Source organism: Calliphora vicina, chromosome 2 (genome assembly GCF_958450345.1).
Source record: "Calliphora vicina chromosome 2, idCalVici1.1, whole genome shotgun sequence".
NCBI classification, from domain to species: Eukaryota; Metazoa; Arthropoda; class Insecta; order Diptera; family Calliphoridae; genus Calliphora; species Calliphora vicina.
The window spans coordinates 17,114,167-17,186,255 of NC_088781.1; the positions used below are offsets into that span (position 1 = coordinate 17,114,167).

At 29.7% G+C, this 72,089-nt stretch overlaps 1 protein-coding gene across 1 annotated transcript; it reads right to left on the minus strand.

The window, feature by feature from the left end:
- Positions 1–22,762: 22,762 nt before the first annotated feature.
- GABA-B-R3 (gamma-aminobutyric acid type B receptor subunit 3) lies at positions 22,763–53,759 on the minus strand. Its single transcript, XM_065499384.1, has 11 exons — positions 52,920–53,759; positions 42,032–42,451; positions 41,705–41,965; positions 40,932–41,447; positions 37,992–38,293; positions 37,494–37,632; positions 27,959–28,234; positions 24,302–24,620; positions 23,949–24,184; positions 23,209–23,845; positions 22,763–23,154 (listed from the first exon to the last, which is right to left on the minus strand). The coding sequence occupies exons 1-11, from the start codon at positions 53,757–53,759 to the stop codon at positions 22,763–22,765; spliced, it is 4,338 nt and encodes a 1,445-aa protein (XP_065355456.1).
- Positions 53,760–72,089: the final 18,330 nt, after the last annotated feature.

Here is a 72,089-nt window from a genome sequence, read left to right on the forward strand (position 1 = left end):
ATCTGAAGTAAATTATCGAAACTTCTTACTGTTTTTTTGTTTGGTTTTTTTTTTAATCTACTGTATTGTTTCTCTGCTATAACATTTTTTTACATAGAATATTGAGGTAAAAAACTTAATTTAACCTCATGCCTCATTCAATAGATTTTGCCAGCATATGTGTGTATAAGTAACACACATGCTGGCAAAAACTCACACGCATATTTTTACATTTACATACATAGCACTATGTTTGTAAAAAATGGAGAAAAACTGTTAACGAAAATATATTTTTTTTCAAATTGTTGAAATACAGCTTGTATTGTGTCCCTACTTGTACAGTGAGTGAAGAAATTAAATTATTTATTTTTGGCGGGAGATTTTACTACGTTGTGCGTCAATTCCCTTGTTCACTACATTCATTAGGGATTTTAATTTTTTATTATAAAATTTGATATGTTACATATGGAAATTTCCCCTGTCATTAACGCGACATTCGTTAGTCTCTAAAGTGTAATAAATAATGCAATATTTGTTTGTTTCCATTTTTCAATAACATTTCAGTTGCACTGAAATAAGTGCAAATGGTAGAATTTGTTGTTTTCATGGGCCTCAATAACGCGACAAAAAATAGAAATCGTTTTTGACTGCATCTTGAAAAATTACAAATCTACGAAACATAAAATTTTTAAGCGATTTTTTTTAGAAATGAAAGTAGAATAATATTGGTAGATGTCAATTTGAAATATTTGCATTTGATTTTTATAGATTTTAGTATGATTTAGCATGACACACCTTGTATTAACTCCGAAAAGCTTGGTATTTATTCTTCAATTAATTTTAACTCTTTAACTAAGTCCAATGCATTTTGTGCATTTCTACCTTTCCTTATGTGTTCTTGCAGAGGTCTAGCTTTAATGTCTTGGACAATTTTAACCCCAGTTATAGAAACTTATAATAAAAAAATTAAATATTAGAAAATAGACTACGGAATATTTTTTAATAAATAATTTGAAAAATGTATGACCAAAAGCCAAATTTGAAGTAATTCCTCATGCTAAACCGTACATCAGTTTATATTGCATTTTTAATCTTCATTTTTCATTTATTGGAATCGAAAACAAGAAACTAAATTTTTTAAATTTAAAAAAAAAATTCATGACGATGTCAGAAAAGTGTTGAAACATTTTAAATGTTACATTTATTGCTAAATTAAATACAAAAACTAATTTTAATTTTAATTTTTTCAGTATCCGATTTTGCATTTGGTTTTTAGATGACAAGAACATTTTTAGATCTTGGGGCCATCGAAAATCCCAAAAGTAACAAATATGCATGTTCAAATAATAAAAATATTTCTTTATAAAAACCATACATTTACGGTAGTGAACGCGACACACTCACATTTTCATTACCTGCATTCATATGTGGATCTTCCTAGAAAATCTAGGCCAGTTTAACAATCGAAAAATATATTTAAGGAAAACAATATAACAAATAAACATGCTGAATTAAAATGTGAAATGGCCAAACATTTTGTTTTAATAAAAAGTTTATTAACTCAGTAAATTTTTAACGAATTTTTAAACACAAAGTTGCCTTGTACTCATGCGTTGTACTCACGTCACAAAGTGATATTTATATGGAAAGCAAAAACAAAATTTCAAAAATTTGAAAAATTTGTTTTTGTTTTATATACAGATTCTTAACAGAACAAACGCACCAAAATTCAAGCGTTGGTTTGCCTTTCATAATTTGAAAATTTTGTATATAAAACAAAAACAAATTTTTAAAATTTTGTTTTTGTTTTCCATATAAATATCACTTTGGTGACGTGATTTACAAAATTAGGGCCTAAAACTACTGAGCTAAAACATCTATAAATTTGGAAAATCGTGAAAAAATAAAAAAAATGTTTGCTGTTTATCAATTCGTTGATGTTCCTCATTTTTACTCGTAACTCAATATTTTGGTTCTTATTTCTAAACCCGTAGATATTCAACTAAGTTACTGGCATTTAAGCTACGAAAACCCGTTTTTACAAGAACGCGACATAAGAACATGAACAAACACAAATGAATAATTTACGGTAAATCGAGCCTTTTTTAATTTTTATACCCTTCACCTTCGTGAGAAGGGTATATAATTTTTGTCATTCCGTTTGTAATTTCCACAATATAATTTTCCGACCCTATAAGGTATATATATTCTGGATCCTTATAGATAGCGGAGTCGATTATGCCATGTCCGTCTGTCTGTCTGTTGAAATCAATTTTCTGAAGACCCCAGATATCATCGGTATCCAAATCTTCAATAATTCTGTCAGACATGCTTTCGAGAAGTTTGCTATTTAAAATCAGCAAAATCGGTTAACAAATGTCTGAGATATGAGGAAAAAACCAGGACAACCTCGATTTTTGACGTTCTATATCTGGATTATTAAGTCATTAATATAGACAATATGGATATCTAATGATAGATAGTTCAAAGTCCTTTGCAACGATTTATATAAGACCATAATAAGTTGGACCTACAATTGGTCAAAAACGGAAAAATATTTTTTAACACGAATTTTTTATTTTCAGAAAAAAAAATTTTAAAAAACAAAATTTTTTTTTAATATTTAAAAAAAAAAATTTTGAAATAACAATTCGAAAATTTTTTTTCCAAAAAATTAAAAAAAAACAACTTTGGAAAATAATTTTTTTGTTTTACCTAAAAATATTTAAAATTAGTATTTTGAAGTATAATTTGGAGAAGGGTACATAAGATTCGGCACAGCAGAATATAGCTCTCTTACTTGTTTTTATATTAATTTGTTGTAAACATGGAATTTTAAAGAGAAAATGTCATTAAAAGTAGCTAAGAGCAAGAAAAACTAACGTGTCTTTCATTTATTTTTGCGTTTGAAAGGCTATCGATGCCATTATGTATGCAAATGGTTGGAGAGCACCCGAAATGTCAAATTTCTCATGACTCTGGTGCAATAATCAGGCTTAATTTAACCGATGGACCAGATTATGATATCCATAAGCTGAGAGCAACATAATATCGACGCCTTAGCGCCAAATTATCGTAAGCGACAAAACACAAATTTTACAGGAGAAGGTTTTTTTTTGATTATTTTGAAATTTATACATAGTTAATTTCGTCCAAGCTATTTGTTTATTTTGCAAAAATATTTATAACTTTTGACAATTAAAAATTCATGGAATACTTTATAGAAAAATATTTTGAAATTGGTTTTCCTTTAAAATATTTTATGAAGACTAAGCTTTCAGAAAGTAGAAATTTCTTATACATCCTCTTAGAAATTTTTTGGGATAACTTAAAAAGAAAAAAAGTTTTTTTTTCCCCAAAAAATATCGAAAAATTGCTTTTTAAAATTTTTTTAAATTCGAATACATATAACTTTGGACTTAGTCATTATTTTTAAACAGTTCTTTTTCTATTTGATACATTCGTACGTTGTTAGTCCAATAAAGGAAAAATGGGGAGAATCAGGAAATATTTGGATACGCTGTTATCAAAAAACTGGAGTAGGGTGGGTAAAAATGTTGAAAATTTAATTTTCAAATGCGAATATCACCTAAGCTATAGTATATAATTGATAGCTACGACCATGAGAAGATTCTACATGTATAATGTTTTTGAAATCGGAACTCAAACCAAGAAATAATATCGTTTTAAAAATATAACATAACCGAGGTGTCCTACTTTGAGGGCCCTTGGTCGCGCTTCTGGTGGGCCCATGAGATCCACGTTCAAAACTTAAACACGACAACACTTCTTCTTTGCACACGTGAAATTTCATTCAAACCAATCTAACCATTTAGAAGTTACAGATTTATTTCCCTCTTTTTTTTCTATACCACTGTGTGTCGCTTACGATAAAATTTGTTCACTGTAAAATATAAACATTGACTTATGATAAAATCTTACCCCCTATATTTTTGATGTTATTAACAATTTTGATATTCTGAGAACTCAAAAACATCAGTCGGTCCATAAAATTTTAATTTCTGCAATAAAACAAAAATTTTAAAAATGTCGCTTACGATAATTTGGCGCTAAGGGCTCGATATGATAAGTCCTTTAACATAAAAATGTTTATCACAAACATATGTTTATTAGTTTACTGTAACCATATATGATACAATCATGTGAATAGTAAATTAACCATAGTATGGTTACCACAATCATGTAAATAGTTACTGTGACTATAATATTGTTAAAACAACTTGTAACAATATTGAAATGGTTACAGTAAAAATCCACAACTTTATTTTTTCTCTGCGTGTGATAATTTCTTGTACTTGTTGTTGAACGCTATATCCGTCCATAGTGATTTCGCAAAACTAACTGAATAAATGACAGTCAATTCGACAGATGAAGCTTCAACAATGTGGATGCTACCAATTGTCAAAGTTCAGAAGTCAGTATTGGAAGACCCTTTACATATATTTTAAGTTTTCAGGCTAATTTTCTTGTGATAAAAACTAAGATTTAAACTAAATTTAAAATTTAAATTTAATAAATTAGTTTTTTAACATTTTAATATTCGATTCCAGTGGACCTTATTGTGGAAATGCCCATATATTATATAGATATTTGTCTTTTTTCTTTAAACTTACTAATCATTCAATTTAAAAACGCCAACAACTTTTCCGGCACTGAAATGTCACTTACTGTAACTAAAAATTGACATGCATGCACGAGCATGTTTATGTGTAAGTGCAAAAAAAAGAGTAAATATTTTGCTTTTTTTAACCACGTGTGCACAACGACTATATGAGTATGTAGTTGTTACTAAAAAAGTTACTTATAACCAAAAGAAAAACTTTATTTTTTTTTTTTTTAAATTTTTTGTAATAAATTTTGTTTTTAACATTTTTTTCTGGTTCCTGTCTCTAGAAGATTTTTCTGTTATGGAAATGATGGCATAATTTGTTATTTGTTTGTTGTTGGTTTGGCTCTAGGTTGTTTATTTTCTACTGTTTTCCCTATTAAATTGTGTGTATAATGTGTAGTTTATTTGTTAGTTAAGTTTTTTTTATTTAATAGAAAAATGTCAAGACAGACGGACAGACATACCATATGTAGATGCTCTTACATAAGGAACTTTAATTGTGTAAGAGTATTATGTTCAGTTTTTTTGTGGTAGAAACAGTATACTTAATTCCTTTGCCATGAAAAGTTTTATTTTGTTGGTAAAAAGGTTTATTTACAAAATTATGGTATAATTTTTAGGTGGCAATAAAAACTTTATATAATTTTTCTATTACTTGTGTATGAGAAGATTTTGTGGAACCAATAATAACTGAATGACTTTTGTGAGATTGATAAGAATTTTCTTCGTTAGCAAAGTTACAAAAATATTTAGCAATTAGGGTTTTTAAAGTTTTATTTTATTACACCCTTCACTGCGAGTGTTAAAGGTATAAACATATACCAAGAGATTAACTTTGTATGAAACTTATTTTGTTATTTAGTTGATAAAACTATCTGATATAATGATTCGTCAGGAACATGATTGCCATAAACATATATTTATTAAGTACGATCAAATATATGATTGCGACAATCATATGAGTCTTAGGTTTACCATATTATGGTTACCACAATCATATAAATAATTACTGTGACTATAATATTGTTAAAAAAAACTTGTAAACATGTTGAAATGGTTACACTAAACATGTACAGTAATTGTTTACACAACTTGCGGGTAAAGTTTGTAAACAATGTAAAGATATGGCGTTAAAAATGCAATAACTCGGTTATTTTTCCTTTAATATTATTATTGTAAACCTTGTTGGATAGATAATTTTCCCTGGGAGATAAGACATGAGATCATACATTGTCACCGGTTTAAAAAATCGGCAGAGATGTGATATTTACAACTGTTAAATACTAACCCCCGTATTCATAAAAAAAATTTAATTTTAAACAATGTTTTAAAGCAAAATTTCCATACAACATTTTAATTTAAAACGTTGTTTAAATTTAAAATTTGTTTATGAATACGGCCTTAATGCTTTAATATTGGTTTATCAAAAACAAAATAAGTATTAAATCTAATTAGTAATATTTTCTTTTATAATTTCACTTTAACAACAAATAATTTGCTACCCCGACAAAGCAAAGAAAATAATGTTTCTAACTGTCAATTGTAAATGTGTTACAACCATAAATGGCATCAGCAAATAGAGACATACTCCTACATCAAATACCCATAAATACACATACATAAATATAAATACTAGGGTTACTACATATGTTTTGAGATGTAAAAAAACATTGTTATAAAAATGTGAAACCTGATTTGAATGTTGAGAAAATAGGCACATATAAGGCCTACTTTCGATAATTACTTTTTAAGAGAAAACAGATTCGTAATAGCAACCGAATTTGTTGCCAATCGAATGATTCGGTTGCACACATTGAATTTTTCGATTCTATTAACCGAATATCAGTTGGTTAATAAGATTTTCGGTTGAAGTTACCAAACGTTAGTTATCGCTTCTAAAACTTTGTAGCTACAACTTTGAAATTCGATTACTAAGGTAGAATCATTCGATTGGCCACAAATTCGGTTGCTATCACGAATCTGTTTTCTGTGTGTATAATTCAGAATGGGTATGTTGAGGAGACAATTTTTGTAGAATAACCCCCATATGCATAAACAATTTTTAAATTTATAAAAGGTTTATTAAACAAAATTTCCATATAAAATCTGTTTTATAAACGTTTGATAAATTTATAAACTGTTTATGCATATGGGTGTAAACTTATACTCCAGCTGGTCTGAATGTTTTTTTCACGGTTGGTTCAAAGTTTTAATTTTTTGATCGAAGGGAGCATTATACTAAATTAAAAAAAATGTGTTATTATCTGAGAGAATTCTTATTGGCAGAGTTATATTATGGAATTTTATGGGGATCATTTTTGTGGAAGATCTTAACTCTCTAGCTCCTCTCTTTAGGGGTAAATATGACCTTTTTTTAGAGAAAGTCCAAAAAGGACATTTAAGGATTAAAATATTCTACGAAAATTTTTGTCGGAAAATTTTAGTGTGGATCGCCAAATATACCAAAGTTGTAAATAAAGATTTTTACGCTTAGTTTCACATTTTTAAAAAAAATCGCCAAAAAATCCATTTATGATCCGATAGAGCTGACATTTAAAATGTAAATATTCCTTGAAAATATCTACAAAAAAACATGCATACCCTCCTAGTACTTAGTCATAGCTCCCATATAAGGACTACTTCCGAAAGTCATTCATCTTACTTGTTTTATGAATAGTGCTGATCACAAAAAGTGGCAAAGTCTGGTTCGATTATGAACTATGTGGTGGACCCAAGATTTCACAACATTAAACTAGTAATAACCGCTTTGAATACAAGATGTGGAAGTTGATAGTTTGGTGTAAATTTAACAGATTAGCTTTAACAATTGTAGGGCTTAGTGCAGTAACTCTATAAAACACAGGATTTAAAAAAAATTGAAGTATGCCTTAATTCTAATATGGTTGCGTCAGTCATGTTTAATTGATCTGAATTGAAAGTTTATTTTTGTTAAAACATAATTGTTAACCCTCGTATGCATGTATGAATGTGCATGTTTAGTCAAACAATTAATATTTTGTCATTTAACAAAACTAATTGCCAAATACACAATTTGACTACACAAACTAAGAATATTTATACTAATACGATTTGTAAACAGAGACGTGGATATTTAGTCAATGCTTAAGTTTGAGTATGTCTGCATGTGATGATTCCTTGTGTATTGACATATGTATTTGAAAGTAAACATTTATGAGAAAATGTTTTTGTGTTGACTAAGCAGAAAACCGCAAATAATGATTAATTTACCGAGAAATCAAATGTTTAATGAACCAAATTTTCTAACAACTGTAAATGTACATAAAAGTGCCAAATTTGGGGCGACTAGCAAAGAGATACCAAAAGATTCTAAATGGTAATACTAAGAGAAAATGTTTAAGTTTGTAGATTTTGAGGGTGAGTGTTAAATGACCATAAATGCGATAAACACATAATAATAAAAGATACAAATAAATAAAAGTTCCTTGCTATTTATATGTGTGATATTGTTTTTATGACTTTAGTTTTAAAAATGGGTTGCTTTAAGAATGTTTTTTTTTGTGTTAGAAAGTTTTTCAACTATTTTATAATATTTTGGAAGAAAGCGCTTAAAAGTTTTAAATTAAAAACTTAAAAAATCGTTATTAGCACTGTACAGTGGATCAGTAGTAAAATATTTTGATATGATGTGATAGATGTGCCATTTTAATTCGGTTGCTCTGATTGACATACAATTTATCATTGGCTTAGCACAAGATCATTCACTTAAGTTGAAGTTAGGATGACGGACTCTACAGCGCCACTCCTGAAGTACTCAAAATAGAGCACCTTAGACATGCAATTGTTTAAACGCTTGAGAATTTGTTGTTCGTACAAAATCAACGATTTCAATACATTCCATTGTTATTTAGCATTTATAGTTAGATGCTGACCGGTCTGGAAGCCCAGTAGGTGTCTTTACACCCGAAACAATTGAAAATATTCACGATATGGAGATTGAAATTGCGAGAATGTCTACTTCTACCAAAAGGCCTGAAAACTAAAGCCTAATTGAAGGTCGGCGTCATTAAATAACACCCAATGAAATAACGCCCAATTAGGAAATGAAATAAGTTCCAATAAAATTGGAAAAATTTAAAATTGGGCTCTATTTAATTTTTTTGGGGGGTTGATTCATTTTTAAATTGGGAATTATTTTATTATGAAATAACTCCCAAATGAATTAAATTTAAAAAGAAAAGAATTGGAGTTTATTTCATATAAAATATTTCTGGCCTTTATTTCATTTTATTTGGGCCTTATTTCATTTTCATAAAAGCAGGGACCCGAAATAACTGTTATTTTTTTTTAAATAAGCAATTGGTTATAGAAAAAATAACTGCAAACAAATAGGTCCCGTAATAACAATTATAAATAACTCAAAAAAGTTTTAGTCTATGATAACCATTATGAAAAATTTAAATTTTTTTAGGTCTTTGATAACCATTATGAAAGATTATTATTTTTTTTGGTCTTCAATAATCATAATGAAAGATTTTTATTTATTTCGGTCTCTGATAACCATTATGAAAGATTTTTATTTTTTTTGGTCTTCAATAACCATTATGAATGATTTTTATTTTTTTGGTCTTCGATAGACTACAGCCATTACAAATATTTATACCCTACACCACCATAGTGATATAGCGTATAGTGCCCCAAGGACGAAGTCTATTGAATTTGGTTAAAATCGGTCTATTATTTCTCCTAGCCCCCAAACGATTGTCCTATCTGAAAATAGATAATGCCTCATAAATATCTTAGTTATATAGATATCCAAACCAAATTCAGCACAAATAAGTTTTATATAAGCTGAACTCTCACTACTAAATTTTGTGACGATTGATCCATAATTAGTCATATCTCCCATACAAGGCCCACTTCCGAAAAGCATTTTAACGAGTATAGATTTCTTAAAAAAGTTGGTATTCAAATAAAATTTAGCACAAATAACTTTCATATATACAGAAGACATGTCACTTAATTTTATGCCGATTGGTCCATAATTAGTCATAGCTCCCACTAATTGCACATTTTAAAAGAAAACTGTTTATAATCATAAATATTCTTGATTCTTATGAAATTCTGAACCAATTTATCTTTCTCTGTCTATTTTAAAATACAAGAAAACCAGTTCCATGCGACCAAAAAACTTTGTTGGTACTCATAATGTTTACGGAAGACCAAAAAAAATAAAAATCTTTTAATATGGTTATTAAAGACCTAAAAAAATAAAAATCTATCATAATGGTTATTGAAGACCAAATAAAATAAAAATCGTTTATAATGGTTACCAAAGACCAAAATAATATTGGTTATTTTTAACTGTTATTCAGGGACCATTTTTCAAAAATTCTAGATAAACAATTATTTCAGGATTTTTTCCAATATTGGTTATAACAGTTATGTCCCTGCATAAAAGTGATTTGTTGACAAATTTTTAAGTGTTTTAAAACTTGTGTTACAACTAGAAACCGTTAGGATCGACTTAAAATATTCTTGATGCAGCTTAATAGCATTAGAATTGGACTACTAGACGATAGAGTGTTGGGCTATCAATCTGAGGGTTGCGGGTTCGATTCCCGCCAGAGACTCTGGGTGTATCTGCAGACAATTAAAACGCTTCGCAGTTTGTTTTTGTTTTTTTTTTTAAAAACCTTTGAACGCGTGACATCAAACTAATTTTTATTAATGGAATTCGAAACTATTTCTCGACTGCGGCGCTATTCTTTTTTCCATTACAAAACTTGTTTCTGTTACATTAATCAAGCTTAGGATTGGTCATTCCTCAAAACTTAATGTAAATTTGTTCTTGTATTTAAATTAGCATTTGATCCTGCAAAGGTTACAATTTCATTGCAGCCACATAAGAAACTGACTATGAGTAAGGTCTCCGTAAGGCAATAACAACCGCATATTCAAGTTTCCAGAATATTTGGATGCAGGTTCCATTACTGCCAAGCATTATGTCGACAAATAACATTGAAACACAAAAATTTAGATAAATTCATATATGAAACACTAATAAACACATTTCATTCAAATTTAAAATATTAGGGTCCTATTTAATTTTTTTGGGACTTATTTAATTTCCATACTTTTTGAAAATTATTTCATTATGAAATAAAACCCAAATATTGGGAATTACGTTGTAATTTTAATTAGGAGTTAGTTCATTGAAATTGGGTGTTTATTTATTTTTTTGGGTTTTAATTTATTGGAACTTATTTAATTTTCCTAATTGGGCATTATTTCATTGGGTGTTATTTCATGTCTTCTTGAAGGTCTGCTAGTATTCCTAATGCATTCAGCATACAACTTAAAGAATGTAATGGAAGTATAGTAAAAAACAGACTGTGTCTGTAATCAAACCTATAAACTCCTCCTTCCTGCACTAATTTTTCAATCTGACACAAGATTTGCCTGCCATTATATATTATTTGTTGCTACTTCAAAGTAAATTTATTTAAATTCATTTATATAGGTAATTGTACTCCAGGCCGCTCTAATTTCAAACCGTAATAATAACAAAATCGAATAAAAACATCTGTAAACTGTCTAGTCAAGTTTTATTATTCAATATTCGTCTAATAAAAACAATATATCATTCATTCATCCCTAGCATGCTAATCCTTTAAAGGACAATGAAATCTTTAAATCCATTACAAATTGTCTTGTATAGACAAATGTCTTGTACTTGTACAATGTCTTGTACTCTTACTTTACATTTGTACAATAATAATACAACCATAAATATTATACGATTACGAGTACCAATATGACAGAGAACAACAATTAGTTTTGCTTTACATCCCTCTTATCCCTTACTACGTCACCGGCAGCAATAACAAAAATCAACAGCAGGAGGCAATCAATAACATTTGAGAGACAGCCAGCCCAGCCTTTACTATTTCTTTTGCCATCAACGTAAGTGCCTCTTTTTTTCGTCATAGAGAACAATATTTATTCAATGCTTTGGGGATTTAAGCATAACTGTCATACAGTGGAATGGTAAATTTAAAGATCCATATTTGGAATCAAAAAGAAATTGGAAGGCTTTATTGTAAGTATGTAAATGTTTGCTATAATCATGTGAATGGTAACTAAAAGCTATTATGGTTGCCGCAATCATATAAATAATTACAGTGACCATAATGTTGTTAAAATGTTAAAATGGTTATGGTAAATCTGTGTGATCACATTTATCGCCAGTATTATGCTTTTGAAAACTATTTCTCTATAAAACTGACATTCTGTTGTTATCTCAAAGTTGCTTTTTTTAAGGTATTCCTTAAAAGTATTAAAAATATTTAAATATTTTATTTCATTTCCGTTCCACTGTACACAGTACACTTTGCATTTGTTTTGTTTGATTTTTTTCCTTGTCACTTGAGTATGTACAATGTACATACAAGTATGCAATCAATAAAATGTTATAATGTCACTAAAAACGATATATATTTGTAATGTCAGATTTCAAAGAAAGATTTTAAAACACAATAAAAATAAGGAAACATTTTAAAATGGAAATAGTCCCAATAGTGAAAAGTAATAATATTTATAATAAATAATGTAATATTAAATATCCACCACCAATAGCTACTCAGTAAAAATTTTACACATTTTAGGCATTTTTTTCGTGTACATTTGATCGTTAATTTCCTTATCCTGCTGCCACCTATTCAAGTTTTTTTTTACACATTGACCGCTGTGACATATGCTACTTACAAGCAACTTGCAAGCAATTTTGCTTTTCAAGATGCCATCATTTCGTCTATATGACGAATGATTCATATTCCACAGAACTTCATGTCTTGTGTACAGCTCATTTCTCATTTATTTCGGTAGATATGCCATTCACAACTCACTAAGCGACCAAAAAGATCTTTATTTTGAGAAAAAATAATTTTTAAAAAAATAAAAAATTTGTTGGATTTTGCAAAAAAAAAATTGCAAAAAAAAACAAGTAAGAAAGTATGGTCGGTCAAGCCCGACCATATAATAAATACCCTACACTAGGTAAAAGAGCAAAAACATTTTTGAGTAATTTTCGGAAGTGGGGTTATATGGGAGCTATGACCATTTATGGACCGATCATCATGAAATTAGGTCGTGTGATTTATGTCTATATGAAAGTTAACTATGTTGAATTTTGTGTATATACCGACGGAGATATGACTAATTATGGACCGATCGTAAAAAAATTAGGTGACATGAATTTGGACATACATATATAAATTAAACATTTATAACCGATAAAGTCCATTTTCGGAAGGACATTTGTATGTGGGCTAGGCGAAATAATGGACCGATTTCAGCCAGTTTCAATAGGCTTAGTCATTGCGCCGAAAAAATAATATGTACCAAATTTGATCGAAATATCTTCAAAATTGCGACCTGTACTCTGCGCACAAAATTAACATGGACAGCCAGTCAGACGGACGGACATCGTTTAATCGACTCAGCAAGTAATTCTAAGTCGATCGGTATACTTTAAGATGGGTGTTAATATATTTGGGCGTTACAAACATCTGCACAAACGCATTATACCCTCCCCACTATGGTGGTGTAGGGTATGAAAATCACTAAGCGACCAAAAATCTTTTAAAGAAATAGACCTAAAAATCTCTTAAAGAAATAGACCTTTCTAAAAATAAAAAAGGGTCCATTTTGAAAACAAGTTATAGTTTTTGCAAAAGAAAGTAAAAAATTTTATTTCTGAATTATGAAACATTTATTTTGATAGATGTCCCACTAGCACACCACTCAGTGACAAAAAGCTCTTAAAGGAAAACCCCTAAGCTATCTTTTTAGAAAAAAAATTAAAATAAAATAAAATTTTGAAAAAAATCAAAGTTTTTGATTTTGCAAAAAAAGTAAAAAATTGTATATCTTGACTTACAAAACACGTATTTTGATATACATACATATATCCCACTCCCACTAAGTGTCCAAAAAGCTCTTCAAGGAAAAGACCGAAAATTTCTTTTGAGAAAAAAGGGCCCATTTTGCGAAAAAAGTCAAAAAAAATTTTAATTTTGGAAAAAAATTAAAAAATTGTATTTTTCGAGATATTGAAGAAATAGCAATCTTAACTATTTGGGACACATTTTGCTTAAAACAATAGGTAATAAGTTACGTGGATAAGAAAAAATACATTTCAGAAGTAGGTTCATGAAATTGTCTTAATATAGAAAGGCCCTAACTCGTGTGTTTTTTAAGTCGAGAGTTTTTGGCTAAATTAGATATATGAGTGGACAATTTGAGGAGCCGCAGAACAAAAGGTACTTTTTCGAATTTTTAACAAATTGATTTTTTGGTATTTTTATAGTATTTTCTTCTAGAAAATATCAATTTCCCAAAATCTTTAAATTTTCTCAAAAAGTAATTTTTATTCTGCGGCTCCACTTTCACTTTTTCATTTGGAATTGGAATTTTTTGTTTTATTTTTTATAGAAGCTAAATAAGTTTTAGTTTTCACTTTATTACCAATTTGATGTCTGTGACACCCAATAGAAATAAATTAATCCCTTATAATTTATTCATATAGCTTAAATAAATTTTAAATTATAAATTTTCCTGCTATTTTATTAATTTTTCAAAATAATTGCGTTTTAATTTGTCGTTGTAATTTTCAATCTACAAATTTAATTATACCCATACACCACCATAGTGAGGAGGGTATAATGCGTTTGTGCAGATGTTTGTAACGCCCAAAAATATTAGTCTATCACCAACCTTAAAGTATACCGATCGACTTAGAATCACTTTCTGAGTCGATTAGGCGATGTCCGTCCGTCTGGTTGGCTGGCTGGCTGTCCATGTAAACCTTGTGCGCAGAGTACAGGTCGCAATTTTGAAGATATTTCGATAAAATTTGGTACATATTATTTTTTCGGCCCAGGGACGAAGCCTATTGAAACTGGCTGAAATCGGTCCACTATTTCACCTAGCCCCCATACGAATGTCCTCCCGAAATTGGACTTTATCGGTCATAAATGTTTAATTTATATATGTATCTCCACAAATTCCGCTCCAAATAAGTTTTATATACACAAAATTCATGTCACCAAATTTTGTTACGATCGGTCCATAATTAGTCATAGCTCCCATATAGACCCGCTTCCGAAAATCACTTTAACGTGCATAAATCGCTTAAAAATGTTGGTAAACACACAAAATTCAACATAGTTAACTTTAATATAGACGTAAATCACATGACCTAATTTCATGGTGATCGGTCCATAATTGGTCATAGCCCCCATATAACCCCACTTCCGAAAATCACTCAAAAATATAAATTATTGAAATTTTAAAAGAAAAATTTTTTTGCTCTTTTACTTAGTGTAGGGTATTATATGGTCGGGCTTGACCGACCATACTTTTTTACTTGTTTTTTGATGAATTTTAGTAAAAAAAAAAAATTTTCTTCAGAAATTCAGCTCAAAATCATAAATTAGAAAAAAGCTGAAAATATTTTTACAAGTTTGGCCTCCTAATTCGCATAATTTGAAGTCAATTTAAAAATAATTGCAATTAAAACAAGTAAGAAAGTATGGTCGGTCAAGCCCGACCATATAATACCCTACACCAAGTAAATGAGTAAAAATATTTTTCTTTTAAAATATCAATAATTTATATTTTTGAGTGATTTTTCGAAGGGGCCTTATATGGGAGCTATGATCAATTATGGACCGATCACTATAAAATTAGGTCGTGTGATTTATGTCTATATGAAAGTTATTTATGTTGAATTTTGTGTGTATACCAACATTTTTAAGTGATTTATGCACGTTAAAGTGATTTTCGGAAGCGGGTCTATATGGGAGCTATGACTAATTATGGACCGATCGTAACAAAATTTGGTGACATGAATTTTGTATATATAAAACTTATTTGGAGCGAAATTTGTGTAGATACATAGATAAATTAAACACTTATGACCGATAAAGTCCAATTTCGAGGGGACATTTGTATGGGGGCTAGGTGAAATAATGGACCGATTTCAGCCAGTTTCAATAGGCTTGGTCCTTGGGCCGAAAAAGTAATATATACCGAATTTGATCGAAATATCTTCAAAATTGCGACCTGTACTCTGCGCACAAGGTTTACATGGACAGCCAGCCAGCCAGCCAGCCAACCAGACGGACGGACGGACGGACGGACGGACGGACATCGTTTAATCGACTCAGAAAGTGATTCTAAGTCGATCGGTATACTTTAAGGTGGGTGTTAGACCAATATTTTTGGGCGTTACAAACATCTGCACAAACGCATAATACCCTCCCCACTATGGTGGTGTAGGGTATAATAATTGTTCAATTTTTATTCTCAGCATTAACGAATGGCAGCGTATGAGTAATATTTAGCAATAATAAGTATACTTAGGAATAATATGGATTCATTTTTAATCTTGTTTAAATTTGTGTATTTTCTTTCTTAACACATCAATATTGTTTTTGTATGAACGAAAATAAATAGCTCAGTGTGTAAAGTTTGGCGATAAACATATGTAAAAAAGGCGACCCCTACGCCTTTTTACATTTTTCGTTATATCTTTGCCATTTACAGTCAGATCTTAAAGTATGATATATCAAAGTTTTTGTCTCAGGAAGACTATAAAAATACTTATACATCCGACGGTAAATGCAGACTGTTTAGTGCAGGTATTATCGAATTACTACATTAACAAAAGTTTAATGATTTCTTGCGATCTTTAATTTTCTGACATTATGGTGGTAAGTACTAGGGTTCTATAAGTCGATTGTTCGATTGTTTTAACAATCGACTTTTTCCTGAAAAAAGTCGAAATCGACTTTTTGGTCGGAAAAAAGTCGAAAATAGTCGAAAAAAGTAGAAAAAAGTCGATTAACTAAAAAGTCGAAAGTTAGAAAAATCGACTTTTCATAAATTACCAAAAATCGAAAAAAGTCGAACGGTCGAAAAGTCGACTTTTTGTTTCAGCTGTAGAACCCTAGTAGATACATAGATCTGATGGATAAATACTAAAACGGTATACTTGGCGGGATACAATGTCCCTTAGAGGAAAACCATGACCATAGTATTTTTCGAAAAGCCTTTAAATGCTATTACCAACCAATTCACGTTGAATCAGTTTAAAAACTAACTTTCCTATAATTTGTTAAAATCATTAAGGCCCTAATTTTGTAAATCACTTCACAAAGTGATATTTTTATGGAAAGCAAAAACAAAATTTCAAAAATTTTAAAAATTTGTTTTTGTTTTATATACAAATTCTTAACAGAACAAACGCACCAAAATTCAAACGTTGATTTGCCTTTCATAATTTGAAAAATTTTTTTATATAAAACAAAAACAAATTTTTAAAATTTTTGAAATTTTGTTTTTGCATTCCATATAAATATCACTTTGGGGACGTGATTTACAAAATTAGAGCCTAAAAAAACTTGATTTAGAATTTTGTGTTTGAAATTTACTGTGTGTTTGCCAGTGCACTCATATTAACTTAAAGCTCATATACAAGCTCACTTAAAAAGTCTATTTGAATTTTTTTGTATTATGCTATGACATAAATGACGAACAAATGTCAACCATGTGACAGAAATGTCATAATCGGTAAAAAAAGCTTTAAATTTCTAAAATTCAAAAGTCAAGAAAAAAAAATCTTTGACAGATAAATGACATTTGTTGACATGGAAACAAAACTAATAAAAAATCAATCTGATATCTGATGACAATTATTATTGAATATAAAGACAGTAGCAAAGGATTAAAAAAAATAATATTAATAATATTACTAAGGTAAAAAATAAGATAACAAAATTTATATTTAAAGATTTTTCAAATTAACAAATTAAATCGTTTTTAAATATAAAAATTAATAACAAAAATAATACAGTGTAAAATATTAGAAATAAACTTGATAGGATTTACATATTTACTGTAATATTATAGTCACAGTATTAATTTATATAATTGTGGTAACCATAATATGGTAAAGTCAAGATTCTTATGACTGTCACAGTCATATATATGATTGTATTAATTAAAAATATCTTTATGGCAATCATGTTCATGATGAATCATAATATGTTGTTCTTAGACCGGAACAACATAATATGGTAAAACCTTCATCATAAAAATGGTTGTCACAAACATATACTTATTTACTGCAATCATATATATGATTGATACAAACATGCTCAACTTAACATTACCATATTATGGTTACCGCAAGCATATATATATTTACAGTGACCATAGTATTGTTCAAAAACTTGTAAAAATGTTGAAGTGGTTTGTTCTCTGTTAACTGAAAAGAAACTTAAACTATGTATATTAATTTATTTTTCATACTTACAAATTTGTTGAAAATTGTTTCCACATTTACTTACTTTATATCACAATAAATCAATACATTTTCAAAATCTTTTATTTTAAATTTTTCTTTATTTTTTCATATTTTTTTAGTTGGTTTTTTTTTGTTCATTTCATAGTTACTAACACATCTTAAAGGTTAACTTTAGTTTTATAAGATATTTTGTTTTGTTTTATTTTCTTTTTCAATTATTTTTAATTTTTTAATTGTCATTTTAGCAATTTTACTAAAAACACTTAAAGAAATTATCTATAGAAAAAAAACCGGAAAGAAAAAATAAAATTGATTTCCTCTTTTTTTTTGTTTTGATTTCTTAATATTTAGTATAAAGTATCTAAAAATATTGCTTAGTTAAAACTGTTTTGTTAGTTTATCTTACTCATTTTATTTTGTTTTGCTAATTTTATTTTCATTACAATTTCAAGAGTTTTTTGTTTTCAGTTTGTATAGGGTGGGTTTTTTTTTTATATTATATTTTATTTTGCTTTAGCTTGACACTAAAAAGTTAAAGTTTTACAGAGTGTGATAAAATTTTGAAAATAAAGTTTTGCAATTGTGTTGTGTTTTTATGGGAAAACTCGTAGACCACAATCAATAAACAATTATGTGTGTGTGTGTGTCTGAGTTGGAAAAGTGCAATGAAATTTTTAGTAGTTTAGTTTAGATTTCTGTCTAGTTGAGTTCAAAGTAATAAAGTGTAATTAAATTGGTAATAATCTTACAGAGGATGTGTAATAAGTGAGAAACTTAGGGGGTAATGAAAAAGATATGGTGAAAATTGTAAAATAAAAGATGGAGTTATATGTAGATATTAAAGAAGTGCGGTTCGGAAAAATTTCTTATTTGAAAAGAGATACGCCACAAAATTATACTTTAAATCGGATAACTGTAAACAGAAAGTGTTAAAAATTACAACCGACAAAAGTGGATGAACAAAAATAATCAATTCGAGAGACAACAGCAGCAACTCCAGCCTCAGCTTTGCTGGCAGTAATGAACAACTTTTTGCTAATACGGCACTCATCTACGAGCAGGGCAGCCATTTAAATTCAATTATCTTCAAGACTGATTAAGTATCTTTAATACAATTCAATGGGCTTTAAAATGAAAAAAGATTGAATAAATTCCATGCATTACAATAAAAGTTATTTTAAAAATAAACTGTGTATGACTTAAAAATGTGTATCTTTAGAATGCGGATTTTTTTACAAACTGTAAAAAAATTATATTGGTTGCTCTTTAATAAAATAATTTAAAAAATTAATCCTAATGAAGTAATCAAATGAAAATAAAATAAGAAAACAAAATGGGAGAAATTCATGACACCCAAAAGAATTTTTTAGTTATTAAATCGACAAATTCCCGCGGAACTAAATGGTTGAATTGATACCCATAAAATTACACTTATATTCTTTATATCTTTTTTTTATATATTAATATTGACATTCATTCATTCTTTAAAAATTTTGTTTGTTATACAGCTTTTATTTTTTTTTTGTTAAAGAAAATTCTTTAGATTTCACAATTACATATATTTTTTTTATATTAAACACTTGATTAGTTTCATTTGTTGATTCCTTTTTAAATTCTTTTTCCATTTTTTTTTGTAACAAATTATTGCTTATTTTTCATATATTTTGTTTATGTATGTTGCCTTTCAAATAATTGCTTGTGGTTGTTTGGTTTTAGGTTTAAATTTTGTATTAATTTTTCAAAGAGTTTCACTACTTTAATGATTGACTTAAATCGCTTTCTTAGAATTTGTATGATTTTTTTTTATTTCTTTATTTTTGGTTACAATTTGTCATGATGTTTTTTATTTTATTTTTTTGTCTACTTACAACTAAATAAAATGTTTCTACTTATATTTAATGAAATGTTTAATGTTTTGTGTTTTGTTTTATTTATTACAGCTTAAATTTATTTAAAAAATAATTTTTGCTTAGAGCTGAATTATTTTTGTTTTGTTCCAGTTTTATTACTAGATTGGTCAATTGTTATGAGTTTTATCTATTTCCTTTTTAATGATTTCCTAAGAATTTTATGTAAAATTCTTGTAGTGTACAATAATTCTAAATCTATATTAAGGAAGTATTTTTAATTTGGCACAGAGTTTTTTTTAAACAAATTCTTTTTTGGAAGGTTAAAAAATATAAATACACAGAAATACATGGATACTTAAATATGGTATGACAGTTTAGTCACGCTTTTCAGTATTTAAGGTCATTTGGTTTCACAACGCAGAAGAAAAAGGAAAGTGTTAAAACATATTTACAACTATTGGAATGGTTTATTTGATTTAAATTAAAGTTGTTTAAATAAAACCAATACCATATATTATAATTAGATTAAACCTGGGACCGAAACGGTTATAAGTTATATCAAACAGTGATTTTGTGACTTTAAAGTTATTTTTCAACGTAAAAATAATAGTTTTTATGAAACTCTTAAAAATAGAGTTTTATTTTCCCGCCATAAAATAAAGTTATTTTGAGGAGCTTTATTTTTCCCCCCAGAAAATTAAACTCATTCGAGTAGTTATATTTTTCCCTTCACCTTGCATTGCAATTGAATAAATGTCATAAAAATAAAAACAAGTGTGATTTGAATTTGTTATTGTTTGATTCCTATTATTAAATTGTTGTGGTTTTTTTTTAAAACAAATAAATTACTCCACACATTATATCAGATAGACTCAATAAAATAAGGTACTGAAAAAAAGAAGATAATAAACGAAAAGAGTTTTTCTTTTCTGACGGGAAATATAAAACTCTTCAAATGAGTTTTATTTTATGACGGGAACAATAAAACTCCTTAAATGAGTTTTAAGTTGTGACGGCTAATTAAAATTCTATTGGTATATGACAGTATAGGTCTTCGTTGATTCTAACATGGAGAGTTTTTGAGTTTAAATTTTCTGGATAACTGTTATTTATGGTCCCTGGATTAAACAGACATTGGATATTGTCTCCGACTTGATTTTCATTCGAACAAATATTGTCAACACAACGACATCAACATCAAATAGAAGTGTTTTTATCCAGGTTACAACTTTCGACTACAACAGAAGATCGAGAAGTAAAACAACACAATATCAAATTGATAGTGAATATAAGTTGTCCTATTCCGAAAGAAATAACTCCAAAATATGTTTTTGAAACCCTAATTAGATTTTGTTCATATGCACAGTGGGGCAGAATTAAAATAGAACCTACAAATGATCCAGGGGCGGCGCTAAGGAGACTCAAAGTAGGTTTTTGTTTCCCATCCGATTTTAAAGATTTTTATGTTTTTGGAAAGCACTCGGCTTGTGTCTACTATTTATCTCTGATAATTTAAGAGTTATTAGCATTTCCAAATTGATTTTTTTAAATTTTTCCGTAAATTGGACTTTTGCTTTTTTTAAAAATAGAGGGCGTACTTTTAGACCGAACAGATTCGAATTTATTTTTTTAGTTAGATAACTAAATTAATAATAATATACAAGCAATATCAATTATGAATCCAAAAATAAAAGATTTTCAATTTAAAAATTAAAAAATAGTAGATTTTTGCTGTTTCTTTAAGAGCATATAACAATTTTATGTTTTTCTGTAAGGTATCTTTACGGAGAACATTTTGGTATAAAAAACAATTCCTATTTTTTGAATATGTCGCCTTTGACCTATTTTTTTTTAATCAAATTTTCAACTTTCGGCCACATGTTCTAGAATCCCAAAGCTGGGATCCCAAAGTATTTTCCCAGCCCCAGAGGAAATATTGACCCTTTAGGCAAAATTGTAAAAAATACTATTTTTGGGTTTTTCCTACAATTTTTAGGAATTACGGGATTCCGTTTGACCTTTTGACCAATTTTTTGCACTTTGTTATTTTGAATAACAAATATGAAAATTGACATTTGATATTGAAAATTTCATTGAGTTTTTTTAATAACACTGTCCAACAGCATTTATAGCAACCCTATAATTCTGAAAGGGCATGTTGAGTAGATCATTTTTGTAGAATAAACTTATAGTCCAGCTGGTCAGAATGTTTTTTTTTGTAGTGGGTCAAAGTTTCAATTTTTTGATCGAAGGGAGCATTATACTAACTGAAAAAAATGTTGTAAGTTAATGTCTAACATAATTCTTATTGTCAGAGTTATATTGTGGAATTTTATGGGGGTCATTTGCGTGGAAGATCTTAACCCTCTAGCTCCTCTCTTTAGGGGAGAGGACCCTCCGTTTTTTTCGGGAATATCAAAAAATTCCTTTCAAAAAGGACATTTAAGGAAATTTTTGCCGGAAAATTTCAGTGGGGGTCAACAAAGATATCAAAATTGTAAAAATTCTAACTCCAAGAAATCTCTATGATTCGTTTGTACTTAATTTTTCAATAAAAATTCAGATTTATTACAAAATTTTTCCGTTTAATCCCACTGTGCGTTGGTAAATAATTAGCAAGAATGCATAAGTATGAGTTCGGAAGACTTAAAGTCGATAATGTGCACATTTTGTTTGAGTTTATTAAAGTCGAAAATCATATAGATATAGATTGGGAGATGCAAATTCCCCAAATTAAATGCTTCTGCATTTAATGATAATTTAAATGACAAATTTAATTCTTTCACAACAAAATACAAACAAAATGTTTCTATTTAATTAACCATTAATACTAAAAAACAGAAAATGGTTAGGTTACTTAGAGTGAAAAAGTCTGTTGTCAAATACCTAATCGATGAGAAAGTATTTGTATAAATCCTTAAAAGTCTTTCAAATTATTCAATCAACAATTTTCTAATCCTCATTTGCATGCGTTATTTCTACCGTAATAATATCCTCCTTCCCCTTATCATTAATTTCCACTGTGATATTTTCCGTTTTACAAACATCATCTTTCGAATCTGTTAGAGAAAATCTAGTACCCGATGATACCTCCATCGATTTCCAATTGCCCACTATAGAAGCACGTTTAAGGGACATTCTACCTTTCGGTGCTGAACGATCATTTGTTTCCTCTAAAGCACTTAAACTACTGGCAATTGGTAAAACTCTATGAGGAAATCTAGGAGAACCTTTAACTCTTTCCCTTAGCGAGGGATGTATTTGAGCTATTGAGGGTCTACGATTGGTGGGTAATTGAAAATTTACTTTAGTTTCTGGTTCTAGAATATACTTACGTTCTACCTCTATGATGGGTACATTAAAGGTGGACTGTGTGTGTTGGGGATAATGGGGTTGGCGCTGATGAGCTATATCTATAGTTTCAGCTGATATGGTGGGTATGGGTAGGAAATTGGGATCTATGGGTGTTACATCTAAATGAGTGCCACTTTTGGCTAATGACTTACGTTTGAGCGGTTTCAGATTGTTGTCTGCCGTCTGATGAAGACCTAAATCTCTTTCACTATAGATGGCATTACAGGAGGCTGTCTGTGAGGAGGGTATGAGTCGTGTAAAAAGACCCATATGGGTCTTTAGAGCTGCCTTAATACCCTTTTGATCTGCCAGGCTGGCTATGGAACCCTTATTACTAGATTGTGTGCGTGTGAAAATACCACGTATTCGGTTGATTAACCCGGTTTTAGCTTCGGTGGCATGTTGGTGGGCTAAACGCAGATTGAAGAGATCTTGGGCTGGCAAACAAGCTTCGGCTATAGTACGATCTTCCAGATGAGGTTGGGAAGCAAATGTTACCGATTTTCTCATGGGTATTTGCATGTACTCGGCCGAAGGCCAACTAGCTCTGGGTATGACAGGTGGGAGTACAGACAGCAGAAGATTTGGTAATATACCAGATATGCTGGGTGTGCGTGATTTACTGCCATGACTGGGAGCAGGCAGGTGGGTGAAAGTATCGCTGGTAAAGGTAACTTCGGGCTGGAAATAAATACAGATAACAAAAGGAAACACAGTTTATAAATTTATCTGAAATAGTATTTCAAGACAATTAAATTTATATTTTCTTGGGACGAAGACTCACCTTTAATGCCGCAAATATGGAAGTGGAAGAGGAAGTAGTTGTTGATGCTGTACCTGATTCCAGCATTCTTTCCAGCTTTTTAATTTCAGCATCTAAATTGGCTATCTCCTTTTTGTACACACGATTTTGTACCTCTACTCTATACTGCAACTCTCGTCTGTCATCTAAAACAAATCTACGGGTATTACACTCCATTTTCAAACCCATGCTATGGATAACAGGATCAATAACATCATCTTGGGGAAAATCACAAACACAAACAAGGAAATATTAAATTTAGGAAATTTTTTAGCACAATTTAAGTTTCTCAAAAAGGGATGTTGTTTTCTGTTGAATATTAGCTAAAAACTTACTTCTTGCCCATATATCGTGCAGCTTGGGTATGAAAAGCAAACATAAAGTGGCTGTTGTTGAGGTGAGTATTAATGCTGTTATCGTTATGAAAGCCAATGTAACACGTTCGGATATAAGATTTGCCAAAACCACTACAATGCCACTTGTTATGACAACGCTGTACACTGACACTCCAATGTATTGTGAGTCATTGAGAGCTGGTATTTTCACGTGACGTGTTTCCCAGGCCATATAAACGCCAACAACAAGCAAAAGACCCTTATAGCTGTACAAAGCTCCCAGCCAGGTTTGTGTGTGTTGTGAACGACAGACTTCAACCTGGAAATGAAATGAAACGAAACGTAAATGTTACAAAATGGAAAAAAACAACTGTTATTTGCTATATTCGGCTGTGCAAAATTTTATAAACCCTTCACCAAAGTGAAACAAATTTGGGAAAAATAATTTTCGTTGAAAACTAATTTGGTGAAAAGTAGGTGAAAAACTCGAGGTAGTCGAGGTATTTTGTTTATATCTCACCCATTTGTGAGTCGATTTTAAATCTAAGTTGGACTATAGCGGATATATTGATTTTAATATCGATATCCTTTCAATTGCATTTAAAAAACTTCGTTTTGGAGCACACTTTAAAGGAACTCAAATTGATGTGGATAACAAACGGTACGACAAACTTATCATATACATATATCTTAAACATCCTATTGAAGGGTATAAAAAGATGAGAAAGAAATGAGTACATATAGACAAAAGGACAATAAGAGCTTCTGGTTTATTTTTAGACATTTCTTGTTTAGATTAAAGATGCTTACAAATTCAAAAGGATGGATGAAAACTGTCATACATATGTTTAAGCAAATAAAGAATTACATTTCTTTAGTGTAAGTAATCTCTATTTAAGCCTTAATGCTAATTGGAGACAATTTGAAGAAACAGATTTATCTTGTAGGCAAAATCTTTTAAACACTTAATTTGCTTAAGACAATATATCTAAAAATAAATTTAGATATTTTGTCTTAAGCAAATTATGTTAGCCAAATTCAAAGATATCTGTGAATGGCACTCGCGAAAATCCAACATTTTCGAATAATTTTCTAAAATTCTATTGTTTGAATTCAATACAATTAGAAAGTACAAATACAAAATTGATGAATAAACAATCAGTCGGGGTTGTCATAGAATCCAATCATTGTCGGAATCGGTTTTGAAAACGACAGAAAAAGTATATTGGTCTAAGTAAAATAAGTTTTTGAAATAAATAAAAGATTTCAAATGTATTTTATTTCGTGGTTACGTCTTTTTCGTCAAATATTTGTCATGTGTGACCCTAGTTCAATTGGCCTTTTTACATTGATACCGTCTAATAGCTGATCTAAAGTAAAGGCATTGAATTCACATACCGGTTAAATAGAGTTAGTTTATTTACTAGCTACCTAAATATCTACTAGATCAGCTACATTACTAGTTTTAACATTTACGGCTATTAATTGACATTGACAAATAGTCATACAGAGAAAACAGATTCATACATAGATTTTTTCGGTTCTATCAACAGAAAGTCATTTGATAAAGAAGAAAACTTTTGTTACCCCATCTAAAATTTTGCAGCCACAACTGTAAAATTCAATCAATAAGATACAATCATTCGATTGGCAACAAATTTGGTTGCTATCACAAATCTGTTTTCTCTGTGCATTTAAAAAGACTGTAACCAAACCTTCCTCCGAAAACTATAAATATAAATAATAAATAATATATAAATAAATACTTTTTAAAGTACAGTACAAAGTGAACTTTTAAAGTGGCTACATTCTAGGTTACTTAGATACACTAATGATAATTGGCTCCACGCTAAGTTAAATTGGATGTCAATGTATATTGACACCATGAGAATTATATCAACACAATTTTTATTAAATCAGTTTGTTCGAATTATTCAAAAAAATGTGCAGTACAAAATAAACGTTTAAAGTGACTACACTCTAGATTACTTAGAGACACTTAAGTGACAATTTTCATCACGCTAGATTACATGGGATGTATAAAGTAACCAATTGACATCTCTCTGCACTACAAAGTGCAGATACGCGCTAATCACTTAGCCACAGAAATCTTATTTGTGTTGTTCTCTATTTGTATTGTTATCTATCGATTTTTATCTATATATCGATTACTAAGTCATTAATATAGACAATATAGATATCTAATGATAGATATTTCAAAGTCCATTGCAACGATGTATATATGGCTGTTGTAAGTTGGACCTACAATGGGTCAAAATCGGGAAAAATATTTTTTAACCCGAATTTTTGTCACTTAAAAGATTATTTTTTCACAAATAAATTTAATTTTTTTTTTAAAATTAAAAAAAAATGTTAGAAAAAAATTTGAAAAAAATTCAAAAAAAAAATATTTTTTTTTTACCTAAAAGTATTTAAAAATTGTATTTTAAAGTATAATTTGGTGAAGGGTATACTACTAGATTCGGCACTGCCGAATATAGCTCTCTCTCGCGTGAAGTCCGGCCAACCAGCCGAATCGACATTAAAGCCAAATATTCATGGCGTTAGGGTAATGCTCTGTATTTGAACCAAAAGAGTCCTCTCTATTAGGAGCTGCTGAAATATGGCCAGACCATCACATGGAACCTGACCCAACGCAACTGATTCGTTTGAAGCTAGCATTTGCCGATAAACGCGCAGAATATTATCATGACAAAGCTTGGTCACATTATGCAATACCTGTTAAAAACTATTTAGAATGAAGTGGTTGGGAGGTTTTGCCTCACCCGCCTTATATTTGTGGATTTTTGCTCCTTCGCTAACATTTAGAAATTGAACTATTAATTGCATGTTTAAACACTCAAACAACTGTATTTTTGTATTTTTCTACATTTTAACAATTTACTTGCATGTTTTAATCAATCAATATTTTAAATAATCCATCAACAGTTTGAATTTAAAAGAAATTCCTTTGAAATCTTGATTATTAAAATTGATGTACAATGACCTTTGCGCCCATAAGCTCTTTAGCCAATAAGTGTTAATTGAAATAAGCAACAGCAAAATATTACAAAGTCATAAAAAATTCATGATTTTAATAAAATTATTCAAAAGAAATCCCATAAAATCTTATTTCCCCATTAAATTTTGAGCAATTTCAATTTCATTTCAGTTGCAAACAAATTGAAAAGTCAACAGCATAAGGAGAAGCAGCAACAACAAAAAAAAAAAGAAAGAAAACAAATACGAATACAAACACACAATATCAACAACGAAAACATTCCCAAATGGATATGGACAAAAGACAAACACACTACAGCCAACAACAGCTAAAATACAAACAAAGTCATTTACAAATTTATAAACCAATAAACCGAGACCCCAAATTCCCCTCCTCCCCCTTTTTAGCAACTCAAAATCCAGCAACGCCAAACTGACACTTACGCACAAATGAAAACAAATACTCAGACACAAAACACTTGACATATAACACTTTTACAAGGACCTTTCATGTTGTTTATCCTGCACAATGGGTATGTTGGAATGGGGGGGGGGTTGTGTAGCAGCAGGGATAATGTATTAATATAAATGGCTTTCTGTATGAATGTCACGAGAGTTAGCATTTTGATTGTATGTGTATGGTTATTTGTACTTTACCTGCGGCTGATAGACGACACTTCGATCTATATTGCTGATTTCCAATGTTAAATTATGCAAATGCCGTTCCATGGGATCAGTGACAACCCATAAGGTGACAACCAGACCATCGACCAGCAACAGGCCGCACACCAATAAAATAAGTTGAATATCCTGTAGCATTTTATCCTTGAAAACACTGCCGGTGCGTGTGAAAATACGATGAACACGATATGTTTTGGCAAACATCGAACCAAAGGCCAATGAGAACCCAGCTGACAGCAAATAAACTCGTGCCTGGCAAAGAAAAACGAAAAAAGAAAAATAATAAGCAACATGAAATGAAAACATAAACTAATTGTAACAACAAGGCGACGAAAAATACTTGGTATTTTTTCTTTTTTTATAAGATGATGGCAAAATAAGAAAAATACCTATATTATATATTTGATTTTCTTTTATGGCTTAACTTTAATTTGAAAAACTTTTAAGGCGAAACAAGTAAATTTAAGACGACTGTATTGAATTCAAGTTTTTATTCCAAGGTGAAAGTTATAATATAGAAATCGAAAAATACTTACATAAATAGGTATTGCAAAGGTCAATATTTACATTTTGGTTTGGTGAAGTCATAATAAATCATAAATTTTGGGGCTGTTTTTTTTTGAAAATTTTAACGAAGTTAGGGTGAAATGATGTTTAAATATTAATTCGGATTGCATTAGTTGAAAGCAATGAATCATATTTGAGGACATTGCGAAAAAACGTGATTATTACAATTTTGAAATATTAAACAGTTTTATTCTTAATAAATTTTTTATACAAAAAGAAGAATTTAAGAAAGTTGGTCACGCCCGACTATAAAATGTCCTCCACTGAGTATTTTTACAAGATTGTACTATCAATTTGAATTTAACGGTCTGTAACGACTAATTTCTCGCAACGTTTACTTATCAACAATGTTGATAACTCACTGTTATTAACATTGTTTGTAAGTTCTGGAAATAGAACATTCTAGTTTTGTCCGTTAGATAGGTAATTCATGAAACTACTAGAAGATGGAACTGTGTATATAAATAAACTGTGAAAGTAATTTATATGTTTATAATGTTTATTATTTGCGTTATATGGCAAAAATTAATTTAAAGCAAATCTCGGATAAAATATACATAAATTAATAAATCATTGAATATAAAATTTCATATTCATATTTTCCAAAAAATCTAAAATTTTGAAAAATATAAAAATCTTTAATTTCACAATTTAAATTGAAATAAAATTTCGCAATCCATTTAATCACTGTATTATGTATATTCATCATACTCTTTTTATAATTTGTTAAAACATAAAATAAAAAATGCAAGGTGTCTGATTCATGTCCCCGTCTTCTATCAGTTATATTAGATCGAACTATCCAACAGTATTTCAGGGGGACATGTGTAGAGGGCTGGATGAAATCTTTGACCGATATTGCCTATTTTAAATACCTCGCTAACCTTACCAACACACTGTGGTTCCAAATCAAAATCTAGGTGGACAAAATTATGAAAATCGGTATCTTCAGAATTTGGAAAAACTAAGTTTTTTCGGAAGCTGACAATCTGCTCTCCTCCAATACAAATGGGTTTTTCAATTGGACATTTCGTTTTCTCGACAGAAGCGCCAGAAGTTCAACAAATTTTGAATCATATTTTCGTTAATTTTCTTTATATTTTACTGCTTTACTAAATTAGATATGTCTCAATTGTTTTACCATATAGAAATTCATACTTCAAAACATAGATAAACATTGATATAGGCTTTTATTTAGTGTATATTTTATATTTATGGACCTCTCCATTTTCCTCTTATAGTCCTTTAAACTTAGGTCTCAATTATACTGATATTTTTTTTTCTAAGAATATTATATAGCTTGCCAAAAAAAAAGACCGTCGAAGCCCGTCCAATGACTACATACATCATTTAAAGAAACTTCTGGGGAATGTCTTTGTAAAAAAATTGTAGCCGCCAGCACCCGCCGAAATACTTTTTTTAAATTTTTACGGAATGGAATTTTTAGAAATATTTCTTTATTTATTATTGATTTTTATATATTTAGACCCTACTGTATATAGTAAATACAGATCCTTTTAAAAACTTAGTTTCAGAAATACATGAAAACGTATTTTTTTTTAATTTTTATATTAATGTTTTTTATATGTATATCTAGACCCTACTGTAACTTTAAAAAAAGTTTATATTGATCTTTTAATTTTTTTTTTGGAATCGGAGATACCAATTCTTTATAAAATGAAAGCCAAATAATTTTGTCCACTTAGAGTTTGATTTGGAACCACAGTGCAACAGGGAGTATTTTTGGAAAATTTCGGATAATTTTGGCTAAATTATCTTAGAATTTTATGAGAACCCAGAATATATATGGGGGATTTCATATCAAATGAACAAACATTTGAAATCGATGTCTTCCGTTCGGGATGAAATTAGCACCAAGATTAGTTCTATTGGACATTTTGGTCAAGCATGTCTTTTTTCTCATCTATGTAACATATTACCTATTGTTCTTAGCAAAATGTGTCCCAAATAGTTTATATAGCTATTTCTTCAGTCTGTCGAAAAAAGTGTTTTTTTCCGAAATCAAAAACTTTTTTGAAATTTTTACAAGATGTGCCCTTTTTTTCTCAAAAGAAATCTTAGATATTTTCTTGATCGTTTATTGAGATGCGAGTTGGATATCTATCATAATAACGGCCATTTTCACAATGTACGATTAAAAGTTAACGTGAACTTTAACCGCAAGTTAGGCTAATATGAATTTCACAATGTACGATTAATTCTTAACTGACACTATTTAACAACAAAGTTGCTGTTAAATATAACCGAATAAATTTCTCCGGTTAGCATCTTAATTGTAAGAAATATAATAAAAGAACATGGAAAAACATTTATATTTTTGTAATATTTATAATTTTTAAAAGTGTAAAGCGAAGAAAAGTAAATTTTGCACGGGGTGATCCATATACCACCCGGATATTGCACTTTCAAACCAAACAACAAATTTGCACTTTTCCTTGTTGGTTTTCAGTAATTGTTGTTCAGTTTGTTCTGTAAATTTTACAGTTAGGTACCTTAATATTTTTGAGTTTTATACGTTTTTTTATTATGCTTTGGTTAAGTAATCAAATGATGGTGAAACGTAAATCGGTAACCATTGGTTAAATGGTCCCCGTTAAACAAACCGACAGTTAGTTCATTTTCCGGTTAAAATGAAATAATAGTACATTGTGAAAATGGCCGTAAATGTTTTGTAACTCAAAACATAAAATTTTTTACATTTTTTGGAAAATCAAAAACTTTGTTGACTTTTTTTTCAAAAATTTTAGGTCTTTTTCTTTAAGACCTTTTTGGTCGCTTAGTGGGATGCGAATGGGATATCTATCAAAATAAATATTTTTTAACTTAAGACAATTTTTGACTTTTTTTGTTGCAAAATCTAACTTTTTTTCCAAAATGGGCCCTGTTTTTAAATTTTTTTTGCTCAAAAGAAAGCTTAGGTCAATTTCTTTAAGAGCTTTTGGCCGCTTAGAGGGATGCGAGTGGGATATATATCAAAATAAATGTTTTGTAGCTAAAGACGTAGAATTTTTGTGTTAAAACATTTATTTTGATATACTATATACCACTCGCATTCCACTAAGAGTCCAAATAAATGTTCAAGGAAAATATCTAAGTATTCTTTTGAGAAAAAAGGCACCGTTTTGAAAAAAATTCAAAAAAGTTTTTGATTTCGAAAAAAAAAATTTCAAAATTTTTTTAGTTTTTTTTCGCGAAGATTGGAAAAATAGCTATCTAAACTAGTTGGGACACATTTTGCTAAGAACAATAGGTAATAAGTTACATGGATGAGAAAAAACACCTGTTTGGCCAAATTGTCCAATTTTGACCCCCTCTAACTCAGAGAATTCTCGACCTATCTTGTTGAAAAATTGTGTCTGAATTACTATATAATCTAGGTGAAAATTTCATCCCGATCGGAAGACATCGAATTCAAAAGTTGGTTTACTTGACATGAAATACCCCATATACTAATGTTGGTCTTCGACAACTACTTTGGTGTGTTACATTTTTATTACCACCTCTTTTTTGATGGATGGTATAAACATGGTAGTGAGTGAGTCATGAGAACCTCAAAAAAAAAAAAAATTTATAAAAAGTGTTTTGCTCATATACTCGGTATAGGGTATCATATGGTCGGGATTGGTCGACAATGTTTTCTTACTAGTGTTTTTAAATAAGATTAATTTGTGATCACATTGACTTTTTTTAAACAAAATGTAACTATAAATGTCTACTATAACTTGGTAAACTTCAGAATATGTAAATATTTAACATTGTTAACAACATTTAAATTTGGTCTCCTTTAACTAAACGTTACATAATTTAAATTTTGTAAAAAAAGACAGACAGACGAACACTAAAATAAACATACGTAATTGATGTGTTGAAAGGAAACTTCTGGTGTATATTTTTGGAAGGACGTTTTTCAGCAAATAAAATTCATGCTTAATTTATGTAAATAACAGCAAATAACAAAAAAATAAAACAAATTGAACTACAATTTTTATTCCTTTTCCTTAACATCTTGATTTTGTTTGATATGCTGCTTTAAAGAAAACAAGCAAAAGAAATTGTAAAAAAAATGTTTTCCTTTTTATACACTTGTTGAAGTGTAAAACTACATTTCCTTTTTAAAGTCTAACAACCACCATCAAACCCCCCACAAATACACACGTTACACGCACCTTAAAGCCCTGGTAATAAAGCAAACCTCTTAAAAAACTGTTCAACGAAAAAATATTCGGTTGTTGATTTTCTTATATTTTGATTCATTTTCAATGTTTCCCTGGTGTGACATAAATTTTTCATTTCGTTTTATTTATTTTGTTTGGGTTGGTGTTTTTGTTGTTGTTACTGTTGTAGTCCTGAATGCTTAAAATGTCTATATTTTACTCTTATATTTATGTAATCCTAGTGTTATTATGTTGTAGTATTGGTGGAAAAAAGTACAAAAAAAAATATGTCTGTTGTTAATGTATGTGCGTGTTTGGAATAAATGTTTGCATGTGGTCGGTCGTTTGTTTGGTCCTTCCTTGGCCCTCATCTATTCATCTTCCATGTCTGTTTTCGTTTGTTTGTTTGTTTGTGTGAGAAGGTGATTTGATTCTTTAACAGTAAATTGATGATGTGATTTCTATTTCCCTTTTTCTCATATATTTCCGTTTGCATTGTTGTTACAGTATATATTTTTATGTTTGAAATTAATTCCATGTTTTTGGGAATTTTCTTTGTTGTTTGCCAACCACTTAAGTGTAATTAATTTATTGTTTGTTTAGTGGTTTTGTATTTATAATGACCGAGAAAATATGTACAAAATAAACATGATCTATGGGTGAAAGTGTATGTGTGCCTTAGGGTGGCTCTCAGTTTGCACTGCTTCAAGGTCCCAAGGTCTTAAATCGTACTCCGTCATCTACAAACCAAATATTGAAAATTTGAGCAAAATCCGACAACGTAAGAGGTTTTACATTTTATTTGGAGTTTTTTTTTTTTAATTTAAAAGTGAAATATTTAAATGAAAATTAAATTACCCATAGGTGTTTCACAATTTGATACCAAAAAAATCATAAAATTTCACACATTTCTCAAATTTTCATTTTCAAAATTTTTTTAAACGAATTTGCAATTAGTTGAATATTGTTTTCAAGAATTTAATTAAAATTAAATGAGGATTAAAAATGTAAATTTTTGTGGTTGTGTCTGTTATGGATTAGCATTGGGACCGATTTGAATTAGGAGGATTTCTTGAAAATTTTGTTTTTGGGCACAAATTTGTTGAAATTACTTCTTTAAAAATCCTTTTGTTGCCTATTTTCTAATATTTAATTTCGGATTGCTTATTTATGTTGCTATAATTCGTGTTTGTAATTTAAAATTTCTAGTACGTTTTGAACTCTTTCATATCTGGAACCTTTAAGAACCGTTTCCTTATTCTATTCAACCATAGCTTTTAAACAAATACTACATTTTTTACGTCATGTTAAACTAAAGTCAAAAATACGGTTTTAAAAGAAATTTCATACATTAATTAGATATGCATTAATGGGTTAATTTGTGTTAAACTCGATATAAATTCTTATAGGTACCAGCAATTCTAGGCGACTGTCATTTAGGGTGACAACTAGTTTCCTCAATAGCTACGTGACTAGTAATTTTAACTTTTGCCTCTATTATATACTACGTTTATACGTGGCCTATTCGCAAATAAAAATTATTTGTAATTAATTAACTCACTGTTTATAAGTCACTTGGTTACGGAAATTCTTGATTTTATTAGATGCAGGATGGTAAACTTTAATAATTTGGTAGCAATGTTATTGGTAAAAATATGATAAATTTTTTATTTTTCTAAATATAAAAAAAAAGAATCAACATTTCGTGTTTATTTTGCAATCCAATGAATTCAAAAACGCAACGAAATATTTATAAAATGTCTTAATACGTTAAAACATATGGCAATATTTAAAATCTTATTTGCAAATAGTGTCGTTAATCAGGAATTGTTTTCGTGAGTTAGCTATTCGCAAATAAAAAATTAATTCACTGTTTATGCGGCAATTTTTTCTAATTGCAAAATTTTTATTTGTGAATAAGTAGTGTGTATAAACGTAGTAATAGACTGTCTTATAGCTGGTCCGAGGTAGTCAACGCATTGGATTCAGATACCGATTATATAGATTCAGTTACCCTACTAGCCACATAAATGGTTACATGATCAGCTACATAACTAGTTATTTAAATATGTATGGGTGCTAATTGACCTCACATATTCAGTTAAAAAGTTATTCCATATACATTCCAATAACCGATTGATTTTAAACAAAACTTCCTCCAACAACTCTCCAATACATTACTTCTGCTGGGTAAAAAGTAATTACTTTCTAAAGTGCTGTACAAAATAAATGTTTAAAGTGATTACACTCTATGTTACTTAGAAATACTAAAGTGACAATTGACTTCACGCTAAGTTACATTGTATGTCAGTATACTTACGCTACAAGAAAATAAACTGTATGAGAATTATATCAACACAATTTGTATAAAACCTCTTTTTACGAAATACTCACAGAGAAGTGCAGTACAAAATAAACGTTTAAAGTGACTATTACTTAAAGGTACTTGATTCACAATTGACTTCACGCTTGATTACCTAGGATGTATAAAGTAACTAATGGGGGAAGTTTTGCTTTAGTTCTTTGAAAAAATTAATGTGAATGTGAAATGGTGAATGTGTTTTATCGGTTTCATTGTGAGAGAGACGGTTTATGTGGTTCAGAAGTGGTGATTTTGATGGAAAACAAATATCGCCCAGGACAGTTTGAAGACCAAGAATTGGAGGGATTACTCTATGAAGACTGTCGTAAAACTCAACGAGAGCTTGCAAAAGCATTGGCAAGCATTGCAGCTGAATTCATCCAAAAGCAGGGAAATTGGGAACCATACGAATTGAAGACGAGAGACTTCATTTTGAGAGACATTGAAAAACGAGTTTGTATGTCCAAAAATATGCTTGACCGCTTTAAAAGAAAATCAGTTTTGCACCGAATCATTACTAGCGATGAAAAATGTATCCAATACGATAACCCAAATCGCCGAATCGACACCAAAGCCAAATATTAGTGGCGATTAGGCATTGATCTATATTTGATGGGACCAAAAGGGTGATATTTATTAAGAGCTACTGAAATCTGACCAGACCGCCAGAGGGAACCTTAACCGAACGCTACTGATTCGTTTAAAGCAAGCATTGACCGAAAAATGCGCATACTACGAAACCAGACATGAAACCATAATATTCCATCACATATGATGCACAGCAAGTTTCTTTCACACGTCCGTGCATCACATATGATTCACAATTAACAAAAAAAAACTTTGGACGTACGGCAATTTTTGTTTTGTATGGGGACAGGCAAAGGATTAAGAATGAAGTAATTGGGAAGTTTAGCTTCACTCGCTTTATAGTCCAGACTATACCACGACCGACTACTATTTGTTTCGATCGATTAAGAATGCTCTCTCTGGGATACGCTTCACTTTGCAAGAGAATATCCGATATTAGCTTGATTCGTTCTTGGCTTCAAAAGATGAGCAGTTCTTTTGGCTCGGAATCCATATGTTGCCAGAAAGATTGAAAAATATCAATGACCGGTACTTTGATAAATTTATATTGTACAAGTGTTTTAAAATAAAAGCTAAAATCTTGCATTTTTAAGTCATATACCCAATTGAAAATAGTCTACGAAATGAATTTTTAAAAATAATTTTAGCAGATTTGTGAACTTCGTTAAAAGAAAAAATTTAAATGGGATTTATTGGGAATTGAGATATAGTATATCGAGGGACTATATTAAAAACCCTCTATCTTCGATTTTTGAATTTTACACCAATCAAACACCAAAAAGCTAAAACAAAAATTTGTTCTATAACTTTTTGTTTAATACTGTTAACTGTTAGTTTTTTGTTGTATTATTAGCCGTCATCTATATATGTAAAAATGAAATGGTCCATGTATGTAATGGCATCACGTGAGAATGGCTGGAGCGATTTGGCAGATTTTTTTTATTCGATTCGAAAATGGTTTGTAAAGAAAAAAAATCAAAAATTCCGGATAAAACTCGGAAATTTTTTTTAGTCCAGTCAACTATAATATAAAAGCTCCCTAAAGTATGCAGTACAAATTTAGATATTTTATTTGCAAATAAATAAGAACAGGCAGGTGTATGTGGGTTGGAGAAACTTGAAGAACTAACATTAGTAAATGCTACCGGCAGAAGCCGGGGCGGTCAACTAGTCTTAAATAAATCACATTAAAAACTGACTGATTGCATAAATGAAATCAAAATAATTTAATTTTATTAAAATGAAAAATCCTCTATCTTATCATTCTCATTGAATATTTTTTTGTTGAATATAGGCCCTCGATATATATTGTGTTACCGATAACAGAAAAGTTTTATATTTAAACTTCTATGGGTAACTGAAATACAAAAACTTTAATTTTTTTTAAAATATTGTTTTGAGTCAAACTCGAAACATCAAATAAAATATGCAACCTCTAAGCGATTTTGCTCAAATATTGAGTATTTAGTTTTTGACAGAAAAATATTATAAGAGCCATCCTACTGTACATGTCTGCGGCTTTATAAATGTTTTCAGTTAAATGAAGAACATATAATTAGATGAAATGTATTGAGTTCATTTGGTAAATTAAGATTTTGAACTCATTAAACATACCACATTTATATAATTACTAAAATTCGTTGCAAATAAACCCTTCACACACCTAATTTCTTTAATTCAGTAAAATAACAAAACATCTAAAAATTGCCTTAAAAGTTTCCGTGTTGCCAGTTAATTAGTAATTTTAGTTAATTTTTAATTCCGCCAGAGAAATCTAAACAATTGATAGATGTAAATAAAGGAAATAATAAAAACTTACCGTGCAAATAGTGGCAAAAGAATCCTCATGTGAAGGCAGAGTAGAATAATCCAAACCCAACAGAATGACGGCAGTATAGACAAAAATACAACCCACAGCAGTGATGTTACTTAATTTTGGACTTGACAATTTAATGGCTCTAATTTATAAAAGAAAGAGAGACAAAATGTAAAACAAAATTTAAGTAAACTGCCTTATATACTAAAAAGGCAAGAAAGGCAATTAAATAAAACCTTAAAAAAAAGAAAACAACATTAAGTTTTTACAAACATTTATTTAGGCTGAAAAATCTACGGAACTCTAGACATTAGATTCGTTCGTGGCACTTAAACTTAACTATAGTTTTCTTTTAAAAACAAACCTACCTTTTTTATTTCATTTTATAAAATAAATCTGTTGTTTTCTTTTTTTTTATTCTAGTCCAGATCTTTTGTTTGTTGCTTTCACCTTTCACAAACATAATTGTAATTTCATTTTTGTCCTACATTTCTTACTTACTTTAATTTTCTAAAATGCAGGTTAAATGCCAGAAATGCCAATGCCATCGCTATACCCACGGACGCCAGTGTGGCAATTGTGTAAAATGCCAAAGGTGCGATTGTGGCTACACGTACTTTGAAAACCCTTTTTGCTATTGGCACCTGACCACCATGCCATTTAACATGTTTGCAGTGTGGACACTGAAAGTCTAATGCATTGGCGGCTGGATAATATAAGGCAATTGGCTCGAGTTGACCATTTTGTATTTGATAGAAGGCAGTGGTGCCAATGCGATCAGGACCACTAAATGAAACAGGACCCTGCATGATGATGATGTATGACGGATGAATAACAAAAGAAACAAAACATAGGAATACAATAAGGTAAATTATTAGTTTTATATTAAGGATTATTAAGCATTATTTGTAATAAATTTATTTGAAACATACAAAACTTTTAGTTTACATTTGTTTAGTGATTTTGAGTTTTAGTGTTAAAAATACGATTTATTTCAACAATTAATGTTACTCATACGTTTAGATGACCACAGAGGGATTTTGATGTCAAAAAGTCAATTTTTCAAACACTCAATTTCGAAAATCAAATGATGCAGTTTTGTACAGAAATGTTTAAAGATGAAATGTACATTTATAGTTTTAAGAAACATTTTATTTTATTTTTAAAAAAATTAAGTAAAGTCCATGCAAGGGTGCACGAAGAGAAAAAATATAATAGGGTATGGTTACTGTAAACATTTAAATAGTGTTACAAGATTTTTTACAATATTATAGTCACAGTAACCATTTACATGATTGTGGTAACCATAATATGGTTAATTTACGATTCACATGATTGTAATAACCATATATATGGTTACAGTAAACAAATATATGTTTGTGGCAACCATATTTATGATGAATAATTTTATCATAATATGTTGTTCTCTGATTATGATAAGCCTTAAGCCGAGAGCACCATAATATGATAAGTCCTTCATCATATGAATGGTTGTCACAAACATATATTTGTTTACTGTAACCATATATATGATTGATACAATCATGTGAATCGTAAATTAACCATATTGTGGTTACCACAATCATGTAAATGGTTACTGTGACTATAATATAGTTAAAAAACTTGTAACAATATTGAAATGGTTACAGTAACCATGCCCAACTATATTTTGTCTCTGCGTGTGGTAAGCTAAAATTTACTTATATTTTCACGCAATTCAGTGGATTATATATGTATAATTTTCCTAATAATACCATTTACCTTTAACATATTCGAAAAATATAACATTTCTCCATAAATAACAACAAAAAATTATTAGAAGATATGCCCAAATCTACCATTTTCCACCAAGCTATTTTTATAATAATATGAAAGGTGGGAGTGTATTGTTTCGATTAAAAAAAAAATAGTTTTCGGAACAGGATGAAAATTTGACATTTTTTGTCGAATAATAAACGTGGACGATTTTGATAAAATTTAATTTTTTTTCTTAATTTAGTCCATATAATTCTTGCTGGTAAATTTTAATGCTTACAACAGAAAGTACAGAAAAATGTACTCAAAATCCGCGTTTTAGGTGCGTTGAACCACCACAAGGAGTGAAAATTTTCCAAATAAAACGACGCCATTATTTTTATTTACGCAAAAACCTTCAGTAAAATGATGCTATTTATCTTTATATATATAATTCTTCTGTACGTGTGTTAGTAACTGAACTCCTTCTTAACGGCTGGACCGATTTCGATGAAATTTGTTGTGTGTGTTTGAGTGGGTCCCTGGATGGTTTAGATGCACAATTGACCTAAATAGGAACAATGGGCATCGAACCTCCCATATAAAGTAAACATTTATTATTGCATATATGGGGTACTATTATAGTGGGAGTCCTCAATCTTTGTGTGAGCTATGGCAGAACAACGTTTGCCGGGACAACTAGTATCTTATAGTTTCCGAGTTATAGGCATTTGAAAATGGAAATTTAAAAATTTTTAGAAACCTTGGTCCGCTTTTTTTGTTAGTTTTGTTAGTAGGACTCGAATTTGTTTGTTAGTTAGAAATCTAAATTAGCATTAATATACAAAAGATTTCAGAGCAATCTCAATTATTGATCCAAAAATAAACGATTTTCAATATTAAAATTAAAAAAAATACTAGATTTTTGCTGTTTTTTGGCGAAAAAATGGAAGTTTGTCATTCCATTTGTAATTTCTACATTTTTCATTTGCGACCCTACAAAGTATATATATGGGTCGTTATAGATAGCGAAGTCGATATAGCCATGTCCGTCTGTATGTTGAAATCAACTTTCCGTAGCCCCCAAATAACTTACCAACATGATTGATACATCAATATATCAGGAATTCTAATCGGTTGCTATTTAAAATCGAGAAAAGCGGCCTACTGAGATATAAGGAAAATACCGGGACAACCACGATTTTTGGTCTATTTTTTTTATCTATATCTGGATTATTAAGTCATTAATATAGATATTATGGATATCAAATGATAGATATTTCAAAGTCCATTGCAACGATGTATATAAGGCTATAGTAATTTGGACCTACAATGGGTCAAAATAGTGAAAAATATGTTTTAAACCGAATTTTTTTTACCAAAAAAAAATTTTTTTTGTAATAAATTTCATTAATAAATTTAAAAATTGTTTTTTAAAAAAATTTTTTTTTAATAAACAAAACTTTCACTCACAGTACTCGCTTGTGATATAGAAACTCCTAGTTAATTTCACCAACTCAGCATAATATGTAGTTTTGTAATTACATTAAAAACGCAAAAAAAAACTAATTATTCTCCTCCCTTTTGTTTTTAGTATGTAAAAACAAAAATAAATAAATTTTTGCAAAACCTTTGTATGTTTCAATTCAATTCCAAACTACTTGTGTTTGTTTAACATTTTCAATCATCATTTTGCCAACTACTCACCGAAACACCCAGAAAATCCAATTTTCCCATTTGTTGTAGAAATTCGCTGGCCATATCACTACGTGTGTAATCGAAACGATCTAATTTTGATTGTTGCATGGCATCCTTGCGCCAACGTTCTTCGGCGCCACGCAGCGATAAAGCTATGGCCCAAACAGCATCATACGTTTGAGGAGCATAACGGGAAACCACAGCTGCTGTAGTCGAAGTATCCGAAGAGGTTTCCATTGCCGATGTGGAGGATGCTGTTGCTGTTGTGAAGCTGGTTAATGCAGAAGTAACCATGTCATTAATGCTCCTTTTGCTCTTGTTGGCTGCTCTTGTTTTTACACTTTTTGTGGTTTCGTGGTTTGTTTTAACATTTTTGCGATTTCTGTAGCTGTAGCTGCTGCCACTTGTTGTGGCACGAGTTTTACGTTGTTTTTGCTGTTCTTTGTTATAATCATTGGGATTGTTAAAATTTTGTTGAAATTTTTCCGATTGTTTGTTTAATTGCATGTAAAACATGTCATTATTCTGCAGGATATGAAATGAAAACGGAAAACAATTTGTTAAATAAAATGCATGGCTGCAGCCATTCAATGTGGTGGTAATATGTCAGTTTGTATTACATTTCTTTGTGGTGGATGGTTATTGTTTTTACAAGTTAAATGATTTATTTGCTTCACTATAATTAGGGTTTAATTAAACTGAGTTAAATTGAAAAAACAACAATGTTGGTTTTGTTTAAACATTGCCAATAAAAACCCGTTTACAAATATAATTGTACTTACCAAACCACTGAAGCTTCTATTATTGCCCACAATACTATTGTGACTGGAAACAATGATTAAATTCTCAACAGCTGCCTGCAACTCCGACTGTGAGCAATATGAACCCGTACCAGACAGATCATGCCACCAAGGTGCACCCATGCTTTCATGCAAAATCCAAGCATAATCGGCACCAAACATGCGCAAACGATAAGCCTCACATAAGATCAATGGAGCCAGAGCAGGAGAAAAACTACCAATTATAATACGTGTATCACTTTCCTTAAAAACAAGAACATTTTTCAGTTAAATTAACACAAAACAGCGGCCACAAATTTATTAACCTACACGTAATAGCAGTAATTGTTCCTTGTAATCGGTGCCACCAAATGTTATAGTGGCCGCACACGATATATTTGCTGCCTCCAGTTCAGTGACCAAATCATTAACGGCCAACGAATGTATTTCTTCGTTTTGCGAAAATGTCGTCACCGTATCCCAGGCAAAACGTCTTATAAATGCTATTCTGGCGGGATTGTGTGATGAGTCGGGCGCCACTGTCCTATAGAAGTAGGGAAACTCTTGGCGATCACTTAGGGCGGGTGAGGTAGAACCAAAAGATACTTGTACTATATTCCAATAGGGCACCACTTTCGCTAAACTTTCGGTGACTTCCGAACAGGCAGAGCCCAGCAGCATTACCATTCGGGTAGAGGGTTGAGTGTAAATGGCATGAAAGAAACGATCGACACCAACACCAGGATCACACTGAAAATATAGAAAAGAGGGTTAATCTAATGTTTAAATGTTGTTATTAAAAAAAAATAATTTATAAACAAAATTTAAGTATATTCTCGATTTTATTAATCCTGACCTCTAGTCAGCTACTTTTAACTTATTTTATAACTTTTAATTAAGAAGTATTTAGTTTTTAGGATACAATTCTTCGAATTTAAATAGCAATAATAAACTTGTGATTAATTCACGTAGTAAATGTAATAAATTATTATCTACCGAAAAAGAAAATTATATTCATAAGGTGTTAAAAATCAAACATTCATAAGGTGCCCAGCTGAATTTAGTCGATCACAGAATCGATCAGGACAACAGAACTTTGTTTTGTAAAGTGTTCTGTTTGCTGTCTGCTATTGAAAATCATACAAATTTGTTTAGTAGAAAAAAGTTATTAATTAAAATTTAAGATAACCTTGAAAAAGAATTGATGTTTCACTCTGGTACAAAATGGCAGATCATAAACACAATATTAGTCTAATATCGAGCTCCAACAGCGCAAAAAATCGTATGTATAAAATACTTACTCAAGCTGAAATTGCTTCTGCTATCAAATTATAATCGCACTTAGTAGGCCTATGATATTTTAAAAGATAATGTTGGTGATTCAAATGCATTAAACACATTAACGACAACAGACTACAACCTGTCAAAAATACTTAGAATACATCTGTGTTAGAGTATCTAAACCCGAAACCGAAAACCGGTCAACCGGTTTTTTCATCTTTGTAAACTCCACCGTTTTCGGTTTTTTGACAAACCGGTTTTTGTAAGACGGTTAACCGGTTTTAATGAAATATATTTTCTAAAGCTCATTCAATCATATATATGAAAGACTATGATACTATTTTTAAAAAATATTGATTTATTTTATAGAAAATTATAGCATTTGACTATATTTCGTAAAAGATATAAAATAATTGCATAAAGATAGAGCCCTATGAATTCAAAAGTGATAAATTTCCGAAGATTTAGTACACAATTCTTAACACATTTCCTATTAGCGTCCACAAATAAAAATAAATTTAAGGAGACCTTTTTCATATTAAATAAAAATTTAATATAAACCGGTTAACCGGTTTTTTTGAAGATAAAAACCGAAACTGTTTAACCGGTTTTTTTAAAAGGCAATAATCAAAACCGGTTTTTCAAAAACACACTTTTTCGGTTAAACCGGAAACCGGTTTTTCAAATTTGCCGGTTTTTTGGACACTTTAATCTGTGTGTTGGAGTGTCCCATAACAAGTATGATTTTTTTAGTATAAAAGTTAAGGGGTACTATTGTGTTCTATTGGACTTGAATATAACTCTTGTAAAATTTTAAGCCCCTACGACCACGCCTTCCCTATGCGACGAGGCCTTAAAGTTCGAAAAATGCGTTTTTTCGTTATTTATAACGGGGAAAATGCTAAATTTTGCCACTAAATAATTACTTTTGCAATTTAATTTAAAATAATCGAAATATGTACGTGATTATCGTTCTAATGAGATATAAAATACAAAAATTGGTTAAAAAATGATAAAGTTATTAAAAAAGCTATTAATGTGTTCCAGGCCACAAGAACAAGAAATATAGGAACAAAATTAACATATTTTGAGAAATATTAAAATAAAAGCTCACTTTTACTTAAAATATATCCACATTTTCTTGAATATGAATTTTTTACTTCGTAGGAAACCATTAACTATTCGCTGGTATGACCAAAAAAATGTTAACGGAAGTTTCAAAACTCCGTTTTCAATTTTTTAAAAATTTTGTTAAACAAATTTCATAATTTTTTGATGATCACATGGGGATTTATTGACAATATAATAGGGAATAATAATGTGAAAAAAGTATGACAATACCACCTGTAGTTTTTTTACCTGAGATTTAAATTTTCCGATTTTTGTGAAAACTTATTTTTTGGCCATATTTCGGCGAATGAGCCAAATTTCCTTACTGTTATTAATTTTAAGTAAAACCTGTTCAGAATATTATAGTCCGGATAATTTTAAATATAGTCTGAAACTTTTACTAAAATCGAAGAACGTTAACCCTTAAATCGTGAAGGTCAAATTTTTCAATATTTGGAATTTCTCATGGTATGATAGCGAAGTGTTATATATTTTTGGGCCGATTTTGATGAAACTTAAGAAAACTAAATTTAAAATTAACCCCTAATAGCACTTGGGGTTAAAATGACAACAAACTTGAAGTATTTTTATAAAATATTTAACCTACGATTTGAGTTGGGGGGATCTGTGCAATTGCCAGCCTCTTTGAACTCTTCTTTTTTTCATTTAAGAGCCGATCGATATATACAGAATATTACATCTGATTTTGTAGCATGATGAGCAGCCAGTTTGAGATTTTATCGAAATTGATAAGAGAGTGATCGATGTTTTCTGGTGTTCAAGTGGTATGTTTTCCGAGCAATGTGTACTGAGGTATTTTTTTATTTAAGCCAATTAATTCTTGTGCCTGTCATCGCTAAATTACCAGTCGGAGAAATCTCGGGTGTTCGATAAAATAACTATAGTGAGTGAGTGATCTGATGATTGTTCCAGCTTGAATTATTTCTCTAGGGATAATAATAAATTTCAATACCAAGCAAACCTTAACAACAAAGAGTATTTGTGGAAAATTTTAGCAAAAAGCTGACAGACAGACGGATGGTCATATCTAGATCATCTTAGAATCTCATGAGAACACAGAATATATATCCTTATATGGGTCTGCGACAAATATTTCGTTTTGTTACAAATGAAATGACAACATAAATATACCCCCCATTTTTATTGATGGTGGGTATGAAAATAGTTCTAAACTTTTTTGTTGTACGAAAATTTTGAATTTTTATTTATAATTTTATTTAGTATGTTGTTTGTAGTATAGTGTTGTTTTTAACGCTAATAATTCTCGCTGTGGTATAGTAATATAAATAAAAGATGTTAAGCCTGTATAGTGAGTGTATTTGCATAATAATCTCATTGTTTCCACAATATACAAATTCATGTACATATGTACGTAGTATAAGCTAAAAAAAACATGTATGTAAAATTACATGTATATGAAAGTATATTTGAATGTATGAGTGTAATAAAATACACTTTTACTTTTTATGACCCTTAAGTGTATTAAGCATAAATTTTTACATAGTCGTTGTTGTTGCCGTTGCTTTTGTTGTAACTCTTGTTGTTATTAATTGTATATGCAAACATATGTATGGTATATAATACTTCTATTTATATATTTTGTGAACTAGGTTGGCCCTTATTTTTCACATTTTGGATTTTCGATGTTCATAAGGTCTAAAATTGTTCTCCGCCATTTAAAAACTAATTCCTAAACATTTGAGCAAAATCGTATAATGTTTAGAGTTTGGACATTTGTATTTCATTGGATTTAAAAAAAGACAAATCCAATTAAAAATTGTTTTTGTATTTCATTTACCCATTTATGTTTAAATCTGTGGTCGTTTGGAAAAACTAGGTAACTCCATTTTTTGAAAACACGAGAAAAACTCATTTAAAGTGTTAAATGTATTTCACAAATTATTTAATATGAATTAATGTTATTATGCATGCGCATTAAACAAAACTTAATTTTAAATAATGTTGAAGATTTCTGGTTCCATTAAACTCATTTTTGGATATTAAAATCGAAAATCGATGTCAGTTACCTTATTTTTTTGAAAAATGGAGTTACCTAGTTTTTCCAAAATTTTTTTTTTATTATTTATTTTTATATTTTACAGTATTAAGCAAGTTTACTAATCACTTATCAAGTTTACTAATCACTTTTACGAACAAAATTGGAGTTACCCAGTTTTTTCCAAAAATATTTTCCATTTTATTCTTATATATACAGTGACGGACATTACAATAGAATCACTACCAATATTTCATTTAAAACCAGGAGCAATCATAAGGATTGGTGTGGGTCAGAAAATATAAAAAAGTGGCAAAATGTGTAGTGGACGGACGAAACGACCATTAATTTAATTGGTAGTGATGACATGGGTTAGACTTCCAAAAAATGGCAAAAACCAAAAACGTTTAAACATGGTTAGGGAAATATTATTATATGGGGATGCTTTTCTTGGTATTTCGTTGGTCCAATTTATTGGATTAAAGAAAATATGGATAAGCAGTTATATGTAAATATTTTGGAGAATGTTATAAAGCCACATGCAGAATGGAATATGCCCTTAAAATGGATCTTCCAGCAAGATAATGACCCAAAGCACACGTCAGGTCTTGCCAAAAAATGGTTTTTATATAACAAAATTCATGTTATGGAATGGCCGTCTCAATAACCAGACTTAAATCCTATGGAAAATAGTAAAAGTCAAACTCGGACGTGAAAAATTGTAAAACAAGGAAGAACTTTAGCAGAAAATTCAGGAAATATGGTATGCAATTTCCCGATCTACATGCGAAAGTTTGTTAAATTCAATCCCCAAAAGATTTGATGCTGTTATTAGAAATAATTGATATGCAACAAAATATTAAGAAAACAACGAATTTTTATGATGATTTTTTATTTTTAATCATTTTAAGACTGATCATTTAATCATTTAAGTCTTTTAGATTTGACATCGTTTTTAACATAAGAATGTGTTTTTTTTTTATTTTATTTTTTTCTATTTATTGTTTACGTTATGAGCATTAATATATAATGAACAAATTTTAAATTTTGAAATCAAAATTTGTAGTTTTACCGCTTTAATCGAATACATATGTAGTGATTCTATTGTATTGTCCGTCACTGTATATCAAAAATAGGACGTTTTTTTTTTTTTTTTACGTTGAAAATTTAAGCCCAAAGAGCTTGTGACCCGAATTTTATCTATTTCGCTCTTTCTCTCTTAGTTATCGAAACAACGTCGTTTTAAACGTCTAATTTTTCCGGTTGTTAAGAAACTATTCAGTTACCTTGTTTTTTCAAAAAATGCATGGAGTTAGCAAGTTCTTACATGAAAATAACTTTTAAATGAGAAACTATATCAAAATTTCGATTTGACAGAGTGATTGTAAATGAAACGTACTTTCCATTTTTGGTGTTATCTCAATTTTCGCAAAAAGTGAAGTTACCTAGTTTTTCCAAACGAACACAGAAATATGAAATGAAAAAATGAAAATAAATATTTTGGATAGTTATATATAGCGGCGTCGATGGTGCCATGTCCGCATGTCCCTCTGTATGTTGAAATCTAAATAACCGCTATAGACCGGGCTTGGTTGTTATTTAAAATCGAGAAAATCAGCAATACATGGCTGAGATATAAGGAAAAAACCAGGACAACCTTCATTTTTTTAATATATTTTTGATCTATATCTGGATTACTAAGTCATTAAACATAGACAATATGGATATATAACGATATATATTTTAAACATGTTTGCAACAGCTTATACAAAGCCATAGTAAGTCGGACATACAATGTACGGTGGTAAATTCCGGCCAAAAATGTTTTTTTTTTTCTTAATTTTTATAAAATGTTGATGGTAAATTTTTCTTAACACTTCAGAATATAAAGTATCATTATTATTTTGGCTATAAAGTAACTATGTGGCCATTTATAGTGCTGTAAAGTCACAAAAATGTGAGTTTTTTACTTTTGAATCGAAGTATCCTGTGCTTTTGTTTTAAAGTTTTTTTTTTTTTGCAAATTAGCACATGTTTTTATAAAATAGTTAGCAGTTAACCATTCCATGTAGTTATTAAGGAGTTTTTGCGTGTTCCTTTTATATAAAAGTGAAGTGATTAGGAACTAGTTTTAAATCTATAGAAACGAAAGGCCAGAACAAATTAAATGGGGCTATTAGAGGTTAAGTGTAAATTACATCTAATACTATAAAGTATCGAGAGTAAGTACTATAAATTTCAGCTGCAATTATCTGCCATTCCAATAACCAGAACGATTTCAGTGCCTTCATATTTTACAATTTTTTTTGTTTGAGTTTGAGAGTTATTTACGTCTATGCTGAATTGGCCAAACCAAGTATTTGTATGTCGAAATTTTTTCAATGGATTATTTATGTTATTTTTAATTATAAACCTAATTTAAGCCATGTTAAAAAATTACATACTTTTTTCGATACTTTTATAACGTCAATGTTTATTTGGCCAACTCCTGTATGCAATTTCTAATATTTTTGCGATGGATCTAGTGTGTTTTTCTTAAATGTACACCAAATTTAAAATTTTAAATGAATAATCTAACTTTTCCGATAATTTCAAAACGTCCATGATTGTTTGGCCCTGTATATGTATTCCGAAATTTGAATGACCAATTTTTTTTTTCGATTGCATATTTTATTCTTTATTTCTGGACTAAATTTCAGCCTCTTACATGTATTTTTTTGATACTTTTAGAACGTCCATGCTCTTTTGGCCAAATCATATTTGAACATCGAAATATTTATCGATCGATTGGTTATGTTAATCTTAATACAAATACAAAATTTCAAACATTTTTATAAAGAAATAAGAAAGTTATGTATTTTTGGCCGGAATTGACCATCGTGCAATGGGTCAAAATCGGAAAAAATATTTTTTAACCGGAATTTTTTTCACCCAAACTAATTTTTTTGTCATAAAATATTTTCCACAAATAATTTTTTTTTTTAGAAAATTAAAAAAAGGAAATTAGAAAATTTGTCCACTAATAAAAATTTTGTTCATCTAATAATATTTAAAATTTTTTTTTCAATTTATTAGTGAAAAAAAATTTACAACAAAATATTTTTTTCGTGGAAAAACACTTCGGGTTAATAAATATTTTGCCCAATTTTGACCCATTATAAGTCCGAGTACTGTGACCTTATATACGCAGTTCTCAAAGGTCTTTGAAATATATATCATTAAATATCAATATTGTCTATATTAATGACTTAGTAATCCAGATATAGATCAAAAATAGGTTAATAATCGCGGTTGTCCTTTTTTTTCCTTGAACCATTTGTGTTTTTTTCAATTTTAAATAGAAACCGAGCCGGGTTGCTATAGCAGATATTCATATAACTACTCTTATTCAAATTTAATATTTTATTTTAAAAAATAATTGTTTGTCTTAAATATTTTAAGAAATTTTCAGCATTTTGTTTTTAGATGACAAATCATCCATTTTTAACCTTGTAAGCATTGAAAATCGCAAAAGTATAAAAAAGGCCAACCCTAATGTATGCGAATAGGTACGTAATGTTGGTTTTCACTTTGCTTTGTAAATCGTTCAATTGTTCAGCGTAGGTGTGTTGGAATTCTAAGCTTTTCTAATGGTTAGTGTGTGAGACTTTGGAGACGCACATACTCATTTGCACACAGACATAAAGTCATATTAAATGACATGTGTTGGCTTGAGTGTGAGTATGTGTGTCTATTGTTTAAATGTTTGTTATTTGACTGTAATTAAATATTTATGAAAATCTGTTTTTTTTTTGTTTTGTTTTTGCTCGTTGGCATGAACATTTAACACACACATACGAAAACAGAATCACAAACACATTCGCACAACACTCACTTACATAAAGAAATTTATTGGTTTAACTTAATTAGTTGCCGAAAGAGGTGAGCGTTGAGTGCGTATGTAGAGAAATCATATGCAGCCAAGAATCCTTGGTTGTTGAAAATATGGTGAATGTATGTATGTTCTTAGACTCAGGATACACAAATACATAAACATATGTGTGTGTAATGTATATATGTGCAAATTTATAAGTATGATTACAAGAGTATGTGTTAAGGATTAAATTAAGGTAATTATTAAACATACGTTCGTTCATTAACGCATTTGATGAGGTATTTTATTTGTTAAGATTTAATATATGTATTTAAAATGTAATTTGATATACATAGTCATGACTAAGCTTTGCAGACAATGTTGTAAAAAATGTTTATAACCAACATTATAGCTTATTGCTCTAGTAAATTATGACATGTTTTAGCGAAGGAAAATATGCTTTTGTTTTGTTTAAATATCATTTTTATTTGGGATTTCATCAACATATTTAATCATTACCCTAAATTGTCAATCTTATTTAAAGAGTTTTTTAAATATTTCATTTTGTTTTTAATACTTAGTACTTGCTTAGGCATATATACATATGTAAAGTTAATTTACTATTTAATATAATTTTGTAAATCACATCACCAAAGTGATATTTATGTGGAACGCAAAAACAAAATTTCAAAATTTGTTTTATATATAAAATTTTAAAATTATGAAAGACAAATCAACGATAAAATACATAACATACATATAAACATATAAAATAAATAACGTTAAAATTAGAACAACAAATATTTCTGCTTTTTATAAATATTTTCGTTCAAATCCGGCACAGTGGGATCGATCTGATGAAATGTTGTAATAAATCTGTATTTTCTAAACTATTGGTACGAAGTTGACCACCTTTAGTTTGCAAAGCTTTGTAGAGCTCGTAGCTTGTACAAATACGAATTGATGTTGAGAGACCCTGAAATACGATTTTGTTGGGAGGTTTTGCCTCAACACCCTTATAGTCAAGGCCTTGTCCCGTGCGACTAATATTTGTTTCGATAGATGCAGAACGCTTTCTTTGGGTTACGTTTCAGTTCAGAACAGAGTATCCGAAATTGGCTTGATTCGTTTTGGCCTCAAAAGATGAGCAGTTCTTTTGGCTCGGAATCCATATGTCTCCAGAAAGCTGGAAAAAGTTCATACTATTGCCAATAATATTGTACAAATGTTTTAAAATAAAAACTAAACATTTGAAAAAATCCCGCATTTTTATGACATACACCCAACATATAAATAAGAGTGGTCTAAAATCGCTCAATTTCAATTGTTTATAACTTTTTCATCTTATCCAATATTTAGATAGATGTCAAGTTCAATGGCTTATAAGATTATTTCGAAAAATCGAGATAGTCGTGGTATTTGGTTATATCTAGCTATTTCTGGAAAGATTTTGCTGATTTAAGACATCTGGATCATTCGGAATCCGACATTCCAACATTTGGACGATATTATTTAGGGAAATCTTTAGAAAATTGAAGATGTAGTTTTTAAAAAATCTTCAGCAATTTTCAAGTAATAACCTGCTTTAACAATAAACAAATTACTGGCAAAAAAATATTCATTACCTCTAATATGAGTTAAAAATTAAAACACACTATAATAACAAGCGCGAAAAATTGCTAGGGCTATAATTTATGGACCTTCTAAAAGAAAGGCTTACACATTCTGCAAGTTCCGATATGCATTCCACTCTGGTTTCTTTCAGAAGATGTTCAAGAATAGCTTTGCTTCTCCTTCTAAAAATTTTAATTGCAAAATCAGATTATCAAACATTTATTTAAAATTCAAACATGCTTGGCAATTATTCTTATATGTTGTCCCTCTATAATTAAATTTATGTTGCTATCTTTATTTTAAACCTTTACATGGAACCAGAGGAAGGACAAAAATGTTATGAAGTTCGCGTGAAGTAGTTTTTTATATATAAAACTACACAAGTGACCCTTTTAAAAACTTGCTTCAGCAGACCTTCATTTAGACTTTCATTTTAAATTTTTTTAATAGAGGCTATTAGATATGACGCGACAACTAATTTGTGCACAGTTTGATTATGATTGCTCCATAATCAAATATTTATTGCTCATTTTCAACAGAGAGTTTTTGTGGAAAAAACGAACGATTTTTTTTGGGTCATTTCAAAAGATAAAATTTTAAATTTTACTTACAATTGTTATTTTTATACCCTTCACCTTCGTGAGAAGGTATATAAGTTTGTCATTCCGTTTGTAATTTCCACAATATAATTTTCCGACCTTAAAAAGTATATCTATTCTGGATTCTTATAGATTGCGGAATCGATTAAGACATGTCCGTCTGTTTGTCTGTCCGTCTGTCTGTTGAAATCAACTTTCCGAAGCCCCCAAATAACTTACATACACGATTCATCTATCTCCGGAATTCTTCCGGCTGGTTTGCTATTTAAAATCGAGAAAATCGGTCCACAAATGGCAGAGATTAAGGAAAAAACCAGGACAACCTCGATTTTTTTTACCTATTGTTGGCCTATATCTGGATTACTAAGTCATTAATATAGACATCTAATGATAGATATTGCAACGACGTATATAAGAACATAGTAAGTTGGACATACAATGGGTCAAAATCGGAAAAAATATTTTTTAACCCGAATTTTTTCTTTCACCAAAAGTTTTTTTTTTCGCTAAATATAAAAAAAATTTAAAAATCAAAAAAAAATTTAAAAAAAACAATTCGAAAATTTTTTTTTAAAAAAAAATTGAAAAAACAACTTTGGAAAAAAATAAATTTTGTTTAACAAAAATATTTCAAATTTTTATTTTGAAGTATAATTTGGTGAAGGGTATATAAGATTCGGCACAACAGAATATAACTTGTTTTTATATTTTTTTTTTAATTTAATTTTTTCATACTTTACCCACCTGTGTATCATTCGTCATCAGCTCCAGCGTATAGCCCGGTAATAATTTCTTACTATTTATATGCTCCACAGCCATTTGGGCAGCGATCAATTCACTTAAACCCTCCGGACGTGGACCTGTTTTCGTTGAAAGTTCAAAGAGACCCAGCAAAACAATTTTGCCACGATTTTGTTGCAAATTGCTATTGCGACTTGAAACACGTTCATTTTCAAACACTTGATTAACTTTTAAATATTGTTGCTGCCACAAACCCAGCGACACAGGCAGGGAAGAGGAATTGTTGGACGTTGAAGAGTTTGAGTAAAATTTGTGTTTGGAATAGCGTCGTAGGCGTGGGTGCGATAAAGAATGTTTACTGGGTGTAGGTGGAGAAGTTAAAAAGGAATAGGAAGTAAAATGATTGTCATTGATTTTTGTCGATGTTGTTGATGATGCTGATTGTGATGATGACGTTGATTTGAATTTACTTTTAAATGCAATTTGGTGTTGCTGTAGTTTTTTATTTTCTTTTTCAAAAGAATTCAAAGTTGTTATGTTTTTCGTTTTGTTAACTTGATTTATAAACTCTGTATTTACAGGACGGTTGTTTGGGTTTTCTGTTTTTGGTTTTCGTTTAATATTTGTTGTATTTAAAATTGCTTCATATTGCTTTTCACTTTGTAAAATATTTAATGTATCGTTTACACTAATTGACATTTTCGTTTGATTTGTTTTAAGTACACTGTATTTTTCCATTTTCGTTAAAGTTTTATTAATTATTGTAAAATTTATTTTATTTTCTGCTGCAGCTGAAGCGGCAGCATTTGATGTGTGAGCTGGTAAGTTTGTTATTGTTGCCATATTACACCTTGTCATACTAATTGGTACAATAATTGCTGTTGCCATAATTAGCAAATAAATGTATTGTAGATGTCGTGTATGTTGCCAACGCCATCGTTTCTGTTTGGTTTTTGACATTTCGCTTTCGTCGTTGCCGTTGTCTTTTTGTTGGTCTTGGTAAATCTCCTTGCTGTTGCTCTGGTTTTTGTTGATAATTGTGGGAATTTTTGAATTGTTTTTATTTTAATGTTTATTAGCACTCTTTTTGGCATATTTCTTTTCTTTTGTTAATTAAACACATTCTTGGAATAAAAGTTCAAGTTGTTGGGCGTTTTTTTAAAGGTTAAATGTTAACGGTTTTAGGTTCTTGTATATTTAACATTTTTTTTGAGTAATGTTAGTAGGTCTAGTTACGAAATGTTAAAAATAATTAGCATACTTTTACGAATTTGGTTTGTTAAGTAAATACCTGATTTTTCTTAATTGTCAAACATTTTATCTAAGCTAAAGTAGGTTTTTAAAATGGTATTTCTAAATGTTGTCATAAAAGGAACTTGTTTTAATGACAGTTAAATTTGTTTTGTGGGAAAGAGGTATTAAGCTGCCTTAAAGTGTGCCAATGTGTAAGGGATTATTTGCTTAAGTATCTTGATGGGAGTAAGCTGATATTTATAAGAGAACTTGACAAAGAAAGTTTCAATTTCCATATAAAAGATTTACAATTTTTTTTACTCCACAAAGCAGGATAATAATAGTAATACAAATTTCGGGTCATCTTCTTAAGAGTCAATGATACTGACTTTAAATGAAAGCAGACTAGTGGTTAAACAGAGTGCTCATCTATATATATAAAAATGAAATGGTCCATGTATGTAATGGCATCACGTGAGAACGGCTGGAGCGATTTGGGTGATTTTTTTTTATTCGATTCGACTGCCGAAGCCGGTCGGTAAAATATAAAATTCAATAGTCCATGAAAAGGAAATTCGAACCAACTGTGCAAAACCCTTTAGGAACCTTTTACGACAGATAGTCTTCCTTCTACGATTTAAGTGAAAAATTTAAAATGCTATTAAAGATAAGCTCAAATGTATATATCATAAAAGTAAAATATATGTATGTACTACATTTTAAAGAAACATTTGTTCTGGATACGATAAGATTTATGTTTTTGAAATTGGAGAAAGGAGAAGAGAAACTCGACTTATTTTATATTTTCGTTTTCGGCTCCTAAAACTATACTATGAAAACTAGGAAATCATTTACATATGTACATTAGGGGGCCCCGTTTGTATAGAGGAAATAAGTGTCGATGTTCCCAACTAAAGTTATAGTTTAGTCTGTTTGAGGAGACCACTTCCAAAAATTTTTGTCCTGACGTCAGTATTTGGTGAGAAGGATCAAAGGATAAAGAAGTCCTTTTTAAGGTTTTTATGATTTTTTCTATATTTTTCACAAAGGAAACATAAGAAATATTAGTATCGTGTGAAAAGTCGGTAAAAGGCGCTTTCAATGGCGTATACGAATTCTCTTAAAAGTCCAAAAATATTTGAAGTTTTGTAATTTTTTACGTTATAAACCTCTTATAAATTCATTGAAAAGTTGTATCAGTTTTTCAAAATTCTGTCTTGTTTCAATTGTATTTATTTTTTAAATATATTTTCTTTCCGATCTGATTTTCCAATAATTTAAGCTATCAAGAATGACTGCAAAAAATCGTCAATCTCTAAAGAACTCCCTGATGGAAAAGAAGCGCTGTTGTTTAACCAGAGGAATAAGCACAAACCAAAGACACAGAAAAACAAAAATGCTTTATAATGGTGATTTTCAGGCAAGTAATGGTTGGCTCTCTATATTCTATACGGTGCACAGAGGGATGGGCTTCATACATTTTTTGGCAAAAATTATAAGGAGTGGTCGTAGAGATCTGAAATTTGTCGCCGAGAATTATATGGACCAAACTAATAAAAAAATAAAATTTTATCAAAATCGACCACGCCCAACGCCCACTGCCCATACAGTCCAAATCGATTTTTTCGCATAAAATTTTTCCTATCCAAGTAAAAGTCTAGAAATTTGGTACATATATGTTTTGAATCAAAAGAAGAACCCATGCCGAGTTTCAATAAAATCTGTCACGCCCACCGCCCACGAAACCCATACATAGATAAGAATTTTTTTCATATTTCGTTTATTATTCGAGAAAAAATTTTAAGTTTTCATCCTGTTCCGAAAACTTCAGAAAACTACTTTTTTTTAATCGAAACAAGACACTCCCAACTTTCATTTTATTAAAAAAAACAGCTTGGGGACCTTAATTCAATTTTTAAAAATAAAATAAAATTTTTCTTAAAACTATAAGTGTACATTTCATCTTTAAACATTTCTCTACAAAACTGCATCATTTGATTTTTGAAATTGAGTGTTTGAAAAATTGACTTTTTGACACCAAAATCCCTCTGTGCGGTGTAAGGTGCTAATAAGTAAATCCGATTTTATTTTCAATGCTGACGAAACTGGTCTTGTTCATGCTCCAGAAAGAAAATTATCGACTACCAAAAACGCCCTTCATGAGATTCCCAGTAGACTCTCCAACGATTGAAAAATCTATCTGGGTTATTTATACCGGGATTTGCCTGCATTGCTTTTTTTTGGCTCCTAAAACTATGCAACAATTTAATGCAGAATATCAATCATTTTGTTAATTTTTTATATACTTTGGAAAACGTTTAAAAACTTTTACATTTTTCCATTCATTTAAAGATGGATTATTTTATGCACAACAAACCACCACAATTATTTTAAAATTCATATATGCCTTTGAAAGAAAAAATGTAGAAAGAATAGTTATATATGAGGGGTATAGAAGCAAAGTCTGCAATCTCAATTTGTTCGAGAACTTATCTAATTATGAGAGCTAGTAACATTTGATGAATGCCTGTTGTTATGAATGCCTGTTGTTAGGTATTAAACGATATAAATCAATGATCAGTAACTAGCGATTGAAGCAAAGACAGTAATGTTTATTGGAGATATTAGACCCCTTTCACACTAGGCAATTTAGTTGCGCAAGTCTCTTGTGTTTGTAGATGGCAGAGGTAATGTCGGGTTAAGGTGAAGAAAATTTTACATGCTGTTTTGTTGTTGGGCAAGAGACTTGCGCAACTAAATTGCCTAGTGTGAAAGGGGTCATAGCTTTGTCACTCCTAAAAGTATACATGAAATATTGTCACTCCTAAACAGTGTTGCCAGGAGCTGGCGAAAAAAGAAGCTATATTGGCTTCAAAAAAAGGCCAGAAAAAGCTAAACCGCTTTAGAAAAAAGCCAAAAAAAAAGCTAAAATATTATAAATTAAGAATTTTGGTTTATATTTATTTTTAAATAAAAAATTAGAAAATATGTTCATAAAATTCATCTGCTTTACTTAAAGGAAGTACTAAAAAGTTAAATACTAGATTAACCATGTCAGAAAATGGACATTGTTGGTTCTATATTTGTCCATTTGTAGTTTAATATATTCTGCCCCTGAGCCTTAAGCTTCGTAATTTTATTAGCACTTTAATTTTTCACTATCAATATGACATAATATATTTTTTTTGGTTTTACTACTTTATTATCAACGGGAAAAAAATTGATTTTGCGTAGAGTTTTCATATGGTAATCTTTGTCGCAATTGCTCAATTAGTTTAATTTGTCGTATTATTTTTGTCATAATCTTCACTAATTAAAACGTTCTTTATTTTATCTCTCATTCATGAGTAGTATGAAAAATGTGTCAAAAACATTAAACAATTTTCAATTGGCGACGATAATGGATCAAATTCCTTGAATTTTAAATCAGAAAACAGCAAATGATTTATTTACTTTTTGTACTTTGTGCAATACTGGTTTTAAAAAAAGATGGTACGCCAAATTATAATCAGTGTATTAATTACTTAAAAGTTTGGCTTTTTAGAATTGCTGGTTTGACGAAATTAAAACAAAATGGGTTTTAACTCGAAGCATAGATCCACAAGACGTTTAACGGCTATTGATCGCCATCGAGTATCACAAGCCTTCAAGAGTTTGTGGGGCTCTTGTCCATTATATAATGATGAATATAATGTGTAATAACAATTTTGTCTTGAAAGAGAATTTGCTAGACATTTAAGCTTTCAGATATAAAATACTCTATTTCATTTTGAACCACTTGATATTGGCAATTGTTATTTGTTCTTTTAATACTGCACAATTCTTGAGTATGTTGAAAAGCTAAATGAAAATCAGTAATGAATTAAAATGAAAATGGTTCACAAATATAAATTTAGCCTTTTTATTTACTCTTTAGTCTCGAAATTTTTAGCCTTTTTTAATTTCAAAAAAGGCTATTTTGAAATTAAGAAAAGGCTAGAAAAAAGCCATGAAGCTAAAACCAAAATTTCGAGGCTAAAGAGTAAATAAAAAGGCTAAATTTAGCCTCAAAAAGGCTAAACTGGCAACACTGCTCTTAATGGATACATGAAATATTACCGTTATAAATAGATATAGGTTTTGAGGTCATAGTTCTTAGTGTTATTCATCAATGGACTAACTCTCATTCACCACATTGTTATGGTTGTAGGCTAATACAAAATAATATTAAATTTCTTTTAAATAATTTACTTTAAATATCTGAAAAATATTCACCAACCCTCCAGTTACAAAGAAAAAAAATATTCAATTAAAACTCATGTCTGTAAAAATACTTTAAATTATTTTTTCTAATCTCTGATTTCGACACACATGTTTCTTAAGTACATTTTCCCCAACAAAATATTATTTCTTTTAAATACTATTATAGCACAAAACATTTTAGATTTAAAAGTATTTAATATGTCAAGTATTTGACATTTATTTTAAAATGAGTATTAAAAAAAACCTAGATGTTTCAAAGCTTAAAAGGAAACTGTCTACACAATGTTTTGAAAACAGCATTTAGTATTTATTAAAGAAAATCTAGATAGTAAAAGTTGTTTAAAGTCTCAACATTTCATGGAGAACTATTTTACAAGTCTGTTAAAGAGTCTCAACATGTTGTAGTTAGTTGAAGATAACTTGATAGTCATATTATTATGGCAGTTTTCTTTTTCATATTTTGTTTAGCTTCTTTTACAAAAGCAAGGATTTTTTTTTGCTTAAATAATTTTACAACAGCAGAGTCAGATTGAAGTGGAATATGAATATTATTATTTAGGGGAGTTACAGTTTGTAACAATAATTAAGTGAAGAGAGGCTTTATTTGGAATCTTTAAAGCTGTTTTTAATGTCTAGCTGTGATGAGGAATTAGAAGGATCTTTCTAAGATTAATTCTTTTAATTTTTCAAAACTTTTCATTTTTGAACTAGTTCTCTTAGAAACAACTTAAGTTTGTTTAAAGACCTCTGTGAATATCCCCCTCTGCTATAACAATTATTCTTTAAATCTTGCTACACATTTGTGCCTTTAAGTAGTTTTGAAAACTTTTCTAATGTTAGATGTTTTTTTATTTTTATTTTTATTATTATTATTTTATTGTTTGTGTGTACAAATATGAGTGTGTGTATTTTTCTAACTCATACATTAAAGTTATTTAAAGTAAATACACTGTTGGCCTGTATCCTGGCTGGCTGGCATCATATTTTTATTATTTAAGTTTTCTGTGAGAGAGCTGCCGAGGAGGACATTGTGTGTGTGTAGTAGTCACTGGTAATAGTATTAAATATTTCTTCTTTTAGTTTTTGTTTTTCTATGGAATGTGATAGGCAAACAGAAAGAAAGTACGAAACAAAAACTTTGCCAAGTTTATACGAGAATATCAAGTTTAAAGATATTTTATGGATTAAATTTTATTTCAACATTAGAACATTTTGAGCAAACAAGAAAAAGGAAAAAGTTTTATTTAGTAATATTTGAATTGAAATAAAGTTTTTTTTTATTTATTTTATATTATATGATGGTATGTATAAATATATAATTGTAGGGGATGTGAGTTAAGAGATAAATATAAATTAAGTCTTTTTTATAATAAATGTGTTCATTTAAAGTGGGACAAATTGCTACTGGTGATCTTTCCTAAAACTGTTAAGTGCTCATAATCGGATAGAGCTATAGTCATTTTAAAAACTCATCATATGGCACGCACTATTATTTGAGTAGAATTAAATACATTTTTATTAAAAACTAATTTTTTTTTGGAGTAATTTCAATGTCAACGCCATGATGCCTGACGGAAACATAGACTTCCTATGCGGGATTCCGTTATCTAAATGCAAGCAGCGAATTGGTAATTTTTACTATGAGCTCGCTCAGACAAGATGGGGGTGTGAATCCACATATATGATTATCAGAATGTTATGGCCTCTACTAACCTGAAGGCGGACAACAAGTAAAGTCCAAAAACAGCAAAAATCGTATATTTTTGAATTTTTAAATATTCAAATACCTATAACTCGAAATTTATAAGACCTAGGCGAGCGCTTTCCAAAAATATGTTTGAAATCAGATGCGAAACAAAAAAAAAGGTCACGTGTTTAAAAATGTTACAATTCGAAGTTAACCTACTTTGGCAATTGGCTACTCACGCCAAACACGGGACACTCCTCGGGGTGACCTAGTATCCGTCAAAAGACTGGAGTCTACTAATCTCTATCTTACTCCTCATCTGACCTCTTCCTCTATATTTCTTGACTTTCTGATATTCCTCTTCGCATTTCATCTCTATCTGGTCCGATCTATTTCTCTCAGTTGCAAATTGGCTTGTGGTAAATTAGATGAGTGGTAAATCAGCCATGATCTGTTTTGAGTTACTGCAAGTAGCCTTGCGAGCTTGTTCGGATGATGATGTAATTTTGACAAATAAGCTTCACGATATTTTCTAAATTCATCCATGTCCAGAAGAATATCTAAGTCTCTGTATAACTTCTCATTTCTTATGTACCGTGGAGCTCCCGTCATGGTTCAAAGAATTTTAGTTTGTGCTTTCTGTAGGAGATCTATACTGGTATTACTAGCTGTTCCCCATAATTAGATTCCGTATTTCCAAATTGGTTTTAAAACCGTCTGAAGTCTTAAGGCAGTTAAGTCTTAATTTCGATTAATGGTAGATTAGCCAGTGTAAATTCGTTAGAATTTTTAGTTATGTGTGGAGACTTGGCTGATATAACTATCTAGGTTTCTAGTTGCTGTATTTGAGTCCAAATGATAACTAAGAATTGCAGGTGGAAATGGATAATTCTTCTGACATTACCAATTATTTCCACATAATTTTGATTTTGTCCCAATTTGCAGTACAGAACTAATTAAAAACAAGTAAGAAAGTATGGTCGGTCAAACCCTATACTAAGTAAAAGAGCAAAAACATTTTTCTTTTGAAAATTTCAATAATTTATATTTTTGAGTGATTTTCGGATGTGGGCCTTATATGGGAGCTTTGACCAATTACGGACCGATCACCAAGAAATTAGGTCGTGTGATTTACAGTGACGGACATTACAATAGAATCACTACCAATATTTCATTTAAAACCAGGAGCAATCATAAGGATTGGTGTGGGCCAGAAAATATAAAAAAGTGGCAAAATGTGTAGTGGACGGACGAAACGACCATTAATTTAATTGGTAGTGATGATAAGACATGGGTTAGACGTCCAAAAAATGGCAAAAACCAAAAACGTTTAAACATGGTTGGGGAAATATTATTATATGGGGATGCTTTTCTTGGTATTGCGTTGGTCCAATTTATTGGATTAAAGAAAATATGGATAAGCACTTTTATGTAAATATTTTGGAGAATGTTATAAAGCCACATGCAGAATGGAATAAGCCCTTAAATTGGCTCTTCCAGCAAGATAATGACCCAAAGCACACGTCAGGTCTTGCCAAAAAATGGTTTTTATATAACAAAATTCATGTTATGGAATGGCCGTCTCAATAACCAGACTTAAATCCTATGGAAAATAGTAAAAGACAAACTCGGACCTGAAAAATTGAAAAACAAGGAAGAACTTTGGCAGAAAATTCAGGAAATATGGTATGCAATTTCCCGATCTACATGCGAAAGTTTGTTAAATTCAATCCCCAAAAGATTTGATGATGTTATTAGAAATAATTGATATGCAACAAAATATTAAGAAAACAACGAATTCTTATGATGATTTTTTATTTTTAATCATTTTAAGACTGATTGGTTCTATTTGAATGTCGCATATTTTATTTAGTCTTTTAGATTTGACATCGTTTTTAACATAAGAATGTGTTATTTTTTTATTTCATTTTTTTCTATTTATTGTTTACGTTATGAGCATTAATATATAATGAACAAATTTTAAATTTTGAAATCAAATTTTGTAGTTTTACCGCTTTAATCGAATTCATATGTAGTGATTCTATTGTATTGTCCGTCACTGTATGTGTATATGAAAGTTAACTATGTTTAATTTTGTGTGTATACCAATTTTTAAGCGATTTATGCACGTTAAAGTGATTTTCGGAAGCGGGTCTATATGGGTGCTATGACTAGTTACACTCTGCTACAAAATGACACTTTTTGTCAGAATTTGAAAAGCGACCTAATGAGGGTTGTAGGCCTAGGTGAGGACATACTAAAATCGTTTTCAAAGATTTTGAGACACCCTCAAAATTTTGAGATATTTTGAAAAAACTGTGTAACTCACACATTTTTAGACCGATTTCAAAATTATAAACAATTAAGCTTTCATAAAATGTATGCACAAAATGTATATCAAAAAAAATTGCGTAAGTTTTTATAAAAAGTTTTGCTTTATTTTTTATTTTTTTCGTAATTTTTCATATTCAACAATAGTTAATTTATTTTTTTCTATGAAAACCTATTCTTTTTTGCACATTGTTTTAAAGACAACTTTGTATGGAAAAAAAATGAGATATTACTTGTTAAAATCGGTTTATATTTGCAAAAGTTATTAAACTTTGGAAAAAGTTTGAAAAAATTTACCTTGTAAATTCAAAATTTTACAAATATTTTTCTTCTACAGTTTTTTGTTTATTTTTATTTATATGCGATGGGGGAGAAAATACTAAAAATGGTGTTAATTAAAAGTTAAATAACTTTTAGAATTTTCACCCGATTTGAATAATTAAAACCATGTTTTGTATATGTGGGTATAAATTTGTATAAACTTTCATATCAAAATAAGCAATGAAAAGCGACTAAAATCAAAAAAGTTGATAAATTTTGTTACCTTAAATTTTGTTAACTTAAAAATGTATCAAAAAATGTACGTCATTTTAAATCGTAATCTTTCAAAACCCGTTAAAAAATTTAAAGTCGGACAAAAACTGCCTAAGCTACAGGTCGATAAGTCGACGAACATCACTGAAAACGGTTTTTTCAGAATAACTTTTGAATTTGAGGGTCTTTCTGAAATTTTTAGAGACAATTTTGTAGTGTACTCAGCAAGACCCATAACCCACGCTAGGCCGTTTTCCAAGTTTTTGTCCATCGTAGCACCGTGTTATGGACCGATCGTACCAAATTTGGTGACATGAATTTTGTGTATATAAAACTTATTTGGAGCGGAATTTGTGGAGATACATGTTTCGAGAGGACATTTGTATGGGAGCTAGGTGAAATAATGAACCGATTTCAGCCAGTTTCAATAGGCTTGGTCCTTGGGCCGAAAAAATAATCACCCCTATCGGCAATAACATGTGAAATCTTGTTCCCATGAAATATTCATTTCCCTCGAAGGGAAAATTGCTATCGGGAATATCATGATGAACTTTACATTCACAATAGTTGATTTTGTTCGTAACAGCTGTTTATTGTTTACAAAATTCCATCTAAAAATTTCACAACAAGGGGAATTTTTTTCACGTGAACAAAGTTGATGAACGAAAAAAGGAAAAGGGAAAATATTTCATGTGAAATGTTGATTCGCGATAGGGGTGAATATGTACCAAATTTGATCGAAATATCTTCAAAATTGCGACCTGTATTCTGCGCACAAGGTTTATATGGACAGCCAACCAGCCGACCAGCCAGGCAGCCAGACGGACGGACGGACATCGTTTAATCGACTCAGAAAGTGATTCTAAGTCGATCGGTATACTTTGAGGTGGGTGTTAGACTAATATTTTTGGGCGTTACAAACATCTGCACAAACGCTTTATACCCTGCCCACTATGGTGGTGTTGGGTATAAAAATTCAAGATATTAATAAAATCTAAAATAATTTCAAATCAAATCTCAAGAGTTTTTGTACACACAAATATGTTTAGAGAAATACATAGTGTTTAAAAGAAAAACCAAATAATTTACAATAAATGTTCTCTTGTTTAAATTTACAGCAACTTGATTTCAGTAAATAGCGAATTGCTGTTAAAATTTAGTATATTAAAAAAAATCATTCATATTTTGTCTGGTGAACAAAATATAAATTTTAATGAAAATTTTGTGGAGTCTTTGTGTATTGTACGAGCAGTTTTCCAAAAACAAACAACCACAAAATGAATAACGAGAAAAAAAACCTCAAAATAAATAATACAAAAATGATGACAGTTAAAACATAAAAGTGACTCATTCAAAAATTTATTACAATGTCATTATGGATGCTTTAAACTTTGGGAAATTTATTAAAAAAGAAAACGTGTGTTGTTGGTATTATTTTTGTAATAAAAAACCTTAGTTATTAAATGAAATAAAGAAATATGAATTAAGAAAATAAATTGCAAAAAAAGAGATAATAAAAATTAGTAATAAATTGAATAATGGGGTAGTTGAAGCAAGATATTAAAGGAGAAAATATGTTATTTGTGAATTTAAAAGATCATTGCACAAAGTAATATATTTAGGGGTCATTGCTTCTTTAAGTGATGAAATGAGAAATCAAAGTAAATAGTAAGTGAGTGAAAATATATAAGTTGGCAAATATATAAAAATGTTGAAAGAAGATAATTTGTAGAGAACGAAGAAGGCTAGTTTGTATTGTGATTGTCTATTAGTACGAGGGTTGCGGGTTCGATTCCCACCAGAGACTCTTGTCAGTTTCACTACAGCTGAATTATAGTTTTCGTTACTCTGTTCGCTAAATTAAGTTAGAATATAATTTGTAATTGTATTGTATATATCAATTTATTAAGTCTTGCAAATCTCTTGAACATAATGAAATTGTCTTAGAGTTTCTCTCACTTTCAACACCACATAAGATAACTATAAGATTTTCCATACATTTTCTTAAAAAACTTAACAAAAATTGTCTAATACTTAATAAGTATAAATAAGTATGTTAATGCATTTCCTCTTTATTAGCAAAAGACTTTTGCTTCTTAACTTCATTTATGTTCGTAGCTGTGAACAAGTGTGTTGTGTGTCGTCTTTCTTTTGTTTCGAGTGGAAATTAGTTTCCATGTGCAATTTCCTTTGGGAATTGTGTTAGAGCAGAGTAGTTGTGGAAATGTATGGTTTTGTGTTGAAAATTCTTAAAATCATATTCAATATCCGGTTTAATCAACTTTTATATGCTACGTTAATCATACGCAGTGGTGCACAGTTGAAAATTTATATCTGAGTTAGTATTAATTATACGTTCGGATGTGTGGGGATGAAAATGTGTGTATGTGTGAGGAAGGATACGTATTAATAATTCAAAATATGATTTGAAATCTATTAGCTATTAAAATGGGTTTTAGTAGCTATATTTTCTCTTGGATTCTGTGTTTAATATTCATATTATCTTTGAAAATTTAATATTATCTTTAGTAACACCGTACAACACTCAATATTAGAGACGAACCGGATGATATACGTCTGAAACAATAAAATAAATGGAGAAAAACTGCGTTTTCAGTTTTTCATTTCATGATCCAGGACTTAAAATTTTCAGAGAAGTACATTTAAAAAAAAAATGTTCTAAAATACTTTTGATCATCCTACTATGTCAAATTTGGTGTCAAATGATCAAGAAGAGTTGTAAAATATTTCGTATTATTTTTATTTTATCCTCTAGGGATTAAAAGATGTCAAAAATGTCCTTTAAAATTTTTATCCTTGAATATCCTTTTAGATTTCCAATAATTTTTTTTTTTTTAAATAGTGAGTTAAAGATCCAAATATTGAATACCACATGCCAAAATTTCATCCTTCTATCTTAACTACTTAAGTGTTAAAAAATATTTTAAATTTGAATTATTTGATTTTTTATAATTTATTTTAATATTTCATTCGAAAAAAATATAAGAAAATCCGTTGTGAAAAGCAACGAAGAAGACTTTTTAATAAACAAGTAAAATGGTATAGTCGGGCAAGCCCGACCTTATGATACCCAACACCTGGTATATGATTATAAAGAGTTTTCTTTTGATATGAAACTTATTTGAAGACACACATTTTCGGTAATGGGCCTTATATGGTAGCTATGACTAATTATGGACCAAGCGTCACAAAATTTGGTGGGATGAATTGCGAATATATGAAACATATTTGTGTTGAATTTTGTTTTGATACTGACATATTTCAGAGATTTATGTATATTATTGACATTTTCGAGAATGTTGCTTATATGGGAGCTATGGAATATTGTTGACCGATCGTCACGAAATTCGGTCATGAGAGTTTCGCTTACATAAAACTTAATTGTGCTGAATCTGGTTTGAATATGTTTATAATTAAGATATTTATGAGAGCTTAACTATTTTCAAATAGGCCAATTGTATGGGGGCTGGGATCAATAATGGGCTGATTCTAACCAAATTCAATAGCCATTGTCCTTGAGAAAATATATATTGTCGAATTATCTTTAAACCAGCGACCTGTAGTTTGATTACAAGGTTTACATGGATGGACGGACAGACGGACGGACATCGCTTAGTCGACTCAGAAAGTGAGATAACAATTAAAAAAGATATCGAATGCATTTATTATAATTTTTAAGCTAATGACACAATTTTGTTTTTGGGTGGATGACTTAAAACTGCAGGATTTTTTTCAAAGTGATCCTGAGCAGATTGGTATACTTTAAGGTGGGTGTTGGGACAATATTTTTGTATGTTGCAAACAGCAGCCCTAAGCCATTATACCTCCTCTACTATGGTGGTGTAGTTTATAAACATGCACTTTTCTTAATAAAACTTTTTTTTTTTTAATTTTTTTTAATAATTTTTTTTTTTAAATTTTAATTTGACCTTTATATACATATGTATATAAAAGTTGAAATTTTTACAATTAGTATAGAATATTTGGGTCTTTAACGAACTATTTTCTTAAAAGGAACTTATTGGCAATCTTAAAGGATATTAAAGGATAAACATTTTAAAGGACATTTTTGACATCTTTTGATCCTTACAGGATAAAATAAAGATAATACAAAATATTTTACAACTCTTCTTGTTCTTTTGACATACAATTTGTCATTGTTGGAATAGCAGGAGTATTTTTAAATATTTTTTCAAAAATGTACTTCTTTGAAACTTTGAAGTCCTTAAAAAAGGACAAAGGTCACGAAATGAAAAAATGAAAACACAGTTTTTCTCCATTAAATTCATAGTTTCAGACGTATATCATCCGGTTTGTGTCTAACGAATTTTTTCTCTATTTGTCGGACGGTGTAATCAAAAGGTTGTTGTCTAGTGGTTTTTGTACAATGGCAAAACTTTTGTATTTCTTAATGTAAATTAATAAAATTTGGTATATAGATTCTAAATATATGTATAGTTGGTGGCAATTATGGAACTTTCACTATTCTCTCAAAAAAAACGAAACGATATTGTATAAGTGCTAATGGTTATTATTCTTAAGACACAATTTGTAATAAAATTGTTCAGCTAGATTTTACATTGGAACAAAAATGTACTGAGAGAGTGAGTCTGTCTTTTATGGACTTAGAGATATGAGATTTTTTCAAATATTCTTTGCTGGTCAGAAATATTTGGTTTGGAAAATGGTAAAAAAAAATTGAAACAAAATGTCTGTCCGAAATTGGGTATCAACGAATTGAAGCCAATGGACCTTAAAATTATGTTTGAAAGAAAATAATGTTTGCACCGAATTATTATTTGCGAATGAAAAGAGATCATACGTGAAGCCCCAGCTGAATCGACAACAAAGCCAAATATCCATGGTGCTATGATAATTCTCGGTATTTGGTGGTACCAAAAGAGTCCTATCTATTTTGAGCTGCTCAAATCTGTCCAGACAATCACTGGGAACCTGTTCCGAACACAACTGATTCGTTTGAAGCGAGCATTGACCGAAAAACATCCAGAATATGCGGCCAGACATGAAAAAGTAATATTCCAGCATGACAACACTCAGTCACATGTTAAAAAGTATTTAGAAAGAAGTAGTTGGGATATGTCGCCTTTAACACCTTATATCCCAGACCTTGCCCCGTCCAAATACTATTTGATTTGTTCGATAAAGAACGTTCTCTATGGGATACGCTTCACTTTGGACAGAGTATCCGATATTGACCTGAAAAGATGAGCAATTCTTTTGGCTCGGAATCCATATGTTGCCAGAAAGATGGGAAAAGGTTATAGTTAATAATGGCCAATACTTTGAATAAATTTAAATTGTACAATTTTTTTAAATAAAAGCTAAAAATTTAAAAAAAATCTCACATTTTTAATTCATACACCCAATATATCACAGCGATCAGGGTCATCCAATATGGAATATCTCAGTATTTTGCTAAAAATAAAACTTTTCTTAGTAAATTTTAATTTTTAAATGACTATAACTTTTTGCTTTAAACGATTTTGAAACAGAGTAAATTTTGTATAATTATGTGGCTTATAAGATTTTAGCGCCAAAAAGAAAGCCTATGTGTCTTTTAGAATTTTTTATTTTTTTTTAAAGATCCTAATTATTTAAAAATATTTTTCCCGTGAAACCACGTCAAACTAAATCTTACACTTTCTTGTAGTATGAACCCTCCATTACACTCGTATACACAGTTCCGCCCGTTTGCACCGGGAAAATTTGTCTGACCCAACGTCAGATATTTGGTGCAAGATTTGTGAATACGATTGTTAAAAAAAAATAATGTGGTATGTCAGGAAGAAGCTATAGGCTGCTTAATATTTCAATAGTAGTAGGGGTTGTGGTACTCCCATAGGGAGCAAATATTAATTCCACGAATTGCTGCCACATCCATCCTATTCTCCTGATTTAGCACCTGTTTCTTATTTCCAAACCAGTAGAAATGGATGGGCGGAAAGAGATTTGGCTCCAATGATACAATCATCTCACCAACAAATACGTATTTTGTCGACAAATTTAAGAAATGTTGGACAATGTATAGAGCTCAAAGGAGACTATGTTGAAAAATAATATAATTTTTTAACCAAAAAATCTATGTCTCATTCAAAAAGTCCTGGACTTATTGACTCGCCTTCGTATCTTCAATCACTTTTAAAACTTGATGAAAACGTTCGCCTTGTTCAAGGATACTTGTCTATATGACTGTGCAAATTACTAAAGCTAATTAAAAAATTTTCTAAAAAATTGTTCAAAAGATTTCTAAGTCGCTGCTTATAAATTATTCATTGAATGTAGGAATTCGTTGGCTTTTTTTAAAAGTCTTATTTGTGGGCCATCAAAGGTTCCAGCTTCTAGTTTTTCTATTTCGCAATATTTTACTGTATATTTTCAGAGGACTTAGAAATAATTTGTGAATTAGGATTGCCGCAAAATCAACATATTTATGACGGTTCTAACAGTATTCCGGGGGGACATTCGTATGGGGGCTAGATGAAATCAACAGACAGACGGACGGACGGACGGACATAGCTAGATCGCCTTAAAATCTTATAAGGACCCAGTATATGTCTATAGTGTTAGGCTCTATAAGCAATATTTCGATATGTTGTGAACGGAAATTGTTTTTGATGGTGGGTATTGAAACGTTATTGGAGTTACCAATGCACACCTAATACATTATTTGGTTATTTTGGCACCAAAATAGTTATCTTTATTTGTTGACAAGTGTTATTCATTATCTATATATATAAAAATGAAATGGTCCATGTATGTAATGTCATCACGCGATTTGGCTGATTTTTTTTTTAGTCGATTCGAAATTTTCAGGAGATGGTTTGTAAAAAAAAAAATTAAAAATTCCGGGTAAAACTCGGAAATTCTTTTTTTTGTGAGTCCAGTCAACTGTAATGAAAAAAGCTCCCTAAAGTATGCAGTACAAATTTAGATATTTTATTTGCAAATAAATAAGAACAGGCAGGTGTATGTGGGTTGGAGAAACTTGAAGAACTAACATTAGTAAATAGCTAATGGCGAAGCCGGGGAGGTCAACTAGTATTTAATAATATTCAATGTACATGGAGAAAACAGATTCGTTTTAGCAACCGAATGATTCTGGCGAATTTTACAGTTGAGGCTACGAATTTTTAGAACAACCAAACAAAATTTTGGTTGCTTCAAGCGAAATTCTTCTGTTTCAAATGACTTTTTGTTGATAGAATCAAAAAAGCTCTATATGTGCAACCGAATCATTCGATTGTCAACAAATTCGGTTGCTACAACGAATATATTTTCTCTGTGTTTTTTTTTTGCTGTATATAATCCAATTTACAAAACTCTCTGTTTCCAGACTTATAGAGTCAGTTGTTATTTGAATATAAATATGTAAATGTTTAAGCACTTTTTAAAATAATTTTTATTATATGTTACGTTGGTGTTTTTCCAATATCTTTAGGGATTTCGATTAATCAAATACACGAAAAATGCTTTTATTTTGTTTTAGCAACTAAAAGTTGTTATTTGAGATAATTTTAAAACATTTCCAACACAATTTACAACTGTAGATATTTTTTATGATTTTTTTTTCATTAGATTTTTTAGCATTACTTAAAAATATTTGCAATCAACTTTATTTGTTTTCTTTTTTTTTTGTTTAATTTGTCATAAGACTCCAGGGAAATTTATAAAATTACAAAAGATTTTACAACACTCATACGCCTTAGATTATTTTTAAAAATAAATGTAAAGGAAATGGCGTTAAATATTTATTTGCTTTGAATTATTTTTTTTTTTTTTTTTTAAATTTCGTTTATTAAATATATTTTTTGAATAACAAATTAAACTACAATAAACAATAGATTAAATAAAGATTTAATTATACACAGTCCCAAAATTCGGGCACTCAAGTAAGTAAATTATTTATATTTTAACATTATTTAGAATTATATATAAGTGTGTTTACAATAGTTTTTGTAGGTATTATATTACAATGTAAAGAAAAATTTAAAAAAAACATTACTTGTATATATGATTATGTTTTGTAAGTCAAGAGGTAAAAATAAGGGATATTATCGGTTAAGCCACCAATATTTATTATATCTTGAATCTTGGTTTCTAACCCCTAAATAGGAGTTTGTATCAAATCTTTTGTTGTCAATAGTCAATTCGTTGTAGAGAATTGTTTTATTATTGGCCCTTTGCTTTGAATTATCATTAGAATTAAATAAATTTAAATTTATTTTAAGTATTTTCTTGTTTATTATAGGATTTTCTTTTTGATTGAATTGTAAGTATTTATTATTTTTCTTTTTAATAACTTTAATTTGATTTTTATTTTCTTTAATATTTAAGATGTTTTTTCTTTATTTTAATTATTTTATATATTTCACTCACTTTTTTCTTACATTTCATTATTTACCTTTCACTTTTTTTTATGTATTTTTAATTTCACTTTTTATTTTCTTTTGAATTTTATATCCTATTTTTTTTTTTTGGTATCCGTTTTAAGAACTTAACTGTTCAACCGCCCGCTGTTAACTGTTTCAAACATCTGTTTGATTAACTATAAATCTTTTTCACTTTCAATGTTTCACAGCATCTGTGTGTTTCATGTTGCAGCACCTTAATTTCCTTCAACATGTTGCCCCGGAATCACTGAGCATGTGCACATCTAGGCGCGTTAAATATTTTTGAAAACAAACAACAAATAAGAAACGGAAATAAAAACAGAAGAAGCAGTAGTAGCAGCAGCAAAATAACAAACGGCTGCATGTAAACAAAAACAATAAACATCATTCATAATCATGCTTTTTTGTTTATTTTATTTAAAGGATTTCTACAAACATAAACAGACACAATTGAGCCAAAAGGAAAAAAAGGATGAGTCAAAAGGACAAAAAAAAAACAAAATAAATGAAAAAAACACTGACAAACTAAAGTGAAATGAAATGTACGACAATAAATTTTTCCACTGAAATCCAACAAAGGCAGCAGCAACAAATGGATGGATGCTTTTCTTTATTTTTCATTTCACAATTGCTGTTATTGTTTGTGCTAGTAAATTAAAGATAAATATGGGACAATAGTTAAAATGGATTTATAGTTTGAAATAGAGAAACAAT

Coding starts and splice junctions, on each gene's coding strand:
- GABA-B-R3 (XM_065499384.1), bottom strand. CDS start 53,759: ATGGCAACAATAACAAACTTACCAGCTCACACATCAAATGCTGCCGCT. Junction 41,448..41,704: donor ATAGAAGCTTCAGTGGTTTG/GTAAGTACAATT, acceptor CATATCCTGCAG/AATAATGACATGTTTTACAT. Junction 28,235..37,493: donor CTTTTGCCACTATTTGCACG/GTAAGTTTTTAT, acceptor TTTCTTTGCCAG/GCACGAGTTTATTTGCTGTC.